This window comes from Hypomesus nipponensis, chromosome 7 (genome assembly GCF_054491055.1).
Source record: "Hypomesus nipponensis isolate SF chromosome 7, ASM5449105v1, whole genome shotgun sequence".
In the NCBI taxonomy this organism is placed as follows: domain Eukaryota; kingdom Metazoa; phylum Chordata; class Actinopteri; order Osmeriformes; family Osmeridae; genus Hypomesus; species Hypomesus nipponensis.
Window position 1 is genome coordinate 17,736,748 of NC_140367.1, and position 66,845 is coordinate 17,803,592.

The window sequence follows — 66,845 nt, forward strand, 5'->3', positions numbered from 1 at the left end:
AAAAGGGCAGGACTCACAGTGGTGCCGTGGACGCAACGTTCCTCCTCTTCCTCTTTGGCCGAACCTGGCCTCTTTCCTCCCCAATAGCCGGTGGATTCCCCTCCTTTGTTGAAAAGAAAGTATTTGATGTTAGCAGTCAGTTCCATGAACCCCTCTTTCCTACTCACACTCCCTCCTCTAGGACTGACCCAACTACACGTCTAAACTCTTTCTCTCCTCTGTCCGAGGCAGAGATCTCTGACCTCGTGACCTCATCCTTTCTCCTCGCCCCACCTCCTGTCAGTCACTATTCCCTCCAGTCTGCCAGAGCTGCTTCAAGGTCATCTGTGACCATTTTGCTGTACCTATCTGCAGCATTCGACACGGTCAACCACCAGATCCTGCTCGATACACTTTCTGAGATGGGCATCTCTGGCACTGCATTCCAGTGAATGTCATCCTATACTGCTTACCTGGGTTTAACACGGGAATGAGTTTTTGGCTCAGCCTGGAGAGGAAACGTCTTGGACACACACACACACACACACATACCTGGGGTTACAATACAGATGCTGGCTGTCTGCACATGGTCTACACACATTTCAAAATAAATCACACACACTTCCCAAGGGGCATTAGGCAGCTGCTTCCTCTCCATGGAAATCCCTTGAGACGTGTGCGTGCGCGTGTGTGTGTACGTCTGTGTGTTGGTGTGAGAGCAATGTGTGTTCCTTACAGTGGCTCCTTCACAGAGAACGTGTCGATCCCCAGCGCGGCCCCCAGAGGATCACTGCCTAGGTTGACAATGTGCTGCTGCTTCTGGTCGTACAGCTTGTTCTGAAAGATGTACCGGCCAAGGTAGAAGATCACCTGCGGGGACATAAATGGTCAGAGCCGGCCTGAACCCTGTTGCCCTAAACCAGTGGTTCTCAACGCTGGTCCTCGGGACCCCCTGCCCTGCATGTTTGAGATGTTTCCCTGCTCCAACACACCTGATTCAAATAAATGGGCCTGTTAACGAGCCATTCATTTGAATCAGGTGTGTTTGAGGAGGGAAACGTCTAAAACATGCAGGGCAGGGGGTCCCGAGGACCAGGGATGAGAACCACTGCCCTAGACTGCAGCGCAGAGGCTGGAGTGAGGACCAAATGTTTGTCATTTGTTTGGACACGCTGCTGGGAAACTATCAAAGAGGAGCAGGGACAACTAAAGCATTCTAACACCTGTACCTCTACTTGTGCCAAATGGAAAAATAAACTAAATCTACCTCCTTCCTGGTGTACACATTCTTATTTGCACCCGCGTGCCTCAGAAGGGAGCCAAGTGCGGCTGTGGGTCTCACCTGAGAAGAAAAACGAAAAGAAAGAGAAAACATTACATCATGCTTTGGTATTTCATTGTGGAGAGGGTAGAAATGCAGAGGTTTGTGTGCTTACTTTGAGCGGAGCTTGGTGTCTCGAACCGGTCATGTTGACGTACGTATGCCTATCTGGAGCAAAGACACAGATTAATACATTAACTCAGAGATTAATACATTAACATTAACTTCAACCCTGAGGACCAGCCTTCAAGACCTCTGCACGATTGATAACCAGCATATTGTTATGGTTCATGTGTTTGTTTGTTTTTTTGCAGGTGCTCTGTGGCGATGGATGAGTGTGTAATTCCACGTGTCTGCAGGTAGGTAGGTGCCAAATATTTGGAGATCAAGGTAAGTGTTGTTGCAACGTTTTTTAGTGTGTAGGGTGAGTGCCATTTTTGGACATCATTACCATTCTTTGAGCTGACACAGATTAATACATTAACTCAGAGGTCTTCAACCCTGAGGACCAGCCTTCAAGACCTCTGCACGACTGATAACCAGAATATTGGTATGGTTATGGTAGGCTACGTAAGGGTTGGTGTTCACTAGCTACAAATTGATATTGGCTACTACAGTTCAACAATGGCGTCTGAATTACAGCAATGCGCAGTACAGTTTTGGCAAAGCTTACACGCGTCGTGTGGTTAGCCTTTAGCAAACACCATATTAATAGTTAACATGAAATATAGCTAGAATGAAACCCTACTTTACAAATGTCACAAATGAACTTGCAAAAATGACACAAAGTACATAGATCTGTTGTTATTGAACCTGGAGAAATTACCTGAGTGTGCGCGGCCTCACTCGCCGTCATCCGAAATGGCGCTTCTAATGGAAATGGAAAGACGTCACGACGTCAATTGGCAAACATGTTGAAACATGTTCAATTCAATAAGAATAAAAGGTTGACAAGCACTTCCGGCAAAAAAAAAGAAAAAAAAAAGTATTTTCTAAATGAGAGGATCTGTTACGGATTCGTGCTATTGCAACAAATATGCTGCAGTCCGGCAGGGGCCGCTGCACTGCCGGCTGTTCAGTTGATTTTTCATATATATATATTTTTTGTTGTTGTTGATATATTCAGATCTTGTTGTTATTATCAGTGACCTATGAACTTTGTAAAGCTCTCTCTTGGAAGTCGCTGTGGATAAAAGCGTCGGCTAAATGAATACATGTAAATTTAATAATACAATTTCTGAACACAACGTATAGACTTGTTTCAATTGAAACATGAATGTTAAAATCTACCTGGTAACAGCACAACAACGTAGAAGCGGATCGAACTCCAATTGGTCAGTAAGACAGGCCCTTGTTAGCTTTTAGACCTATAAGAAGCAGGCCATAACACAAGAGTCATAGATGGGCATTTGTCTTCTGTTCCTTACCAATTGACCGACAGGAGCGACGAGGTTAAACTGCGGAGAAGAAGTGTAAACTGCTGTCGATTACAAAAGTAAGTGTTTCAATGCCTTTCTAGCAGTGTGTGACTCGGTGGTCCGTGTTGTGTCGGTCTCCTATCATCGTGCTATGCGCTTAGTTCATGTGGTGACGAGTTTCAACTTTGCCGTGTATAGGGGCTTAATAAAACGTTTGTTCGTCCCGAGCAAAGCGCCCAATGTTGCCTTAGCCAGTTTTGGTCGACGTATTCTTAATCTACTATAGGCTAACTATATACACACGGATGGGCATAGCCTCCTTCACCAAACCGACTTAATGAATACTAAACGAATCTGGCACTTTATGGCCCAACCGTGTACATTGCTAAACGTGTACAAATGTTTTATCTGGCTATAGGCCTCTCAAAATGGCCTATCCGCTTTGGGGACATGGCCTAGTCGTGTAGGGAACGAACGCACGCACGCACGCACGCACGCACGCACGCACCCCCCCCCCCCCCCACACACTGCTTTTCTCTGCATATAACTCCCTTTGTCACCTGTCTGTGTTTTTGGCAGATGAGCATCGAAATGCAAATGGAGGCTCTCCAAAGTGCCGTGAGCCAGAGGGTCGGGGAGCTGAAGGCCGAGTGCGCGCGGCTCGAAGACGGCCTGGTGCAGGCACAGCGCAGAATGGCGTCGGAGACAAAGGCCTGCTGTGACCAGGTGGAAGCCAGGATGCTGGAGCATTTGGCCACCCTGGAAAGCAGACTGTCGGCAGCGGAACTGGAGGTGACGGCCGTGCGCCTTCGAAGGGCCAGGCGGGCAGAGGATGCCATGGCCCAGCGGGGCGCTCCCAGCCCTGTCCAGGTGGCGGACCCCGTCGACCGGACGCCAAGCCCTCGCCACTCGCCACCCGCGGTGCCGCAGAGAGACTCCAGGCATGGAAGTCCCCAGCCCAAGCGACCCTCGTCTCCCCAGGACGGACCAATGCACGGTGCCCCAGCGTCGCAGACAGACTCCAGGCACGGAAGTCCCCAGCGCAAGCGACCCTCGTCTCCCCAGGACGGACTAACGGAGGGTGCCGCCGAGCCCAAGAAGCGTCGCGTGGTCCTCTCCTACGAGGACTTGGACCCAGCCACCAGGGTTCGGGTTTTGGACTACAGGCCGCCCGTGGTCGACAAAGGAGAGTTGCTCACCGAACTCCAGCTGGCGCACCTCCTTATGTCGCTGGACCACTTTAAAATAACAGGTGAGTGAGTAACGGGGGAATATGCGTATAGTTTGTAACACTCGACAAAGGCACAGACATCTGATACCTCTGTTCTCTCTGACTCTTGTTTTATCAGATGCCGTCGATTTGGAGCACAAGGCCGTGCAAGTCATCTGCCTGGGCGCCGTCCACGGAGTTTGGCCTGATCAGCCCTGGGCGCCGCCCAATTGCAGCCAAACCTTTTTGGGCTACGTCATGGACAAAATCAGGACACACCTGAAGACAGTGGCCAAGCGAGCGTTGCTGGAAAAGCTGAGGCAGTCCTATATGGAAGACCTGGCGCGTCCATAGCAATGGTTTCCATCCAAATTATTTTTATCTTCTGTTCTGTTGGTGTTGTTTTGAGTTGTTTATATAAAGGATGCTATTGTTTTTGAGACAGTGTTTTCTTGACTCATTCTGGGTTTTGGTCTGTAAGGAATTGACTTTGGCAGGGAGGTGCATACATTTAACATATAGGAATATTGAAAACTTAAATATGTGGACTAACTATACAAAAGGAGAAAAGTCTAGCTAATACTAAGGGGGGTCTAGCTAATACCAAGGGGAATAAAATAAAATATAAGTAGTCATAATTGACAATATAACCTCAAATAAACAGATAGTGCAAGAGAACGATACAACATTGCAATGTGCAGGATGTCATTGTGCAAGACCACCCCACACACACACACACACACACACACACACACACACACACACACTGAGAGAGAGAGAGACATCATAATGGCTGCAGGAAAGGATTGAAACAATATATGCCAAATACTACACACAGTGTTTTTATGCAATGTATTCCAACAGTGTTTTTGCCCAGTTCGCTAAGGTGCCCACTAGATGGCAGTGTAAGAGCAGATTACTATTTGGCTCTACATGTATGGACGATGACGTTAAGTAATCCTGGTCACGGAGAATCTAGAATAAATATTGATCGAAAACCATTCTTAAATGTCCTCCAGACAACATTTTGTTTGTTTCCAGACTCACATACACAAACATTAGGGGGCCAACGTAGACTTGTTTCGATGTTAGAATCTACTTGGAAACAGCACAACAACGTGGAAATGGGAGTTAACTCCAATTTGACCCTAGACCAGTTAGATAGCAGGCCAAAACTTATTTGCCTGGTAACAGCACAACAACGTGAAAAGGGGAGTCAACTCCAATTAACCCTTGTTAGCTTTTACACCAATAGAATCAGGCCAAAACTTAACAACCATAGGTGGTATTTGTCTTCTGTTCATACCGACTGACCGACGACAGCAACGACAAGGTGAAACTGTTGTCAATTACAAAAGTAAGTTTTTTTTCTTCACAATGTATGCTTCATGTTTTGGCTGCTTGTAATGTTTGGGACTACCTCGTTGTTATGATCAGTGACCTGTGCTCCTTTGTAAAGCTTTGGATAAAGGCGTCTGCTAAATGCATAAATGTAAATGTCATGTGGGGGTTTTTCAAGGCCTTTCTAGCAGTGTGTGACTCCGTGGTCCGTTTCTGGCCAGGCCGCTTGAAGGGTGTTACTCTTAGAGACTACGAATGGCCATCAGTAACTGTAACTGTACGCTAGTCAATGACAACAACAATCATCACCTGTCTGTTTTTTTTTTTTGTGTGCAAGGATGAGCAACGAAGAAATGGCCCTGTCGGAGTTGGAAGTGCTCGACACAAAGGTCGACGCCCTAAAAGGTGCAGTTGGGCAGACGGTGAAGGAGCTGAAGGCAGAGTGTGGCAGGCTTGCCCATGAACTCGAGCAGGTGCAGAGGAGGGTGATGGCTGAGGCGGCTGCCCGGTGCGCAGAGGTGGAGGCCAAGATGCTACGGCACATGGGCGCACTAGAAAGAAGACTGTCCGCAGCGGAGCGGGCCAATGGGAGCAAGCCGCAGCGCGCGGAGTCAGAGGAACCTGCCGCCTCCAGCCCCGACAGAGAGGCACCACCAATCTCCGGTGACCGGGCGCCAGACTTTTGGCCGGGGAAACCGACCTGCTCTACCCCGAAGACACCCGGTTCGCCGATGGCCTCCAGGCCCAAACGTCGTGCGCCCTGCCACCAACCTCCGACATCTGCCCCGGAGGAAACTGAAGCAGAGGTGCATCTGGTCCGGACCTACGCAGACTTTGAGGCGGGCTTGGGGAAGTGTGTGCTCGACCACAAGCCGGCTACAATTAGTGGCAGAGAGTTGCTCTCCGAGGTCCAACTGGCATTCTTTGCGTTGTCGATGAAGGAGCTAGACATCAAGGGTGAGAAAGCTTTGCTGTCTTTGTACTATACCAGGCATAATGGCACACGTAGAAAACAGCCCCACTCAACCAATGCACACACACTCACACACACACGTCTGATGTGTATTATGTGACCTCTTGCTTTTCAGACACCGTCGGTTTGGAAAACAAGGCCAGTGCCATTATATACAGAGGCGAAAGGCACAAAGTTTGGCCTGTACATCCCTGGGCCCCGGAGAATTGCCGCACCACCTTCTTGAGCTACGTCATGGAGAAAATAAAAAACACTCTTCGAAGACGCAAGTCCCTCGATCAAGCGGCAGACCTAGCGGATCGGACACAAGAACAGTGACACTGCCTTGTTCGGCCTATTTTATTGTGTGTATGTGTGATTCCAATGTTTTATCTTCTTTCCTGTTCCGATGTTGTAATGTCACGAGTGCCATATAAATGTTATTGCCACGAGACTGTGTTTTCTTTACATTGATTGGAATGCTCGGACATCAGTTTTCCCAGTGGTCAAGTTTAGCTGTTGCAAAAAGGGTTAATTTCTTGAGTGTTGAGCCACCATTCAGAGTTTAGATGCCATTCGTGACAAGCAAATGCCAATCACTCATTCGATATTCCACCTATTTTCCAGCGTATTAGGAAAGCCCTCAAAGAACGCAACTGGCCATTAGACGAGGCACAAGACAAAAAGAGATGAATAGATTTCAAACAAGACCATGCTAATGTAATTCCACACGTTCCAAACATATTTCAGGAAAAACGCTCTCCCAATAGGGTACTCTGATCGCCACATGTGTGAATAATTCATGGTAACGATTAGCCACACAAACAAACAAAAGCACCTAACACAAACAAAACAAAAACTCTGGGTACACATCTGATGCATGGGGTCGAAGTATAGCTGGGCTTAAATTAACCCCCAGGACGATCGATGTTAGTAAATTTGAGGACAACAGGAGGGTCCACATTGTGATAGAAAAAGGGAGAAGAAAAAAAACTCAACCAAAGGTAAAATACTCTGATCGCCACGAGTGAATTATTTATAGTAACGATTAGTAAGGGGCCCCATCGTCTTCCACCCAACCGCGTGAATGATAGGGGGTCTTTAATGTTGGCCAGTCTGAATGGACGATCATGGGGCCGCAGTTAGTAGGCTGTACAAAGTCTGGGAAATAACAACATTAAAACAAACGAAAAGTCTTCACAATGGGCACATACTCACAGCTTCACACTATACTTGCAAAATACGAGGCTACGCACAGGGTTTCCGCAAATCACCAAGTAGTAACAATGGTGTTCACAAGATGTGCTTCGTGTTCAAGAAATTTGAATTTGTACGGGTCGGACTGGCCTTGTTTTGTTTGTCCAAATGATTTTGCCGGCTCTAATTACAATTGTGTTTTGTTAGTGGTTTGTCACTATAGCCTACATTTTTGAAGGGCTTATTTGAAATGATTAAGAATTGATGATGTAAATTCCATTTTCTGTAACTGCCAAGGAATGTTCCATAACTCATCTAGCCTACTATCGAAAACATGAGTCGGTCAAATCGAAAAACTTAAAACAAAAAAAAAATATATATATATATATATATATATATATAAAAAAAACGTCTAAATTGAGCAATACTCGTTGTTGTTATTATGGTGCACGAGAATAGATTATTTACTTGTGTATTATTGAACAATTATTTCAATAGAACAGGAACGATTACGCATACCTACGTCCCTGCAAACTTTCAATGCAAAGTATAATGTCCACACTTCTGATCAACATACCTGCCAGGTATGTTCACCAGGCCATGTAGGCCACGCCCACTTCGAAGAATCAGACCCATATGAGGGCCTCGTCAACATTCAAGGCTGCTCACTTTGAACAGCTCCCCATCCATCGGACCCCGCACGGCTTCCCTGACTGCATTGAATTAGGCCTTTATTCAAGCAAAACATTGAAAATGTCTTCTTCTGGGTAAGTTTGAATGCGTCCGATATTTTCGGAACAGTTGCGAGAGACAGACCCATTTGAACGCTGTTATAAACTGTGTTATAAAGTGTGACTAAAATGACGAATAACCCTTGAACATAGCCTACAACAAATACAGAACAGCTATGGGCCTAGTGAAAGTTCTACATTTTGTTTCATTAACCTAAGTAATTCAACGGTATGTTTGCAACCTATAACACGTGTTTGTATTTTCATGTCTTTCTTTCAGGAACAGAAATGTGCTGGTGTGCAAGTTCTGCTTCACCGTCCAGCCATCCCTTTCGGTGCACCTTAGGAGAAGGTGTATGAAGAATTCCACTGCAGATGAAATCAAGGACGTGGTCGACGAAGCCAAGAGGACTTTCTCCAGACTCGCGTCCAAAGCTAGCGTTTGGGACTACTCTACCCTGAAAGAAATTGTCGGCGAGGACTCACGGGTTGCCAGTCTAATTGGCGAGATGAAGAACCGAGGCATTTGGGTTACCAACGTCCCCTCGGCCACGGGCTCCCAGGAAGACGCCGGTTCAAGCGCGCCCTCTCAACCGTATGTACTTATTCACGTTTTTTGTTTGTTTTTTTTGTTGTCGTCGTCGTGAACTCTATCGTGTGTGTATATATTTATATGGTGCGAGTTGAATGTTTCAGTTTTTTAAACGAACAATTTGTCCTGTGTGTGTCCTTCTTTAGGCCCCAGATCCCCCAGGTTCAACACCCACACGAGTGCCTTTTACTCTTGAGGGCAGCAAAGATGGACTTTCTGGCCGTCGTCTCGAAAGTCAAGCATGCGAAGGCCATTTCCAAAATAGATGGAGCTCTATTTCTGAACTACATCATGGCTGTCTTGCTCCTGAAACATCTTTTGCGGCCGAGCATTCTGGAAAAAATGACGGTAAGTGCCCTTGTCTATTTCATGGCTATTTATTCGTAATCTGTATATACCATGTAAACTCTAAATGCTGCGACTAAATCAAATCGAATTTGTTCTAAGGTCAAGGAGTGGCTGGAAAGAAGTTCAGTCTCCTTTGATGGTAGCCAAGTGTCGGTGACTGGTATCCGGGAACACGAGACAGCAGCTACACCAGATGTGTTTTTTTGCCTGGACGAAGAAGAGGATTCTGTGAGTAAAACCGAATACGTAGAAATACATGTATAGCTCTAATGATAACAATTGAGATTTCATCTTTGGGAGCATAATGTGTACGAAACGTTTTTTAATAATGCCCTTTTAATGTGTTCACAGTGGTTCTCCATGTACTTTGAGCAAGTCAGGCCTGACTTTTTAAGGCCCTCTCAAGTCGGAGTAGAGGACTTCCCCCATTTTTTCATCGCCCCAGCTGGAAGACCTGTCGTGAACCATCCAGAGTACTTGAACAGATTCCACAAACAGTGAGTGAAACGTTTATGGCCCTACAATGAACTATGACATGTTTTCCTTTTCATAAACAGTTTAGAATGTTGTCGTGGTACACAACTAATCATTTGTTTGTGACGTCTTCAAGGTATCATTGTCCAAAGGTCACCGGTAAGATGGCCAGACGGGCGTTTCAGACGGCCACCGCCCAGAACATGGGCACTCAAAGGCAGTCGCACCTGGCAAGCTACCTGTCACACGGCGACCCAGTGGCTCAACAGAGTTGGCAGACGGCAAAGTTTGATTTCTTTGCCGAAGGAGCGAAACTGTTGAAACAGTTGGCGTCTGATCCCAAGTAAGCTTATTCCTACAACATCCCTTTTAAACCTTCATAGTTTAGAATTGCTTAAAAAAATGTACACATTCTCATATATTTGTATGTCAATATTTGTTTCTTTATTTCATAGCTCTGACCCGCTAGAAACGCCTGCAAAACGGCCTCGACTTGCGTCCACTAGTTCGGCTAAAGCTGAGGAGCAAGCCATATTTGCCTTGCTGACTGCGTCCTTCCCGGTGACCCTGCACGGTAGCCTGCCACCGACACAACAGCGCGCACACCTCACCGGGCAACATGACCGCATCTGCTACGACAAGTGGCGCGCAGACCAGATGAACATGCGCGCAAAACATGTGTTGTGTAAGTAATCCATTCCATATTTAAAAGTTTGCAGTTTCACAGACTAGTTTAACAGTGATGCTGGCATCTTGTTGGCTCTTTTTGTTCTGACTAACCAAATAGCACAATGTACTCGAGATAAACTCATTCTTTTGTTTGTTTATTGACTTTTCACAGCTACATTCTCCCGGCGCCAGCCCACAGAGAGTAGGCTCCAGGCCTGGATGAGCGCGCAAGGCTGGAACACCAACTGTCCAGACGCCAAAGACATCCTGGCGCAATGGAAGCCCCTCGAAAGCGTTTCCGACGCGGCGAACAACGAGGCCATCCAAATCCTGGCCAGGTCACAGAAGTGGACCGGACTGGTGCCCTTGCCGGTTCAAGGAAAAGGACAGGGGGTGTTTACGACCAGACGCTTCCTGAAGAACGAAATTGTTTGTGACTATCATGGCAGAGTGATTTCAAAAGACGAGGGCGAGTCCATTCAACGCAGCACTCCTTCTGGTGAAATGGGATACCTTTTCTTCTTCAAGGACAAAGGCGTTGGAAAGTGTATCGATGCACGCGCCAACAGCTGCCTATGTCACCCTGACATGACCATTTTTGGTAGGCTGATCAACCACTCTGCCAAACAAGCGAATCTCAAACCGAGACATTTTAAGGTCGAGTCGGGGGGCACCTCTACAAACACCATCCTGTTCTTTGCGGCAAGAGACATAAAGGTCAACGAGGAACTGATGTACGACTACGGAATAAAGAAAACATCTTTTTCTGGGGAAGGACTGGATTTGGAATGGCTTTGAACTGAGTTTGGAAGTCAGAAGAGGGCCATGGCTTGTTCAAATCATATGTTTAAAGTTGTTTATAGTTGTTTATTTTCTGAATATATTTTTCTAATCTTCTCTGGGAATGTTTCAGTGAAAAATAAAAGTTATCGTTCTACACACTTTGTGTTTTTTCTACTTCACACATCCTCTAGGGTGAATTCAGGTATACAGGCTATATTGGGAGATTTTCTTTTGTAATTCAATCTGCTGAGTTTAAGATTTTCTTCAAGTTCCAAACATAACCCAATAAATGAGACATTTCTGAATTCCTCAAGGTATCCACATTATTTAAGTGTAAAAAATAAGTCTTCATAATATTTTAGAAATGCATGGCTCACTATTTTAGTGGAGCTGACAAAAAAACGAATTTTCAGCAACTTGTTTGGTAATTTGGGACAGTATGTCTGGTAACACATTTGGGACACAGACTCATGGGTGTAGATTAATGTAGCCTATACTGAAGCTTGATGGGCCAATTCAAATTTGAATGGGTTATAGGCCCTGCTAGACGAGTGAGAAGAACACATCGTTATTGATTGCGCATTCATAAGTGGTTCGCGAGACAATAACCAAATGACAACGCTTCTCTCCCGCGCGTAATAGCCAGCGCTCGTGTTACGGATTCGTGTTATTGCAACAAATATGCTGCAGTCCAAGGCAAAAGTGAAATGCCTTTTCCTTATGCTGTCCCAAATGACCCGATGTCCCAATATAGCCCACCTGAATTCACCCATATACTGGAGCCTTGACTGCACGAAGCTGCTTGATGGGCCAATTTAAATTTGAATGGGTTACAATTCCCTCCCACGGCCGATGGGTGCGAGTTTGTCATTCCATCTGGGCTATCTCGATTGACAAGAACATATTGATTGCACATTGATAAGTGGTTCGCGAGACAATAACCAAATGACAACGCTTCTCTCCCGCGCGTAATAGCCAGCGCTCGTGTTACGGATTCGTGTTATTGCAACAAATATGCTGCAGTCCAAGGCAAAAGTGAAATGCCTTTTCCTTATGCTGTCCCAAATGACCCGATGTCCCAATATAGCCCACCTGAATTCACCCATATACTGGAGCCTTGACTGCACGAAGCTGCTTGATGGGCCAATTTAAATTTGAATGGGTTACAAGTTTGTCATTCCATCTGGGCTATCTCGATTGAGAAGAACACATCGTTATTGATTCCATTCACAAGTACTAGCCAGCGCTCTTTTTCAGAGTACATTTTGGAGCAGCCTTTTGACAGCTGCTCCGTTCGTCATTCATTAGTGTCTGGATATCGGGTCTCCTCTACCATATTTACAGCCATGACCAAATGACCTCCTCCAATAAAAGTGGCCAGGGGGGAGTCAATTCATAGGGGTTCATTTCATGGATTGTGGCTTTACATATATATACATTCACACCCACGATACGAGACATACAACTGCCCCCCCCCGGCCACAATGTCAAACTGTTTGGGCTCGATATATATGGCTGGTTATGGTACGTTATCCGGGTCACGGTGACATTGGAATGAATACAAAACCGGAATCATCCAAACACATGCGTTGTGTTTCCTGTAACATATAAACACATGGGTTGTGTTTCCTGTAACATATAAACACATGGGTTGTGTTTGGATGTTTAGATTGTGCCAAAGCCACCCAGTGGCACAACTCCCCGATGTAAAAGCACGCGCTCTGTTACGTCAGAGTCAAAGTCAGAGCTCATTGGATTGCATTCAAGCACAACGGACATATGTGACATGAGTGGTCTTTTAAAAACTGGCGAGGCTGGAGGAAGACCTAAGTCACGTAATGTGTTGGCAAAGTGTCGTTGAGATGCTCTTGCGCATGGTTGTGTCGGAAGAGACCGCGCGCCTCAGTGCGCCACTGCTCGCCATAGCGCGCCACAGCGTCCGAATCCTCAATGAGCAAAACAGCAGACCAGATCTTCACAACTATAAGCACATTCTCAGCTTCACACTATTGGCGAAATACTACACACAGTGGTTTTGCAAATCACTAAGTCATAATGTTGTTTACAATATGTGCTTCATGTTTTGGGCTACTCGCAATGTTTTGGGGCTCTCTTGTTGTTATTATCAGTGACCTATGCACTTTGTAACGCTCTCTCTTGGAAGTCGCTTTGGATAAAGGCGTCTTCTAAATGAATGAATGTATACAATGGATCAAGTGTTTTTTGCCCAGTTCGGTAAAGTGCCCACTAGATGGCAGTGTAAGAGCACAAATAGTAAGGGCAGAGCCTCTAGTCAATGTGATGGGTATGAGCATAAATTGTGTTGTCATAACTGTTGTAAAAGGATTTTGCATTCCCCTGTAAACTAATGGCTTGTGTTCTGTTCCAATCCTTTAACCTAGCGTCCTCAGGTCTAACCCCGACAATGTCTTGTAGACGGGATGGCCAGTCGGGACAGAAGCCGGGGTGGAGCAGGAGTGCGCGGCGCTTTGGCAACACGTCAGAGGAAGACTTCGCCATCTTGAACTTTGTGTCCAAGCGCAAGAGTGAGACCCGAGGTATCCTGCTGTGGCTGGAATTGGAGAAGCGGGGTCTGATAAATCGCAGCTGCCGGTCCACAAAGGTTTGCTATCAGAAGCACCTTTGTGTTTCATTGCTGCAGAACCAGAGGAGGGGAGGACACAGGGTTAGACAGGTAGAGGACTTGGGGTTAGGCCAGGGGTGGGGTTTGTTGCGTTCAGGATCGCGGACGAGGGGGAGCACGCGGGGGTTTAGGGTTAGAGAGGGAAGAGGACTTGGGGTTAGGCCAGAGGAGGGGAGAACACAGGGTTAGACAGGTAGAGGACTTGGGGTTAGGCCAGGGGTGGGGTTTGTTGCGTTCAGGATCGGGGACGAGGGGGAGCACGCGGGGGTTTAGGGTTAGACAGGTAGAGGACTTGGGGTTAGGCCAGAGGAGGGGAGGACACAGGGTTAGACAGGTAGAGGACTTGGGGTTAGGCCAGGGGTGGGGTTTGTTGCGTTCAGGATCGGGGACGAGGGGGAGCACGCGGGGGGTTAGGGTTAGACAGGTAGAGGACTTGGGGTTAGGCCAGAGGAGGGGAGAACACAGGGTTAGACAGGTAGAGGACTTGGGGTTAGGCCAGGGGTGGGGTTTGTTGCGTTCAGGATCGGGGACGAGGGGGAGCACGCGGGGGGTTAGGGTTAGACAGGTAGAGGACTTGGGGTTAGGCCAGGGGTGGGGTTTGTTGCGTTCAGGATCGGGGACGAGGGGGAGCACGCGGGGGGTTAGGGTTAGACAGGTAGAGGACTTGGGGTTAGTGCTGGGTTTGGGCCCTATAGGTGATTGCTGATGGTTGAGCGTATACTGTGCTGTGCCACATAAGTCAAAATAAAATAAAAAAATTAAAAACTCTTTCACTTTCCCTTGTCCCTTCCTTCCTTGAAAATAGTTGTCACCCAGAGAGTTTGCGTGGGCGGGGTGGTACACACCATCACCTTCCCGCAGTGTTGGTGTTAGAATTGGGTCGGTGGTTTGGGGAGCTTGGGGTTATGGCTCAGGGTTTGGCTGTTGGCGTTGGCCTGGGGTGAGAACGTAGAGGTACACAATGGGTCGGGCTGAAGTAACGTGTCCGTTCTGATACAGCAGGTGCTGTGTGGCGACGATGGTTGAGTGTAAAAATAGTCACATGACTTGGCAGAGTGACGTCGTGACGTTTTTGAGCCCCCCAAACGCCAAACCCCTCCCTCCAATTGAGCTCTATAAATGGAGCAGAGGGCGCATGGGCGGGTGGGCGGGCTAAATTTTCAGAGTAAATTTTGCAGCCCGCTTCTGACAGCGGCTCCGTTCATCCCTATTCATTTGGGGTCCACCGTTATTAATGTGGGGTTATTGCTGTTATTAATGTGGGGTTATTCCTGTGCTGCGGCAATGCGCTTCTCATCCCCGTTGTGACGGGTGTGTCTTTTTGTTGGCGTTTAGCTGTTGATAAAAGGCTGTCATTACTGAGCAAAGTCGATGTATTGTGCATAGCTCCGTAGCGGGGCGAGGGCGGCATGGGAAGACGTTGTGCGCGCAACACAGCTCATGCACCCACATACAATGTGTACAGTGGAGAATGCCCGCAGTCATTTGTGTGTGAGTCGTGTTTAGCTGTTCGTGAGAGTGTGGATTTGTTGAGCAAAGTGTATATACACATATTGCCGAGTGGCTATTGCACGCTGTCGTGTTGCGCCCACAGCGCGCCACAGTCCAGAGTCCGTGCTGCGCGTCTCCCCCAGTCAAAAGCCAGCGCTCCAGTTACGGATTTGTGTTATTGCAACAAATATGCTGCAGTCCCGCAGGGGGCGCCGCACGGCCGGCCGGCTGGTCAAAATGCATTGCTTCAAATGAAGAAGACGAACGCGTCGTTCACTCTCTGTGGTCGTCATTGATTTCGTTCGCAAGTGGCGAGCCAGACCAAAACCCCCGTTTCATTTTATCCTAATGTGTGAACATGTGAGAAAAAATGATAAAGAAAACGATCAGTGATAAAGAGAAGCAATCGTCGATCCATAAATTCATCAATCAATCAATCAATCAATCAATCAATCCAAGCTTCTGCTCCAAATGACGTCAGTGCGGTCAGCTGTGGGGTTTCATTGGGGTTTCATTGGGGTTTGGGGGGATAGCCTAGCCCTCCTAGCCAGCCTGTGGGTAGTGGGCATACGTAGGTAGGTAGGTAGGGTAGGTAGGTAAGGGAGAGCCCACGAGCATGGCACTCATTTGCATGGCACTCGTTTACATACCGCTAGCCCATTGGTCGAGGCACTTTGACACCGCCCAGAAAATGTCAAGACAGTGCACGGACGTTACAGGGTTTTGAAACTTTGCGCCACCCTGTGGACAAAAAAAGCCACTGCGACAGTCAAAGTCGAGCACTAGGTCAACGGTTGTGGCCTCGGGCGTCTGGTGAAGCCCTCGTGCTTGCTACGAGTCTGAGAGGCGCGCGCGGGCGATCTCCCTGCATTCAGCAGGCCTCCAGCTTTCCGTGGGCATGCGTTGTGTGGGCGTTTGTCCCCCGATTGGCCCCCCTCGGACAGGCCAAGGCGCTAGGCGTGGCGTGATGTTTTTGCACTGGTCACTGTTCATCTCACCGTGATAATACCCGAGGGGCACACCTGTACGGCCACTCTTTGTCAGACTCCCAAAGCCCCTCTGAAGTGGAATATACATGGCGGTCTTTCATGGGAGCTTGAGGACGGGGCTTGGGGCTTGGGGCTTGGGGCTTGGGGCTTGGGGCTTGGGGCTTGGGGCTTGGGGCTTGGGGCTTGGGGCTTGGGGTAAGGGATAGCCCACGAGCATGGCACTCCTTTGAATGGCACTCGTTTACACATCGCGAGCCCATTGGCCCACAATAGAATAAAGGCTCGATTGTATAAACACTATCCCTCATCATTAGTGCATGTAGGCCTATGTAGGGTTTAGAGCAATGCAGATATTTTACTGAACAGCAGACAGACAGACAGACAGACAGACAGACAGACAGACAGACAGACAGACAGACAGACAGACAGACAGACAGACAGACAGACAGACAGACAGACACACACACACACACACACACACACACAGACACACACAGACACAGACACACACAGACACACACAGACACACACACACACAGAGAGATGCTCAAAACAGTAACCCTTTGATATGTTAGGTGAGAAACAAGTGGATTCCCCTTTCCCGCGCTGCGCACCAGCATAAACGTATACAAAGTTACCGATAAATGGGTACTGTCTAGACAGTGTTTGTGTGTGTGTGCGCGTGTGCATGTGCGGGAAACTGAGAGACGGGAGATATGTGTGCAGGTTCTCGAGGGAAGGCAGATTGCAGCCAATCACCTTCTCTGCAGTGCGGATGACACGCTGCAGCCTGCTCTTGTCCTTGGCAGTGGCAGCAGCAGCAGCAGCAGCAGCGTACCAGGTCAACAAAAATAAGAAGGCAAGTGAAAAAGGCAGGTAACAGCTGTTTTCTTGCGAATCTTGCACTGCGCCACCTTAACTGGGTTGTGCTCCTTTGCACTGACGACTGTCATATACAGTGCCAACTGTTTGCATTCAGCACCGTACTTCTAACTGTAATATGCAATCAATTTCCACTGCACTTTGACACTTTTTTTTTTTTTTAAGGATAGCTTCTGTCCATACTTTATTGCACAACACCTGCACTTACTTCTGGCCAGACCTAAACTACATTTGGTTGCCTTGTACCTGTACTTGTGTAATGACAATAAAGTTGAATCTAATCTCATCTTTGGTTCTCCAGGGTGGAATGCAGGAGAAAATCAACGGGAACCACATTGAAAAAAAGGACCAGGAGCCCTCGTCATCGTTGTTACCTGTTGGGATGTCCTGAAACTATGAACGCCAACGCAGGTAAGTAATACACAAGGTAAGTGATGTACAAGAAGTAACATACACATAGGAAAAGGTTCACACACACACACATATATATATATATATATATATATATTTATTCAAACACTAACAGTGTCTGCAGGTAGGTAGGTAGGTAGGTGGGTGCCAAATATTTGGAGATCAAGGTAAGTGGTGTTGCAACGTTTTTTAGTGTGTAGGTGAGTGCCATTTTTGGACATCGTTACCATTGTTTGAGCTGCTAAATCAATGCTAAACACACACACACACACACACAGACACACACAGACACACACAGACACACACAGACACACACACAGACACACACAGACACACACAGACACACAGAGACACACACACACACACACACACACAGAGAGAGATGCTCAAAACAGTAACCCTTTGATATGTTAGGTGAGAAACAAGTGGATTCCCCTTTCCCGCGCTGCGCACCAGCATAAACGTATACAAAGTTACCGATAAATGGGTACTGTCTAGACAGTGTTTGTGTGTGTGTGCGCGTGTGCATGTGCGGGAAACTGAGAGACGGGAGATATGTGTGCAGGTTCTCGAGGGAAGGCAGATTGCAGCCAATCACCTTCTCTGCAGTGCGGATGACACGCTGCAGCCTGCTCTTGTCCTTGGCAGTGGCAGCAGCGTACCAGGTCAACAAAAATAGGAAGGCAAGTGAAAAAGGCAGGAATGCAAATGGATGCGTTGTGAAATTGTGTGTTTGCTTTTCTTTTGCAGGTGCTCTGTGGCGATGGACGAGTGTGTAAATCACGTGTCTGCAGGGAAAGGTAGGTGCCACATATTTGGAGATCAAGGTAAGTGTTGTTGCAACGTTTTTTAGTGTGTAGGTGAGTGAGGGGGTGCTCCTGGAAGTGTGTGACCAGTGTTGTTTGTAGCTGTGCCAGGCGGTTTGTTGTTCTGGTGTTGTTTCAGCCTGGTGTCTATCGATGCCCCGGTTTCTCCAACGTAGTGTTTGTGGCAGAGGGTGCAGGTGATGACGTAAACCACATTGGAGGTTTGTGAAGTGAGACTGCCCGGAACCGGAGCTGATGTGTGACTGTGGGGGTTTGTGATGAATTTTCCGTTCTTGTAGGGACTCCACTACCTGCCATCGAGCACATCCAGAGGAAACGCTGTCTGCATCGAGCTCGCAGCATCCTCCAGGACTCCCCTCGCCCAGCCGACACACGTCTGCCTTCACTTTGTCACTTGCACTACTGGAATGTCAATTTGCAACCACTGTCTGTTTATTGCAGTCACAGCTGTTTACAGTAACAGCTGTTTACTTGCGAATCTTGCACTGCGCCACCTTAACTGGATTGTGCTCCTTAGCACTGACGACTGTCATATGCAGTGCCAACTGTTTGCATTCAGCACCGTACTTTTAACTGTAATATGCAATCAATTTCCACTGCACTTTGACACTTTTTTTTTTTTTTTAAGGATAGCTTCTGTCCATACTTTATTGCACAACACCTGCACTTACTTCTGGCCAGACCTAAACTACATTTGGTTGCCTTGTACCTGTACTTGTGTAATGACAATAAAGTTGAATCTAATCACATCTTTGGTTCTCTAGGTTGGAATGCAGAAGAAAATCAACGGGAACCACATTTTAAAAAAGGACCAGGAGCCCTCGTCATCGTTGTTACCTGTTGGGATGTCCTGAAACTATGAACGCCAACGCAGGTAAGTAATACACAAGGTAAGTGATGTACAAGAAGTAACATACACATAGGAGAAGGTTCACACACACACACACATATATATATATATATATATTTATTCAAACACTAACAGTGTCTGCAGGTAGGTAGGTAGGTGGGTGCCAAATATTTGGAGATCAAGGTAAGTGTTGTTGCAACGTTTTTTAGTGTGTAGGTGAGTGCCATTTTTGGACATCTTTACCATTGTTTGAGCTGCTAAATCAATGCTAAACACACACACACACACACACACACACACAGACACACACAGACACACACAGACACACACACACAGAGAGAGATGCTCAAAACAGTAACCCTTTGATATGTTAGGTGAGAAACAAGTGTATTCCCCTTTCCCGCGCTGCGCACCAGCATAAACGTATACAAAGTTACAGATAAATGGGTACTGTGTAGACGGTGATTGTGTGTTTTTTTTGCAGGTGCATCATGAGCGTGCATGTAGGCCTACATAGGGTTTGGGGCAATGCAGATATTGTTGCAAGGCGTTGTCATAACTGTTGTAAAAGGATTTTGCATTCCCCTGTAAACTAATGGCTTGTGTTCTGTTCCAATCCTTTAACCTAGCGTCCTCAGGTCTAACCCCGACAATGTCTTGTAGACGGGATGGCCAGTCGGGACAGAAGCCGGGGTGGAGCAGGAGTGCGCGGCGCTTTGGCAACACGTCAGAGGAAGACTTCGCCATCTTGAACTTTGTGTCCAAGCGCAAGAGTGAGACCCGAGGTATCCTGCTGTGGCTGGAATTGGAGAAGCGGGGTCTGATAAATCGCAGCTGCCGGTCCACAAAGGTTTGCTATCAGAAGCACCTTTGTGTTTCATTGCTGCAGAACCAGAGGAGGGGAGGACACAGGGTTAGACAGGTAGAGGACTTGGGGTTAGGCCAGGGGTGGGGTTTGTTGCGTTCAGGATCGCGGACGAGGGGGAGCACGCGGGGGTTTAGGGTTAGAGAGGGAAGAGGACTTGGGGTTAGGCCAGAGGAGGGGAGAACACAGGGTTAGACAGGTAGAGGACTTGGGGTTAGGCCAGGGGTGGGGTTTGTTGCGTTCAGGATCGGGGACGAGGGGGAGCACGCGGGGGGTTAGGGTTAGACAGGTAGAGGACTTGGGGTTAGGCCAGGGGTGGGGTTTGTTGCGTTCAGGATCGGGGACGAGGGGGAGCACGCGGGGGGTTAGGGTTAGACAGGTAGAGGACTTGGGGTTAGGCCAGAGGAGGGGAGAACACAGGGTTAGACAGGTAGAGGACTTGGGGTTAGGCCAGGGGTGGGGTTTGTTGCGTTCAGGATCGGGGACGAGGGGGAGCACGCGGGGGGTTAGGGTTAGACAGGTAGAGGACTTGGGGTTAGGCCAGGGGTGGGGTTTGTTGCGTTCAGGATCGGGGACGAGGGGGAGCACGCGGGGGGTTAGGGTTAGACAGGTAGAGGACTTGGGGTTAGTGCTGGGTTTGGGCCCTATAGGTGATTGCTGATGGTTGAGCGTATACTGTGCTGTGCCACATAAGTCAAAATAAAATAAAAAAATTAAAAACTCTTTCACTTTCCCTTGTCCCTTCCTTCCTTGAAAATAGTTGTCACCCAGAGAGTTTGCGTGGGCGGGGTGGTACACACCATCACCTTCCCGCAGTGTTGGTGTTAGAATTGGGTCGGTGGTTTGGGGAGCTTGGGGTTATGGCTCAGGGTTTGGCTGTTGGCGTTGGCCTGGGGTGAGAACGTAGAGGTAGACAATGGGTCGGGCTGAAGTAACGTGTCCGTTCTGATACAGCAGGTGCTGTGTGGCGACGATGGTTGAGTGTAAAAATAGTCACATGACTTGGCAGAGTGACGTCGTGACGTTTTTGAGCCCCCCAAACGCCAAACCCCTCCCTCCAATTGAGCTCTATAAATGGAGCAGAGGGCGCATGGGCGGGTGGGCGGGCTAAATTTTCAGAGTAAATTTTGCAGCCCGCTTCTGACAGCTGCTCCGTTCATCCCTATTCATTTGGGGTCCACCGTTATTAATGTGGGGTTATTGCTGTTATTAATGTGGGGTTATTGCTGTGCTGCGGCAATGCGCTTCTCATCCCCGTTGTGACGGGTGTGTCTTTTTGTTGGCGTTTAGCTGTTGATAAAAGGCTGTCATTACTGAGCAAAGTCGATGTATTGTGCATAGCTCCGTAGCGGGGCGAGGGCGGCATGGGAAGACGTTGTGCGCGCAACACAGCTCATGCACCCACATACAATGTGTACAGTGGAGAATGCCCGCAGTCATTTGTGTGTGAGTCGTGTTTAGCTGTTCGTGAGAGTGTGGATTTGTTGAGCAAAGTGTATATACACATATTGCCGAGTGGCTATTGCACGCTGTCGTGTTGCGCCCACAGCGCGCCACAGTCCAGAGTCCGTGCTGCGCGTCTCCCCCAGTCAAAAGCCAGCGCTCCAGTTACGGATTTGTGTTATTGCAACAAATATGCTGCAGTCCCGCAGGGGGCGCCGCACGGCCGGCCGGCTGGTCAAAATGCATTGCTTCAAATGAAGAAGACGAACGCGTCGTTCACTCTCTGTGGTCGTCATTGATTTCGTTCGCAAGTGGCGAGCCAGACCAAAACCCCCGTTTCATTTTATCCTAATGTGTGAACATGTGAGAAAAAATGATAAAGAAAACGATCAGTGATAAAGAGAAGCAATCGTCGATCCATAAATTCATCAATCAATCAATCAATCAATCAATCCAAGCTTCTGCTCCAAATGACGTCAGTGCGGTCAGCTGTGGGGTTTCATTGGGGTTTCATTGGGGTTTGGGGGGATAGCCTAGCCCTCCTAGCCAGCCTGTGGGTAGTGGGCATACGTAGGTAGGTAGGTAGGGTAGGTAGGTAAGGGAGAGCCCACGAGCATGGCACTCATTTGCATGGCACTCGTTTACATACCGCTAGCCCATTGGTCGAGGCACTTTGACACCGCCCAGAAAATGTCAAGACAGTGCACGGACGTTACAGGGTTTTGAAACTTTGCGCCACCCTGTGGACAAAAAAAGCCACTGCGACAGTCAAAGTCGAGCACTAGGTCAACGGTTGTGGCCTCGGGCGTCTGGTGAAGCCCTCGTGCTTGCTACGAGTCTGAGAGGCGCGCGCGGGCGATCTCCCTGCATTCAGCAGGCCTCCAGCTTTCCGTGGGCATGCGTTGTGTGGGCGTTTGTCCCCCGATTGGCCCCCCTCGGACAGGCCAAGGCGCTAGGCGTGGCGTGATGTTTTTGCACTGGTCACTGTTCATCTCACCGTGATAATACCCGAGGGGCACACCTGTACGGCCACTCTTTGTCAGACTCCCAAAGCCCCTCTGAAGTGGAATATACATGGCGGTCTTTCATGGGAGCTTGAGGACGGGGCTTGGGGCTTGGGGCTTGGGGCTTGGGGCTTGGGGCTTGGGGCTTGGGGCTTGGGGCTTGGGGCTTGGGGCTTGGGGCTTGGGGTAAGGGATAGCCCACGAGCATGGCACTCCTTTGAATGGCACTCGTTTACACATCGCGAGCCCATTGGCCCACAATAGAATAAAGGCTCGATTGTATAAACACTATCCCTCATCATTAGTGCATGTAGGCCTATGTAGGGTTTAGAGCAATGCAGATATTTTACTGAACAGCAGACAGACAGACAGACAGACAGACAGACAGACAGACAGACAGACAGACAGACAGACAGACAGACAGACAGACAGACACACACACACACACACACACACACACACACAGACACACACAGACACAGACACACACAGACACACACAGACACACACACACACAGAGAGATGCTCAAAACAGTAACCCTTTGATATGTTAGGTGAGAAACAAGTGGATTCCCCTTTCCCGCGCTGCGCACCAGCATAAACGTATACAAAGTTACCGATAAATGGGTACTGTCTAGACAGTGTTTGTGTGTGTGTGCGCGTGTGCATGTGCGGGAAACTGAGAGACGGGAGATATGTGTGCAGGTTCTCGAGGGAAGGCAGATTGCAGCCAATCACCTTCTCTGCAGTGCGGATGACACGCTGCAGCCTGCTCTTGTCCTTGGCAGTGGCAGCAGCAGCAGCAGCAGCAGCGTACCAGGTCAACAAAAATAAGAAGGCAAGTGAAAAAGGCAGGTAACAGCTGTTTTCTTGCGAATCTTGCACTGCGCCACCTTAACTGGGTTGTGCTCCTTTGCACTGACGACTGTCATATACAGTGCCAACTGTTTGCATTCAGCACCGTACTTCTAACTGTAATATGCAATCAATTTCCACTGCACTTTGACACTTTTTTTTTTTTTTTAAGGATAGCTTCTGTCCATACTTTATTGCACAACACCTGCACTTACTTCTGGCCAGACCTAAACTACATTTGGTTGCCTTGTACCTGTACTTGTGTAATGACAATAAAGTTGAATCTAATCTCATCTTTGGTTCTCCAGGGTGGAATGCAGGAGAAAATCAACGGGAACCACATTGAAAAAAAGGACCAGGAGCCCTCGTCATCGTTGTTACCTGTTGGGATGTCCTGAAACTATGAACGCCAACGCAGGTAAGTAATACACAAGGTAAGTGATGTACAAGAAGTAACATACACATAGGAAAAGGTTCACACACACACACATATATATATATATATATATATATATTTATTCAAACACTAACAGTGTCTGCAGGTAGGTAGGTAGGTAGGTGGGTGCCAAATATTTGGAGATCAAGGTAAGTGGTGTTGCAACGTTTTTTAGTGTGTAGGTGAGTGCCATTTTTGGACATCGTTACCATTGTTTGAGCTGCTAAATCAATGCTAAACACACACACACACACACACAGACACACACAGACACACACAGACACACACAGACACACACACAGACACACACAGACACACACAGACACACAGAGACACACACACACACACACACACACAGAGAGAGATGCTCAAAACAGTAACCCTTTGATATGTTAGGTGAGAAACAAGTGGATTCCCCTTTCCCGCGCTGCGCACCAGCATAAACGTATACAAAGTTACCGATAAATGGGTACTGTCTAGACAGTGTTTGTGTGTGTGTGCGCGTGTGCATGTGCGGGAAACTGAGAGACGGGAGATATGTGTGCAGGTTCTCGAGGGAAGGCAGATTGCAGCCAATCACCTTCTCTGCAGTGCGGATGACACGCTGCAGCCTGCTCTTGTCCTTGGCAGTGGCAGCAGCGTACCAGGTCAACAAAAATAGGAAGGCAAGTGAAAAAGGCAGGAATGCAAATGGATGCGTTGTGAAATTGTGTGTTTGCTTTTCTTTTGCAGGTGCTCTGTGGCGATGGACGAGTGTGTAAATCACGTGTCTGCAGGGAAAGGTAGGTGCCACATATTTGGAGATCAAGGTAAGTGTTGTTGCAACGTTTTTTAGTGTGTAGGTGAGTGAGGGGGTGCTCCTGGAAGTGTGTGACCAGTGTTGTTTGTAGCTGTGCCAGGCGGTTTGTTGTTCTGGTGTTGTTTCAGCCTGGTGTCTATCGATGCCCCGGTTTCTCCAACGTAGTGTTTGTGGCAGAGGGTGCAGGTGATGACGTAAACCACATTGGAGGTTTGTGAAGTGAGACTGCCCGGAACCGGAGCTGATGTGTGACTGTGGGGGTTTGTGATGAATTTTCCGTTCTTGTAGGGACTCCACTACCTGCCATCGAGCACATCCAGAGGAAACGCTGTCTGCATCGAGCTCGCAGCATCCTCCAGGACTCCCCTCGCCCAGCCGACACACGTCTGCCTTCACTTTGTCACTTGCACTACTGGAATGTCAATTTGCAACCACTGTCTGTTTATTGCAGTCACAGCTGTTTACAGTAACAGCTGTTTACTTGCGAATCTTGCACTGCGCCACCTTAACTGGATTGTGCTCCTTAGCACTGACGACTGTCATATGCAGTGCCAACTGTTTGCATTCAGCACCGTACTTTTAACTGTAATATGCAATCAATTTCCACTGCACTTTGACACTTTTTTTTTTTTTTAAGGATAGCTTCTGTCCATACTTTATTGCACAACACCTGCACTTACTTCTGGCCAGACCTAAACTACATTTGGTTGCCTTGTACCTGTACTTGTGTAATGACAATAAAGTTGAATCTAATCACATCTTTGGTTCTCTAGGTTGGAATGCAGAAGAAAATCAACGGGAACCACATTTTAAAAAAGGACCAGGAGCCCTCGTCATCGTTGTTACCTGTTGGGATGTCCTGAAACTATGAACGCCAACGCAGGTAAGTAATACACAAGGTAAGTGATGTACAAGAAGTAACATACACATAGGAGAAGGTTCACACACACACACACATATATATATATATATATATTTATTCAAACACTAACAGTGTCTGCAGGTAGGTAGGTAGGTGGGTGCCAAATATTTGGAGATCAAGGTAAGTGTTGTTGCAACGTTTTTTAGTGTGTAGGTGAGTGCCATTTTTGGACATCTTTACCATTGTTTGAGCTGCTAAATCAATGCTAAACACACACACACACACACACACACACACAGACACACACAGACACACACAGACACACACACACAGAGAGAGATGCTCAAAACAGTAACCCTTTGATATGTTAGGTGAGAAACAAGTGTATTCCCCTTTCCCGCGCTGCGCACCAGCATAAACGTATACAAAGTTACAGATAAATGGGTACTGTGTAGACGGTGATTGTGTGTTTTTTTTGCAGGTGCATCATGAGCGTGCATGTAGGCCTACATAGGGTTTGGGGCAATGCAGATATTGTTGCAAGGCGTTGTCATAACTGTTGTAAAAGGATTTTGCATTCCCCTGTAAACTAATGGCTTGTGTTCTGTTCCAATCCTTTAACCTAGCGTCCTCAGGTCTAACCCCGACAATGTCTTGTAGACGGGATGGCCAGTCGGGACAGAAGCCGGGGTGGAGCAGGAGTGCGCGGCGCTTTGGCAACACGTCAGAGGAAGACTTCGCCATCTTGAACTTTGTGTCCAAGCGCAAGAGTGAGACCCGAGGTATCCTGCTGTGGCTGGAATTGGAGAAGCGGGGTCTGATAAATCGCAGCTGCCGGTCCACAAAGGTTTGCTATCAGAAGCACCTTTGTGTTTCATTGCTGCAGAACCAGAGGAGGGGAGGACACAGGGTTAGACAGGTAGAGGACTTGGGGTTAGGCCAGGGGTGGGGTTTGTTGCGTTCAGGATCGCGGACGAGGGGGAGCACGCGGGGGTTTAGGGTTAGAGAGGGAAGAGGACTTGGGGTTAGGCCAGAGGAGGGGAGAACACAGGGTTAGACAGGTAGAGGACTTGGGGTTAGGCCAGGGGTGGGGTTTGTTGCGTTCAGGATCGGGGACGAGGGGGAGCACGCGGGGGTTTAGGGTTAGACAGGTAGAGGACTTGGGGTTAGGCCAGGGGTGGGGTTTGTTGCGTTCAGGATCGGGGACGAGGGGGAGCACGCGGGGGGTTAGGGTTAGACAGGTAGAGGACTTGGGGTTAGGCCAGAGGAGGGGAGAACACAGGGTTAGACAGGTAGAGGACTTGGGGTTAGGCCAGGGGTGGGGTTTGTTGCGTTCAGGATCGGGGACGAGGGGGAGCACGCGGGGGGTTAGGGTTAGACAGGTAGAGGACTTGGGGTTAGGCCAGGGGTGGGGTTTGTTGCGTTCAGGATCGGGGACGAGGGGGAGCACGCGGGGGGTTAGGGTTAGACAGGTAGAGGACTTGGGGTTAGTGCTGGGTTTGGGCCCTATAGGTGATTGCTGATGGTTGAGCGTATACTGTGCTGTGCCACATAAGTCAAAATAAAATAAAAAAATTAAAAACTCTTTCACTTTCCCTTGTCCCTTCCTTCCTTGAAAATAGTTGTCACCCAGAGAGTTTGCGTGGGCGGGGTGGTACACACCATCACCTTCCCGCAGTGTTGGTGTTAGAATTGGGTCGGTGGTTTGGGGAGCTTGGGGTTATGGGTTAGGGTTAGGGTTAGGGTTAGGGTTAGGGTTAGGGTTAGGTAAGGGAGAGCCCACGAGCATGGCACTCATTTGCATGGCACTCGTTTACATACCGCTAGCCCATTGGTCGAGGCACTTTGACACCGCCCAGAAAATGTCAAGACAGTGCACGGACGTTACAGGGTTTTGAAACTTTGCGCCACCCTGTGGACAAAAAAAGCCACTGCGACAGTCAAAGTCGAGCACTAGGTCAACGGTTGTGGCCTCGGGCGTCTGGTGAAGCCCTCGTGCTTGCTACGAGTCTGAGAGGCGCGCGCGGGCGATCTCCCTGCATTCAGCAGGCCTCCAGCTTTCCGTGGGCATGCGTTGTGTGGGCGTTTGTCCCCCGATTGGCCCCCCTCGGACAGGCCAAGGCGCTAGGCGTGGCGTGATGATTTTGCACTGGTCACTGTTCATCTCACCGTGATAATACCCGAGGGGCACACCTGTACGGCCACTCTTTGTCAGACTCCCAAAGCCCCTCTGAAGTGGAATATACATGGCGGTCTTTCATGGGAGCTTGAGGACGGGGCTTGGGGCTTGGGGCTTGGGGCTTGGGGCTTGGGGCTTGGGGCTTGGGGCTTGGGGTAAGGGATAGCCCACGAGCATGGCACTCCTTTGAATGGCACTCGTTTACACATTGCGAGCCCATTGGCCCTCAATAGAATAAAGGCTCGATTGTATAAACACTATCCCTCATCATTAGTGCATGTAATTTGCTCGAGGACGAAATGGCGTGTTCATTTCAGAGTAACTTCCATGTCAAAGCGGGGGTATCTGTTCGTCGTGGGCTTTTATTTTTTAAGATAATATAAACCACTTTTTGGAGGTGAACTCTTTGATTGGTCAGTTCCTCCCATAGACTTATAGTGGATACCGGAAAAGTGCTCAGTGAGGCAAGCGAGAGCGCTAAATGGACCGCGCCATCTTTCAAGTTCCGGTTCGTCCGGTCCCAAACAATAGGCGCGTTCGACTTCATGCAGCACCGGCGGCGCCGACAGCCAGCTGCAGCCAACTGCCTTGAAGCTGAGAATGCCATTGGCTGCTTCAAGTCAGCCGGGCTGCAGGCGATGCCGGCACTGCATAAAGTCGAGCGCACCTATAAACTCCCTTCCGTGAACACCCCGTCACTAGAAACAAAACCGGCTAGCATTGCGGATTATATCAACGTGTATGAATAGACCCTGTGCAGAGGTGGTGCTTTTCCCTTATAATAATTTCATTGTATGTAACTTTTAATAAAAATTAACAATAATACAAACATTTAATATGGAGATTATTCTCGATTCCGTCCCCAGCTCCTGTCCTGAGATATGTCTCCTGTCATGCTAGCCCTAACCCCAGCTCCTTGTCCATGTCCTCCTCTCCTGCACATAGGATCCTCACATAGCATGCACAATGACAGTTTTTTTTTTACTGTCGCTATGTTCAAGTATTTTAGTCAGTCTTTTTGTCAGGTACACAGATCAACACAAGGTTAGACTGGGCACTGAAATTCTTAAGACAAGACAACGCAAGCACCTGGCATAACATAACATATAAGTACACAGAACATAATTTACATCTATGCTGAGCTTTTATTTGTCATGTACACAGAACAACACAAGGACACACGCTAGGACACATTTCTCAACATTTATGTCACTTTTTCCAAAATCTTCACACAGTGATCACAACACAAGTATATTCGATTAGATTAGACTTTAGTTTAACAGTTTTGAAACAGCCTGAATGGACTGTAACTGTAGGGTCAAATGTCCACATTTTCAGCCCAAGCTTTTTAAGACAATAACATGTCCATATTCACCTCAACAAAAAAAAAAACACAATTCACAGGATGTACACACAACATGACCCATTTTAAAGAGTTTTAAGGAAGCAATTTGAAATATTGTCTATTGCCTCATCAGAATGTCCGAAAAGTGATTGCTTTCTTTTTAAAGGCATCATGAGTGCGTGTGGGTGTTCTGGCATTGATGCAAAGGTCGACGTAGAGCTTGTATGCTGCTATTGATGCACTTCCTCCATGTGCCTGAATTGCTTGGTGTGCAAGGTCAAGTTCTTGGGAAGACCAACGCATTTTATACCCAGCTGGTAAGGCCAGACTGGGCGTGTGGGTTACTGTCTGTTGTTGCTGATTGTCATCGCGCAGCAGGTCTTCAAAGTCTTCTTCCTGTTGATGTTGTTGTGGTTGTTCGTGCCAGGCATCAGGCTTTACCTGGCTTAGCCCCACTTGCAGAGGTGTTATTTTAAAGGGTATTTCGTGGTCTAGGCGATATATCCTCAGTTTACTTACACCCGGTAAAATGGTTTTGCTTTGTATCTGCAAAAGTCTGAGCCTGGCTTGTGTGACGGGGAGCGCCATTTCGAGCCTGGACAAGCTGTTGTAGTCCACGTAAACACCCTGCTGCAGCAAGGCTACACAACTGAGGAAAGTGCAGACAGTAACCAGTTGTGGCCTACTCAGATTCCGTCTCTCTCCATCCAGACGCTCCAGCACGGCTAGCATCCATGGCATTCCGTTCTCTTTGGCGGCGGCCAAATTCTTTTCAAAGGTCAGCCCTCTGGAAATCAGTTCGACCACAACGTCTGCTTCGAAAAGAGCTGCTCTGGCTTGCGGCGTCGGGTTCTGCAGGGGGGCGAGCACGTTCCAGTAGTCCCGTTTGTTCCAACTCACCTTTACATTGCGCGTCTCGTCGTGCAGTTTGATGGCAGGGAAAAAAGTGATAGCCAGGGAAGTCAAAGCGGAATCTAAGATGTCTCTTACTGGCTTACCAGCTGCCTCCAGGAGAGCGGCCGCCCTTCCATACGTGTATGGAAATGCAAACATTTTGACTTTTAACAGCTGTTCCACTAGCTGACCAGTGCTGAGTGTGCCAGTGCAACGGCCGAAACTGGGTGGTTCGTTTTTGGTGAATGCTTCAAGGGACAAGTTGTTGTTTTCCAGCAGATCTGAAAGGACGACTCTTAACAGGCGTTTGCCTATGACGGGGAAAGCTGCCTCCACGTAATCCGCGAACGCAAATACTCTTTGAATTCGGGCCTTCTGCTTTTCATCTTTGGTCCAATACAAAAGTGGAGGGGGAGTGTCTTCCAAAGTGGCAGAGTTGACGGGAGCTAAGCCCAAGATTCCCCTTTCCCAGGTTAAGCTTCTTTCCTTGTCAGTGGCCGGCCCCAGGTTAGCAGCAAGAACCAAGTCATACTTGCTGGAGGGCCTTCCCCAAAAGAAGACTTCCAAAGCAATCTCGGCCTGGAAAGCAGTCCAGGACTCTGTGAATCGGCCAGTGCCTCGGCCTGCGTCAAGGGCTGCCTGTAGCGTGTCACAGAGGTGAGTTGGCAGTTCCCGCAGTAAACTGGTGAAGGTGTTGCCTCCTGGCACTCCACACTCCTCAAAAGGCAGTAGCATAGGCTCCTGTTCAATAAGGGCGCGCAGCTTTGGAACATCAAAAAAGTCTCTCCCACTGAGTGCACGGCACATCTGGTTTGCTGCACATAGCGTGACAACTTCGACCCTGGCGGCAACACGCGTTTGTAACTTTCTGGTGTGCTCTCTCATGTGAAGTAAATAGTCCCTGCTGCGGTTTGACATGGCCCTCGCGGTCATGTGGTGCATAAGCCCGCAGCAAACAATCTCCCCCGAAACAGGATGAGAGTAGTATGTACGTGTTCTGTTGTGCGGAGTATCTGCGTAGAGCTGTATGAATGTCAGTTGTTCTGGAGAAACTACAATTTGTTGGAGGCGCTTGCTGATGTCCATTTTTTTACCATCCAGATTGCTCTGAAAGTTCACAGTTTCCCTCATGGACAGGGCAGCGAACACACTGCCCTTTAATCCTACAAGCTTTTGTAGTGCGTACTTTGACCAAAAATGATGATGATCTCCACACTTGGACAGGATGTCACAAGCAGTGTGGATGCTAACACTTTTCACCCTGGCGACTTCACACAGCTGGCAAAGATTCAGGTCAGACCTTTGTTTCTGTCCAAACTTGGTCAAAATCACAATGGTCCTCAATGAATTGTTCTTCCCTGTGTTGGCTAGAGCATTGTCTATCAATGTCAAGTAAAATCCCTGGTCCGGTTCAAGGACATTGACCCTGGACAGGTCGTACATTGTGTTTTTCCGCACTGTGGGTCGCGACATGTCGTCTAATGAAAGGTTTTCTAACAACATGGTAAGTTGTGTATGCACTTCAACAAAGTACTTCAGTGTTTCGGTGTCCATGTTCTGCTGAAACTTCATCCAGTCACGTCCATCTCTTTCAGCGGGTATCAAAGCGACGGTCAAGCTCCATCCCTGTGAGGTGTTCAGAACATGAAACATGAACATGAAGTCACCCGGCCTGCAATTTCAGCTGTTGCTAAATAACATACAGTTCCTAATGGGCGTAATAGCTTTTAAAACTACCACACACAAACATACAAGTAAAAAAAAAAATGGGCGAGAGAGAATGCACCATTGAGCACAAGAAAGACAAATAATTAAATGATTACTGTGAATTACCTGGGATTCAGCCAGTTTAATCCCTTTGCAGTGCATGAGACATGCAAAACCCTTATCAGAGTAGACATGGTTGTTGCTGACGTGCTTTTTTAGCAGATGAAATGCTGGCTTCAAGTTGTACTTTGTCGGTTTATCAAAAGAGACATAGTTTAATGGCATTTTGATAGCCGCCATGTCCTGGAGCTCTAGCACCACACCATCAATGTCAAATCTGTACTCCAGAAAGGTATCTTGTTCGTATGCCGTCAGCCGGGTTGGATGAACAGAGATGTGTACGTCCTCGTCAGAGAGAAATTCTTTAACTCCGTTAAACTGACTGCGCCGGTGCGCAAGGTTGCTGGTGTTTTCTTTAGCTGTCGTGGTGTATGTCAAATGGTCAGCATCCGTTGTCGTCCTGCGCGTAAGTGAAACACAACAAGAGGATCTCCTGATGTCATAAAAGCTACTTCACAAAGGTATGTCAAGCAGATGGTCTGCATCTCATTAAAACAAACAAACTCCCAACATCTTCTAGTCTTAACACATTCTCACCATTCCCTGGGTGATAAAAAAGCCTACAGTCATGTAGTCAAAACATTACATTGTTAATTTCTCCAACAAGCAGCAATAGCTTTCAATGTCAGATCTGATCTATTCTTGTCGATACATAGTTTCCAATTTTGTAAATTAAATTGTGATCACTGGAAACAATTACTAATTCAAAGCCAAGTTAACATGACTGAAAAAATACCTCATGTTTTCCGTATCCACTCTAGCCAGAACAGAATTTTCACCCTGCAAGTAAACACGTTCCTTCATTGAATTAAATGCGTTGACGACTCATCAAATACTACAATCAATAGAAGAAAAAAAAACTAGTTAGTTACCTGCATGTCTGCATCATGGGTAGGCATTGCTGTGTGGATGGAAGTAACAGTATAGGCATGTTTAATAATACACACGTGATATTACACATTATTAGTAGGCTATGGCTTATATGTAGGCCTACTTTCGAAAACAGTAGTCGTATAGTTGGTCAAATAGAAAACCTTGTCAATCTGTAGGCTATGTGAATTAGGCTATTTACAGTTTTTTTCAATCGCTATGACAGTTTTTTCAATACCTTTAACAAGTTTTCTAAACTCTTGACACAGTTAGCAGAACATCCGCCTGTGCTGGCTATACAATTAACACATTTCTTGTTGCTTTGACACACAATGCATAGAGTAAACACACATTTTAAATGCTTGAACTTCTTTTACACACAAGCTCCACCAAGACCAACACAATCGATTTTTACGGACCAATTTACCAATGCTTTAACACTGTATGTCAGAACAGATAACACTATGTTCAAAACCTAAATTATTGGCTAAAGTCAAAGTAAACAGCTGTTCATATTGTGAATTGAAACACAAATATATCCCCTGTATTTTAATCCATTGCTACTGAGAAAAAGCTGGTTGAAGTTATGCAAATGCTATAAATTACAGTTGATTCCCAACTAGGAAACACTATGGTGTTGAGGTTCTTTCAATCGTATGACTATATGGTATATATACTGCAAAGTGGAGCTCTTTGTGCTGATCTTGTGTGGAAAAAAAACAATATAGAGAAACAAGAAGAAAGTAAGAATACAGTACAGTAATACCTGCACAAAGGAGATGAAGTACCAGGACAAGGGAGAGGAGTGGGACAAGGGCAAGGGAGAGGGAGAGGAGTTACAATGTGTGGTGGCCTCAGAGAAATGCAGTTTCTGTATTCCATCTGATGTTAGTGTTTTTTATGACATTGTGCTATGATTGACTGAATGTTACTGTGAAAAGAGAACGGGTGTTAGTGTTTGGTAGACATGGTGTCATTTTTAGTATATTTTTGTGTTATGACAATTAGTGTTTTGAGTTTAGTTTACAATGTGTGATTTTGAGCATGAAATTAACCGTTTTGCCAATTGTGTGTGGTAGGTGTGTTGGTGCGTTAAGAGTTTCGAAAAATTGTTAAAGGTATTGAAAAAACTGTGATAGCGATTGTAAAAAACTGTAAACATTATAGGAATGATTACCTACGTCCCTGCAGGCCCCAATCCAGTTATTATTAATTCAGGAACATACCAATCAAAACGAATAACAAGTATAATATTTTATATTTCTCAATCTTATTAACCTACCTGCTTCAGGCCCATCGATTATATTGCTCTGGAAGTCGGAGCCAAACCGCTCACGAAGTCTAAGAAGTCGCCGTGATATTGTGTCAAGTTCCATCTCTGCCTGTTTTTTTAATTCTTCAATACGTGCCCTAAGTTGTTCCGTCATTTTTTTCTTTTCAGTAAAAAAATATAGGCCTACTAGGCTAGAGTGCAACGGCAAGGAATTCAAATGGTCGGAAATTTAGCCTACTGACCAGTTAACGTTTTTGCATCTGTGGTCAAGATAAACGTAATTTTTACATTAACGCATATTCCTAAATCTTACGCTATAGGCCACACCTATTTTGGTGAGATCGGAATCTGTCACCTAGGGCTCCGGAACACATGTGACTTTAGTGTTTACTTCGCCTTTTTTTTTATTCAGATCAAATACAAACAATCCAGGGGGCTATTGTACAAAAGTAGAATAAAGAAATCCAGGATAACTGAAAAAGCGCAACTTCATCAACCATTTCTAAACAACTGCAATAGTAGGGTTTAAGCATTTAAGTAATGCATGTTAATAAAAAATACATAAGAACACATTCAGACGACAGCGGAATACCTGTTAAAAACGTTTATTTCGGATCAGAGCGGCAGCTGATTTAACACGAGACTCCAGAATTAATCTTAGCCTGGCTGTTAGCCTGCTCGGGAGCAGGAGCTGCAAAGAATAAATCTCCATGGTTACTTGGCTGGGTTTAATTCATCCTGCTTTCGTGCAACCAACTCAAAGCTAAATTCATCCAGGATAACTTGAATATCCCGACTTAATCCCTTATCCTGGTTTCGTGCAATAGCCCTCAGGCACTTAAGCAGTAATTTCCCAACCAATGAATATATCTCCTGCCTCAGTTTCAACAAGAATAAAACCCATAAACAGATATAGACAATACTTGATAACAACAAAAACAATACAAATAATATCAACATAACAAACACAAGGACATATTTACAGCCATGACCAAATGACCTCCTCCAATAAAAGTGGCCAGAGGGGAGTCAATTCATAGGGGTTCATTTCATGGCGTGTGGCTTTACATTTACATTTACATTTATTCATTTAGCAGACGCTTTTATCCAAAGCGACTTCCAAGAGAGAGCTTTACAAAAGAGCATAGGTCACTGAACATAACAACGAGATAGTCCCAAACATTGCAAGCAGCCAAAACATGAAGCATACATTGTGAAAAAGCTAAACAAGTGCCAAAAGGGAAGACCCATAAGAGCATGTAGTTATACAAGTTACAAATAAAACAACATGAACCATAAAAGTGCAGGACTGTACCTGTAAAAGAACAATCAACAGTAAAATATTACACAGCAAGTACAAGACTTAACTTCGTTATATCTAACCTACAATAGCAACAAGTCACTCAATAAGAGTCGTAGTGATCCTGGAGGAAACTAACAAATCCAGCCAAGCATTCTTAAGTGCCGTTGTACTCCCGGAACAAGTGCGTCTTGAGCCTTTTCTTGAAGGTGGGGAGACAGTCAGTGTCCCTGATGGAGGTGGGGAGCTGGTTCCACCATTGGGGCGCCAGGCAGGAGAAGAGCTTGTGTTGGGACCGGGCAGTCTTGAGCGGTGGGACCACCAGGCGGTTGTCTGAAGAAGACCGTAGGTGACGGGTGGGGGTGTAAGGTTGCAGGAGAGACTTGATGTAGATGGGTGCAGTCCCGTTCACTGCTCGGAAGGTCAGTACCAGGGTCTTGAATCTGATACGGGCGTTGATGGGTAGCCAGTGGAGGGAGATGAGGAGCGGGGTAACATGGGAGCGTCTGGGTAGATTGTAGACCAGGCGGGCCGCTGCATTCTGAATCCTCTGAAGAGGGCGGGTTGCACATGCTGGGAGACCAGCGAGCAGCGAGTTGCAGTAGTCCAACTTGGAGAGGACCAGTGCTTGGACTAGCAGCTGGGTGGAGTGCTCAGACAGGTATCTCCTGATCTTTCGGATGTTGTAGAGGGTGAATCTACAAGACCGGGAGACTGCGGCGATGTGGGCCGTGAAGGAGAGCTCGTCATCCATTGTAACCCCAAGGTTCCTGGCAGAGGATGAGGAGGTCACCGTCGCAGATCCCAGGGTGATTGACAGGTCGTGGGAGATGGAGGGTTTAGCCGGGATGATGAGAAGTTCTGTTTTGGCGAGGTTCAGCTGGAGGTGGTGCTCGGTCATCCAGGCGGAGATGTCTGCGAGGCAGGCCTCAATCCTAGCAGAGATCCCCGGATCGGTCGGGGGGAACGACAGGTACAGCTGGGTGTCGTCAGCGTAGCAGTGGTAGGAGAAGCCATGGGAGGTGATGATTGGTCCAAGTGAGGTGGTGTACAGAGAGAAGAGGAGGGGTCCAAGGACGGAGCCCTGTGGGACACCGGTGGAGAGCTGGCGGGGGTCTGACAGTTTGCCTCCCCAGGAGACCTGGTAGGATCTTCCCGAGAGGTAGGATGAGATCCACTGGAGTGCAGTGCCAGTGATGCCCATCTCTCCAAGTCTGTAGAGCAGGATCTGGTGGTTAACCGTGTCAAACGCTGCAGAAAGGTCCAGCAGAATGATGACGGATGACCTCGAAGCCGCTCTGGCAGACTGGAGGGCAGTGGTGACTGAAAGGAGGGCAGTCTCTGTGGAGTGGCCGGTCTTGAAGCCCGATTGGTTGGGGTCAAGCAGGTTGTTCTGAGAGAGAAAGTTAGACAGTTGGTTAGATACAGCACGTTCAATTGTTTTAGAAAAGAAGGGTAGCAGTGATACCGGTCTGTAGTTCTGGAGGACGGCAGGGTTAAGGGAGGGTTTTTTGAGTAGAGGAACAACTCTGGCCTGTTTGAAGGCAGATGGGAAGGTGCCAGAGGTAAGAGAGGAGTTTAGGACATGGAGCAGAAAAGTTATGATAGAGGGGGAGATAGTTTGAAAGAGAGGGGAGGGGACAGGATCAAGGGGGCAGGAGGTGGGGCGATGAGAGAGAATGAGGTCAGAGAGCTCTGACTCGGACAGGGGAGAGAAAGAGTTTAGACATTTAGTTGGGTCAGTCGTGAAAGGTGAGGGGGTAGGAAAGGTGGGTTTAGGGAACCGACTGCTAATGTCGGAGACTTTTTCCTCAAAGAAGGAGGAGAAGTCGTCTGCTGTCAGAGTGGAGGGGGCGGGTGGGGGAGGTGGGTTAAGAAGGGTGGAGAAGGTAGAGAAAAGTTTGTGGGGGTTAGAAGCAGAGTTAATTTTGTTAAGAAAGTAGAGGGTTTTAGCACCAGTTATGTGAGAAGAGAAGGATTTAAGGAGGGAGTGATACTTATCAAGGTCCAGACCGTCTTTGGACTTGCGCCATCTCCTCTCGGCTGCTCGAAGGGTGGACCGCTTTTCACGAATAACATCCGTAAGCCACGGGCAGGAGGGAGAAGATCGTGCAGGCCTGGTTGACAGGGGACAGAGAGAGTCAAGTGATGCAGTTAACGTGGTTAACAGGGTGTCGGTGGCAGTGTTAGTGGGGTAGGACGAGAACTCGTCAATGGGAGGGATGGAGGATGTTACAACAGAGGAGAAATGGGAGGGGGATAGGGAGCGGAGGTTGCGCCGGAAAGTTACGAGGGGAGGGGAGGTAGGAGGAGTTGGAGGGAGAGAGACAGAGAATTTGATAAAGTAGTGATCAGATATGTGCAGTGGGGTTACAGAGGTTACATATATATACATTCACACCCACAATACGAGACATACAACGAGGCTGGAGGAAGAAGACCTAAGTCACGTAATGTGTTGGCAAAGTATTGTTGAGTTGCTCTTGCGCATGGTTGTGTTGGAAGAGACCGCGCGCCTCAGTGCGCCACTGCTCGCCATAGCGCGCCACAGTGTCCGAATCCTCAATGAGCAAAACAGCAGACCAGATCTTCACAACTATAAGCACATTCTCAGCTTCACACTATTGGCGAAATACTACACACAGTGGTTTTGCAAATCACTAAGTAATAATGTTGTTTACAATATGTGCTTCATGTTTTGGGCTACTCGCAATGTTTTGGGGCTCTCTTTTTGTTATTATCAGTGACCTATGCACTTTGTAAGGCTCTCTCTTGGAAGTCGCTTTGGATAAAAGCGTCTTCTAAATGAATGAATGTATACAATGTATCCAGTGTTTTTGCCCAGTTCGGTAAAGTGCCCACTAGATAGCAGTGTAAGAGCACAAATAGTAAGGGCAGAGCCTCTAGTCAATGTGATGGGTATGAGCATAAATTGCATAGTGTTTCAAGTTTCAAGTCTTTTATTGTATAAGTAGCAATAGCTTTCAGAACAACACAAGGTCAGACTGGGCACTGAAATTCTTAAGACAAGACAACGCAAGCACCTGGCATAACATAACATATAAGTACACAGAACATAATCTACATCTATCTACATAAATAATCGACTATACTAACCCTAATACAAAAATGTCCTAAATTACAGATAACAATAAATAATACACTATACTAGCCCTAAATGCAACATAAAACCTATTTCAACCCTATAACCCATTCTAACCTAGGTGGAGTACAATACAAAAGTGCAAAATGCAGATCAGTGACTATGTCAATGACCATACAGGAGCCTGGTGGCGTACAAATAAATAAATAACATTACAAAAAAACAAGTTAGGAATACACAGGGTTGAAGACAGCTGGACAGTACACATATTAGCCTTATTCAAGAAATAAAACATGTAATACCCATGGCAAAATGTACAATTGTTTGTCTTACATGTATCCTATTTTAATAGTTACATAATGCAATAATGTTAAACACACACAACATTGTATTTGGTCTGCTCATCTTTATTACATTGACGTGATTGAGACTGCTTACTCGTTCCAAGGCCTATTGACAATGTGATTACAATAGTTAAACACAGTGCACACACACATCATTTATGACAGGACATTGAGGATCGGTTCAAGAACATTAGTTCCCAAATGCATCCCTAGTTGTAACTCTAATTTAAAAAAAATGTGTTCAAGGAACATTCTTCGAAGAACTGGTGGCGTGTACTGGTGGACTCCACTTCAGAACAAAGGCTATAATCTTTCAATCCTATTAAAGCCTACATTATTCTCACATACATGTTACATGGTGCTCATGCAATGCAAAGAGAAGGCAAGATCCAGAAAGGTAGTTCACTCTTTTCTTGGGGTCATGTTTAACATAATTATTGTTGCTTCTTATTGAATGACTTTTTGATTTGACTTAACATGATTATATGTTTTTAAGTGTCTTCTACCCATTTTGTAACATTGATGTTCTTTGGGGTCATTTTCACCCCAGGCTGTTTTAGCTGTATGATACATACAAGAAATATCTAAATGTACATACATTTGTTTTGAATGTTATAGGGTTATAAAATGTTATAAAATGTAAAGATATTATGGTTCCCCTCCCCACTTGAATGATAGGGTAGACTTAGTGCTCCTAATGTCATCAAAGTGGGTTTGCATATATTCCATAGTCAGTCAAAAGGTTGTTTTGATGTATAAAGGGGGGTGGGGGTGGATTTTTTTATTTTATTTAAAGGGCTATTTAGGTGTGTGAACAAACAAACAAAAGTATCTGACACAAAAAAACCTGGGTACAAATCTGATTCTGGGCGTTAAAGTAGCTACTAGCTTTTTTGCTATAATTGGGTGCATTTACATGTTAATGTTCATTAATGTACACAGACGGCTCGCGTTTTGCAGCATTGGCAGGAAGAGCTACTGATTCTGAGACCTTAAATTAGACTCTTTCTGTGTTATCTTGCAGGACACGACCCAGCCCACACTTGGAGCCGGCAAGGACATATAAGTAAAACACTTGTACAACACTCTCCTGCATTTCACAGCCATACAATGGAATATCAGTCCAGTGAGATTCCTCTCTTTCTCTCCATCCTCCCCGTTCTCCTCTCTCCCCCAGTGTCGTACAAGCGTCTCCTGTCTCTCCAGAGTCTGAGTGAGGTTGCCAGTCCCTGGAGGGGGCTGACCCTGAACCGCTGCCTAGTTCTGGCCCTGCAGCTGGTTCTGGTCAGCACATCCCTTGCAGTTGAAGGTTCAGACCATCATAAAGCCCCCTCCTCACTCCACCCTGGAGCCCCCAGACGAGGCCCCCTGGAACACATGCTCTCAGCCTTAAGGGAGGGCTGGCCCCCCCGAGGGGGGCAGGGGGGCCAGGAGGCTCTGGTCCGGTTTGGAGTGTGCCCGGGGTCGGAGGGGAGCCCTGTCGCTGCCCTGGCACGGCTGGTTGGTGCTGGAGACAGACTGCGTGTCATGCACCCTGAAACAGGTCACCACGGAGACACACCCGGCCTCACTCGGTTCATATTCAGCACATCATGCATCTTAATAACATGTTTTAATTTTGTTTATTCACACAGAGCTGTTGGAGGAGAAGGGAGGAGGAGGACGAGGACGGCTGGTGTTGAACTTTCACCTCCCCCTCTCTCCGCTCCTGAAGCTGCATCCTGTCCTTGCCCTGGCTTTCAGTGTTCCCATGACAACCTCAGACATGGAGGTCTCCTTCACCAGCCCTGCCCTTCAACCTCCTACACAAGTGAGGCTCCACCCATCTCCTAGGCCCCGCCCCCAGGCCAGGGAAATTGTGGTCTTGACTTTAAATGTTTCTGTGTCTCCCAGACGCTGTGTCTGTCATCGAAGACCCAGTACCTGGTTCTGACTGGACAGCCTTCAGGGGGCCACAAATGGAGAGTTTCTGTCACATTGAAGACACCGGAAACAGAATCAGGCATGAACCAATGTTCAGCTATACTTCATCTGAAGTTCAGATCCACTTTTTTGGCTAGTTAAACCTCTCTAACCCCTTCTCTCTCTGCAGGGAAAAAGTTGTCTGAGCTACAAAGTATTCTGATTGGTGGAGAAACATCAACCCCTCTGCTACTGTTATCATTGGATAGAGCGACAGGAAAGAGGTGAAGTTTCATTGTTTCACAATTAAATCACTTTCTAAGCCAGCTCATCATTAAATTTACATTTTTATAGCAGATTATGTTGTCCAAAGCGACATCCAAATTGTATTATGTCACAGAATTGCAGAATTGCCAAACCATGACTTGATGATTCCTCCTGAGTTCAGAGTTGTTCATCTGTGTTCCCCAGAGAGACACCGGAGCCATGCGGCTTCCTGTGTGAGCTCCAGAGCTTCCTGTCTGAGGTGCTCCCACAAGTGCCCCTCCAGAACTCCGCCCCCTTCCCCCTGGCATCCCTGAACTCCCTGCCCCCCCTCCCCCTGGGCCCCTCCTCCAGTGAGGCACTCCTCCTCTGCCTCATCAACTCCTCTGGCCCCACACTGTTCTCCTTCCCCCAGAGGAGGCCAGTGCTGGGGGGGCAGGGGGGGGCCCTGCTGGGGGGCCAAAGTGGGGAGCTTTCCCTGACCCCCGTCTTGCTGGAGACCCTGAGGCTTCGGCTGGCGGAGGCCGTGGGCCGGCTGGGGCGGGAGGAGCTTGGATTCAGCGGTATGGACAGGCTGTGGAGGCTGCAGGAGCTCAGCGCCCTCCCCAGGCCAGGAGAGGAACTGCATAAAGGTCCACATTCTTGATTAAGATGCTCATAAAGATCTGTATTTGTCTTTGATCTGTCTTTGGTGAGTGTGTGTGTGTCAGTAACGGGGGGTGTCCCCACCCCCAGGTGGGGGTTGCTCCAGAGAGAGACAGTATCGGGCCCTGCTCCTGCTGAAGGCCCTGCACATGGTTCAGGGGCAGCGGGAGGTGAAGCGGGGCCTGCGTGTGGCGCGAGCATCCCCTGAGCGGAGCTCCGTCTGCCAGCTGCACAGTCTGACCGTATCCCTAGAAAGCTTCTTCAGGGACCCGCCGCACGCCAACATCAAAAACTGTGAGGGCAGCTGCCACTTTCCCATCCTGCAGGGCGTCAACGGCAACAACCATGTCATGCTGCTCAACAGCCAGGTATCCTGCACACCCTGCATACTGTACACTACACTTACACCATGTTCATTATACCTTACCCTCCACCCTACTCAGTGTAGGAACAAGGTGGAAGTGCAGCTCTGACCAGCCTGTTTGTGTGCAGGTGCAGAGAGGGCTGGAGCTGGGACGAAGCCCCTGCTGTGTGCCCCTGGAGTACGGCCCCCTGACAGTGGTGGAGCTGGATGCCAACAACGGAGCCACCATCAGCATAAAGGACAACATGGTGGCCAAGAAGTGTGGCTGTCGCTAAAGAGGAAAAGAGGAGGGTGGAGAGGAGGAGAGTTGGTCACACCAGTGCAAGAAACCCTCCCCAACCCTCCCTCGCCCCACCTAAATTATCGCTTTCAGTTCTGTAGTACGTTTTAATAAAGTGTATTTAAAAATAATCAGGACCTCTTGTAATTATTGTCACCTTTTGAGATATCCTGAAAATTTGAATGTGAATGCATTCATGATTTATGACATGATGATGTGCATGATGGCTGCACTAAAAGCCTTCATTTGCAACAGGACATTATTACTGCAAGAGACCATATGCCTTACAAAATGTCATCCTAATAACAGGTTTAGTCGATTGTGTGTGTGTATGTGTGTGTGTTTGTTTCCAGCCTGTCTGTGTGTGTTTCCAATATGTGAAGGGCCAAGGAATATATCACAAATGATTTGTATTTATCCCTTGACCCCCCATAGTTTAGATTACTTTTCGGCTCTATATGTATGGATGATTACGGTAAATAATCCAGGTCACGGTGACACTAGAATAAATATTGATCTAAAACCATTATCAAATGTCCTCCTAATAAGGTTGTGTGTTTCCAGACTCAATATATACAAAAAATAGGGGGCCAGGGGGATATATATATATATTTTTGTATTTACATGATTAAATAGCAGTACATAGTACTTAGCCGAGGAAGCCCCTGGCCCCAATCTTAGTTACTAATTTCGGCTCTATATATATATCGGCTAGTTATGGTAAGTAATCCAGGCCACGGTGACAAAACCGCTAGAATACATCTAAAAGCATGTATTTACAAATAGAAGGTTTTCACCGACGTCACGTTCTGAGCAGTAACCTGGATGCACGGCCATTGTGGAGGCACTTGGTGTAAATAACTGAACGGAGTACATGGAGTATTGTGCGCTTTGGATACTTTAAGTGAATGTAGCCATGTGGACGATTAGAACCTCACTTTGGATTGACGACAGTATGAAAATATAGGACGGTTTTATGTTAATATCGCTCTGGAAAAGAGCGTCTGCTAAATGAGTAAATGTAATATAAAATGTAATCTTCATGAAAGTCAGTTGGTTTAACTGTTACTGTAGCTAGCTAAATGTGGGAACGGAAGATAAAGTTATAAAGAGCTAGCCTAGCTAAATTGTCGTCCTTTAGTTTAAACTCCGTAATGTTAAGCGTATATCGTAATAGTACTTGTTTTTGTACTACTTTAAATGCAATGACAAATACACTGAGTAGCCTACAGAAAATATGCGTCTGTATTTTCTGTATTGTAAAGTAAACTAATGGCGCCCCATTACTATCCCCCATGTTGAGAAACACTGTCCACATGTTGAAGTGCTTGTTGTGTTCGAAAAAAAGGCTTGATATATAAATACTATCCCTCATCATTAGTGCATGTAGGCCTACATAGGGTTTAGAGCAATGCAGATATTCTTGCAGCGCGTTGTCATAACTATTATAAAAAGATTTTGCATTCACCTGTAAACTAATGGTTTGTGTTCTGTTCCAATCCATTTACCTAGCGTCCTCAGGTCTCTGACAATGTCTTCTAGACGGGATGGCCAGTCCGGACAGAAGCCGGGGTGGAGCAGGATTGTGCGGTGCTCAGAGGAAGACTCTGCCATCTTGAACTTTGTGTGCAAGCGCAAGCGTGAGACCCGAGGTATCCTGCTGTGGCTGGAATTGGAGAAGCGGGGTCTGATCAATCGTAGCTGCTGGTCCATGAAGGTTCGCTATCAGAAGTACATTTACATTTAGTCATTTAGCAGACGCTCTTATCCAGAGCGACTTACAGTAAGTACAGGGACATTCTCCCCGAGGCAAGTAGGGTGAAGTGTCTTGCCCAAGGACACAACGTCATGCACACCGGCCGGGAATTAAACTGGCAACCTTCAGATTACTATGCCGATGCTCTACCCGCTCAGCCACCTGACTCCCTAAGTACCTGTGTTTCATTGCTGCAGAACCAGGCCAGTCTTCTGAACCAGAGGTCGGAAAGCCAGCCTCTATCCTAGTGTGGCTGTAATTGGAGAAGCAGGGTCTGATAAATCGTAGCTGCCGGACCATGAATTAGGTTCGCTAACAATTGAGATTTCATCTTTGGGAGTATAATGTGTACAAAACCTTTTTTATAATGCCTTTTTAATGTGTTCACAGTGGTTCTCAAGTGCCATCTCAAGCCGGAGTAGAGGACTTCCCCCATTTTTTCCTCGCCCCAGCTGGAAGACCTGTCGTGAACCACCCAGAGTACAAACAGTAACCTTTTTCTATATGTTAGGTGAGAAACAAGTGTATTCCCCTTTCCCGCGCTGCGCACCAGCATAAACGTATACAAAGTTACAGATAAATGGGTACTGTGTAGACGGTGATTGTGTGTTTTTTTTGCAGGTGCATCATGAGCGTGCATGTAGGCCTACATAGGGTTTGGGGCAATGCAGATATTGTTGCAAGGCGTTGTCATAACTGTTGTAAAAGGATTTTGCATTCCCCTGTAAACTAATGGCTTGTGTTCTGTTCCAATCCTTTAACCTAGCGTCCTCAGGTCTAACCCCGACAATGTCTTGTAGACGGGATGGCCAGTCGGGACAGAAGCCGGGGTGGAGCAGGAGTGCGCGGCGCTTTGGCAACACGTCAGAGGAAGACTTCGCCATCTTGAACTTTGTGTCCAAGCGCAAGAGTGAGACCCGAGGTATCCTGCTGTGGCTGGAATTGGAGAAGCGGGGTCTGATAAATCGCAGCTGCCGGTCCACAAAGGTTTGCTATCAGAAGCACCTTTGTGTTTCATTGCTGCAGAACCAGAGGAGGGGAGGACACAGGGTTAGACAGGTAGAGGACTTGGGGTTAGGCCAGGGGTGGGGTTTGTTGCGTTCAGGATCGCGGACGAGGGGGAGCACGCGGGGGTTTAGGGTTAGAGAGGGAAGAGGACTTGGGGTTAGGCCAGAGGAGGGGAGAACACAGGGTTAGACAGGTAGAGGACTTGGGGTTAGGCCAGGGGTGGGGTTTGTTGCGTTCAGGATCGGGGACGAGGGGGAGCACGCGGGGGGTTAGGGTTAGACAGGTAGAGGACTTGGGGTTAGGCCAGGGGTGGGGTTTGTTGCGTTCAGGATCGGGGACGAGGGGGAGCACGCGGGGGGTTAGGGTTAGACAGGTAGAGGACTTGGGGTTAGGCCAGAGGAGGGGAGAACACAGGGTTAGACAGGTAGAGGACTTGGGGTTAGGCCAGGGGTGGGGTTTGTTGCGTTCAGGATCGGGGACGAGGGGGAGCACGCGGGGGGTTAGGGTTAGACAGGTAGAGGACTTGGGGTTAGGCCAGGGGTGGGGTTTGTTGCGTTCAGGATCGGGGACGAGGGGGAGCACGCGGGGGGTTAGGGTTAGACAGGTAGAGGACTTGGGGTTAGTGCTGGGTTTGGGCCCTATAGGTGATTGCTGATGGTTGAGCGTATACTGTGCTGTGCCACATAAGTCAAAATAAAATAAAAAAATTAAAAACTCTTTCACTTTCCCTTGTCCCTTCCTTCCTTGAAAATAGTTGTCACCCAGAGAGTTTGCGTGGGCGGGGTGGTACACACCATCACCTTCCCGCAGTGTTGGTGTTAGAATTGGGTCGGTGGTTTGGGGAGCTTGGGGTTATGGCTCAGGGTTTGGCTGTTGGCGTTGGCCTGGGGTGAGAACGTAGAGGTAGACAATGGGTCGGGCTGAAGTAACGTGTCCGTTCTGATACAGCAGGTGCTGTGTGGCGACGATGGTTGAGTGTAAAAATAGTCACATGACTTGGCAGAGTGACGTCGTGACGTTTTTGAGCCCCCCAAACGCCAAACCCCTCCCTCCAATTGAGCTCTATAAATGGAGCAGAGGGCGCATGGGCGGGTGGGCGGGCTAAATTTTCAGAGTAAATTTTGCAGCCCGCTTCTGACAGCTGCTCCGTTCATCCCTATTCATTTGGGGTCCACCGTTATTAATGTGGGGTTATTGCTGTTATTAATGTGGGGTTATTGCTGTGCTGCGGCAATGCGCTTCTCATCCCCGTTGTGACGGGTGTGTCTTTTTGTTGGCGTTTAGCTGTTGATAAAAGGCTGTCATTACTGAGCAAAGTCGATGTATTGTGCATAGCTCCGTAGCGGGGCGAGGGCGGCATGGGAAGACGTTGTGCGCGCAACACAGCTCATGCACCCACATACAATGTGTACAGTGGAGAATGCCCGCAGTCATTTGTGTGTGAGTCGTGTTTAGCTGTTCGTGAGAGTGTGGATTTGTTGAGCAAAGTGTATATACACATATTGCCGAGTGGCTATTGCACGCTGTCGTGTTGCGCCCACAGCGCGCCACAGTCCAGAGTCCGTGCTGCGCGTCTCCCCCAGTCAAAAGCCAGCGCTCCAGTTACGGATTTGTGTTATTGCAACAAATATGCTGCAGTCCCGCAGGGGGCGCCGCACGGCCGGCCGGCTGGTCAAAATGCATTGCTTCAAATGAAGAAGACGAACGCGTCGTTCACTCTCTGTGGTCGTCATTGATTTCGTTCGCAAGTGGCGAGCCAGACCAAAACCCCCGTTTCATTTTATCCTAATGTGTGAACATGTGAGAAAAAATGATAAAGAAAACGATCAGTGATAAAGAGAAGCAATCGTCGATCCATAAATTCATCAATCAATCAATCAATCAATCAATCAATCCAAGCTTCTGCTCCAAATGACGTCAGTGCGGTCAGCTGTGGGGTTTCATTGGGGTTTCATTGGGGTTTGGGGGGATAGCCTAGCCCTCCTAGCCAGCCTGTGGGTAGTGGGCATACGTAGGTAGGTAGGTAGGGTAGGTAGGTAAGGGAGAGCCCACGAGCATGGCACTCATTTGCATGGCACTCGTTTACATACCGCTAGCCCATTGGTCGAGGCACTTTGACACCGCCCAGAAAATGTCAAGACAGTGCACGGACGTTACAGGGTTTTGAAACTTTGCGCCACCCTGTGGACAAAAAAAGCCACTGCGACAGTCAAAGTCGAGCACTAGGTCAACGGTTGTGGCCTCGGGCGTCTGGTGAAGCCCTCGTGCTTGCTACGAGTCTGAGAGGCGCGCGCGGGCGATCTCCCTGCATTCAGCAGGCCTCCAGCTTTCCGTGGGCATGCGTTGTGTGGGCGTTTGTCCCCCGATTGGCCCCCCTCGGACAGGCCAAGGCGCTAGGCGTGGCGTGATGTTTTTGCACTGGTCACTGTTCATCTCACCGTGATAATACCCGAGGGGCACACCTGTACGGCCACTCTTTGTCAGACTCCCAAAGCCCCTCTGAAGTGGAATATACATGGCGGTCTTTCATGGGAGCTTGAGGACGGGGCTTGGGGCTTGGGGCTTGGGGCTTGGGGCTTGGGGCTTGGGGCTTGGGGCTTGGGGCTTGGGGCTTGGGGCTTGGGGCTTGGGGTAAGGGATAGCCCACGAGCATGGCACTCCTTTGAATGGCACTCGTTTACACATCGCGAGCCCATTGGCCCACAATAGAATAAAGGCTCGATTGTATAAACACTATCCCTCATCATTAGTGCATGTAGGCCTATGTAGGGTTTAGAGCAATGCAGATATTTTACTGAACAGCAGACAGACAGACAGACAGACAGACAGACAGACAGACAGACAGACACACACACACACACACACACACACACACACACACACACAGACACACACAGACACAGACACACACAGACACACACACACACAGAGAGATGCTCAAAACAGTAACCCTTTGATATGTTAGGTGAGAAACAAGTGGATTCCCCTTTCCCGCGCTGCGCACCAGCATAAACGTATACAAAGTTACCGATAAATGGGTACTGTCTAGACAGTGTTTGTGTGTGTGTGCGCGTGTGCATGTGCGGGAAACTGAGAGACGGGAGATATGTGTGCAGGTTCTCGAGGGAAGGCAGATTGCAGCCAATCACCTTCTCTGCAGTGCGGATGACACGCTGCAGCCTGCTCTTGTCCTTGGCAGTGGCAGCAGCGTACCAGGTCAACAAAAATAGGAAGGCAAGTGAAAAAGGCAGGAATGCAAATGGATGCGTTGTGAAATTGTGTGTTTGCTTTTCTTTTGCAGGTGCTCTGTGGCGATGGACGAGTGTGTAAATCACGTGTCTGCAGGGAAAGGTAGGTGCCACATATTTGGAGATCAAGGTAAGTGTTGTTGCAACGTTTTTTAGTGTGTAGGTGAGTGAGGGGGTGCTCCTGGAAGTGTGTGACCAGTGTTGTTTGTAGCTGTGCCAGGCGGTTTGTTGTTCTGGTGTTGTTTCAGCCTGGTGTCTATCGATGCCCCGGTTTCTCCAACGTAGTGTTTGTGGCAGAGGGTGCAGGTGATGACGTAAACCACATTGGAGGTTTGTGAAGTGAGACTGCCCGGAACCGGAGCTGATGTGTGACTGTGGGGGTTTGTGATGAATTTTCCGTTCTTGTAGGGACTCCACTACCTGCCATCGAGCACATCCAGAGGAAACGCTGTCTGCATCGAGCTCGCAGCATCCTCCAGGACTCCCCTCGCCCAGCCGACACACGTCTGCCTTCACTTTGTCACTTGCACTACTGGAATGTCAATTTGCAACCACTGTCTGTTTATTGCAGTCACAGCTGTTTACAGTAACAGCTGTTTACTTGCGAATCTTGCACTGCGCCACCTTAACTGGATTGTGCTCCTTTGCACTGACGACTGTCATATGCAGTGCCAACTGTTTGCATTCAGCACCGTACTTTTAACTGTAATATGCAATCAATTTCCACTGCACTTTGACACTTTTTTTTTTTTTTTAAGGATAGCTTCTGTCCATACTTTATTGCACAACACCTGCACTTACTTCTGGCCAGACCTAAACTACATTTGGTTGCCTTGTACCTGTACTTGTGTAATGACAATAAAGTTGAATCTAATCACATCTTTGGTTCTCTAGGTTGGAATGCAGAAGAAAATCAACGGGAACCACATTTTAAAAAAGGACCAGGAGCCCTCGTCATCGTTGTTACCTGTTGGGATGTCCTGAAACTATGAACGCCAACGCAGGTAAGTAATACACAAGGTAAGTGATGTACAAGAAGTAACATACACATAGGAGAAGGTTCACACACACACACACATATATATATATATATATATTTATTCAAACACTAACAGTGTCTGCAGGTAGGTAGGTAGGTGGGTGCCAAATATTTGGAGATCAAGGTAAGTGTTGTTGCAACGTTTTTTAGTGTGTAGGTGAGTGCCATTTTTGGACATCTTTACCATTGTTTGAGCTGCTAAATCAATGCTAAACACACACACACACACACACACACACACAGACACACACAGACACACACAGACACACACACACAGAGAGAGATGCTCAAAACAGTAACCCTTTGATATGTTAGGTGAGAAACAAGTGTATTCCCCTTTCCCGCGCTGCGCACCAGCATAAACGTATACAAAGTTACAGATAAATGGGTACTGTGTAGACGGTGATTGTGTGTTTTTTTTGCAGGTGCATCATGAGCGTGCATGTAGGCCTACATAGGGTTTGGGGCAATGCAGATATTGTTGCAAGGCGTTGTCATAACTGTTGTAAAAGGATTTTGCATTCCCCTGTAAACTAATGGCTTGTGTTCTGTTCCAATCCTTTAACCTAGCGTCCTCAGGTCTAACCCCGACAATGTCTTGTAGACGGGATGGCCAGTCGGGACAGAAGCCGGGGTGGAGCAGGAGTGCGCGGCGCTTTGGCAACACGTCAGAGGAAGACTTCGCCATCTTGAACTTTGTGTCCAAGCGCAAGAGTGAGACCCGAGGTATCCTGCTGTGGCTGGAATTGGAGAAGCGGGGTCTGATAAATCGCAGCTGCCGGTCCACAAAGGTTTGCTATCAGAAGCACCTTTGTGTTTCATTGCTGCAGAACCAGAGGAGGGGAGGACACAGGGTTAGACAGGTAGAGGACTTGGGGTTAGGCCAGGGGTGGGGTTTGTTGCGTTCAGGATCGCGGACGAGGGGGAGCACGCGGGGGTTTAGGGTTAGAGAGGGAAGAGGACTTGGGGTTAGGCCAGAGGAGGGGAGAACACAGGGTTAGACAGGTAGAGGACTTGGGGTTAGGCCAGGGGTGGGGTTTGTTGCGTTCAGGATCGGGGACGAGGGGGAGCACGCGGGGGGTTAGGGTTAGACAGGTAGAGGACTTGGGGTTAGGCCAGGGGTGGGGTTTGTTGCGTTCAGGATCGGGGACGAGGGGGAGCACGCGGGGGGTTAGGGTTAGACAGGTAGAGGACTTGGGGTTAGGCCAGAGGAGGGGAGAACACAGGGTTAGACAGGTAGAGGACTTGGGGTTAGGCCAGGGGTGGGGTTTGTTGCGTTCAGGATCGGGGACGAGGGGGAGCACGCGGGGGGTTAGGGTTAGACAGGTAGAGGACTTGGGGTTAGGCCAGAGGAGGGGAGAACACAGGGTTAGACAGGTAGAGGACTTGGGGTTAGGCCAGGGGTGGGGTTTGTTGCGTTCAGGATCGGGGACGAGGGGGAGCACGCGGGGGGTTAGGGTTAGACAGGTAGAGGACTTGGGGTTAGGCCAGGGGTGGGGTTTGTTGCGTTCAGGATCGGGGACGAGGGGGAGCACGCGGGGGGTTAGGGTTAGACAGGTAGAGGACTTGGGGTTAGTGCTGGGTTTGGGCCCTATAGGTGATTGCTGATGGTTGAGCGTATACTGTGCTGTGCCACATAAGTCAAAATAAAATAAAAAAATTAAAAACTCTTTCACTTTCCCTTGTCCCTTCCTTCCTTGAAAATAGTTGTCACCCAGAGAGTTTGCGTGGGCGGGGTGGTACACACCATCACCTTCCCGCAGTGTTGGTGTTAGAATTGGGTCGGTGGTTTGGGGAGCTTGGGGTTATGGCTCAGGGTTTGGCTGTTGGCGTTGGCCTGGGGTGAGAACGTAGAGGTAGACAATGGGTCGGGCTGAAGTAACGTGTCCGTTCTGATACAGCAGGTGCTGTGTGGCGACGATGGTTGAGTGTAAAAATAGTCACATGACTTGGCAGAGTGACGTCGTGACGTTTTTGAGCCCCCCAAACGCCAAACCCCTCCCTCCAATTGAGCTCTATAAATGGAGCAGAGGGCGCATGGGCGGGTGGGCGGGCTAAATTTTCAGAGTAAATTTTGCAGCCCGCTTCTGACAGCTGCTCCGTTCATCCCTATTCATTTGGGGTCCACCGTTATTAATGTGGGGTTATTGCTGTTATTAATGTGGGGTTATTGCTGTGCTGCGGCAATGCGCTTCTCATCCCCGTTGTGACGGGTGTGTCTTTTTGTTGGCGTTTAGCTGTTGATAAAAGGCTGTCATTACTGAGCAAAGTCGATGTATTGTGCATAGCTCCGTAGCGGGGCGAGGGCGGCATGGGAAGACGTTGTGCGCGCAACACAGCTCATGCACCCACATACAATGTGTACAGTGGAGAATGCCCGCAGTCATTTGTGTGTGAGTCGTGTTTAGCTGTTCGTGAGAGTGTGGATTTGTTGAGCAAAGTGTATATACACATATTGCCGAGTGGCTATTGCACGCTGTCGTGTTGCGCCCACAGCGCGCCACAGTCCAGAGTCCGTGCTGCGCGTCTCCCCCAGTCAAAAGCCAGCGCTCCAGTTACGGATTTGTGTTATTGCAACAAATATGCTGCAGTCCCGCAGGGGGCGCCGCACGGCCGGCCGGCTGGTCAAAATGCATTGCTTCAAATGAAGAAGACGAACGCGTCGTTCACTCTCTGTGGTCGTCATTGATTTCGTTCGCAAGTGGCGAGCCAGACCAAAACCCCCGTTTCATTTTATCCTAATGTGTGAACATGTGAGAAAAAATGATAAAGAAAACGATCAGTGATAAAGAGAAGCAATCGTCGATCCATAAATTCATCAATCAATCAATCAATCAATCAATCCAAGCTTCTGCTCCAAATGACGTCAGTGCGGTCAGCTGTGGGGTTTCATTGGGGTTTCATTGGGGTTTGGGGGGATAGCCTAGCCCTCCTAGCCAGCCTGTGGGTAGTGGGCATACGTAGGTAGGTAGGTAGGTAGGGTAGGTAGGTAAGGGAGAGCCCACGAGCATGGCACTCATTTGCATGGCACTCGTTTACATACCGCTAGCCCATTGGTCGAGGCACTTTGACACCGCCCAGAAAATGTCAAGACAGTGCACGGACGTTACAGGGTTTTGAAACTTTGCGCCACCCTGTGGACAAAAAAAGCCACTGCGACAGTCAAAGTCGAGCACTAGGTCAACGGTTGTGGCCTCGGGCGTCTGGTGAAGCCCTCGTGCTTGCTACGAGTCTGAGAGGCGCGCGCGGGCGATCTCCCTGCATTCAGCAGGCCTCCAGCTTTCCGTGGGCATGCGTTGTGTGGGCGTTTGTCCCCCGATTGGCCCCCCTCGGACAGGCCAAGGCGCTAGGCGTGGCGTGATGTTTTTGCACTGGTCACTGTTCATCTCACCGTGATAATACCCGAGGGGCACACCTGTACGGCCACTCTTTGTCAGACTCCCAAAGCCCCTCTGAAGTGGAATATACATGGCGGTCTTTCATGGGAGCTTGAGGACGGGGCTTGGGGCTTGGGGCTTGGGGCTTGGGGCTTGGGGCTTGGGGCTTGGGGCTTGGGGCTTGGGGCTTGGGGCTTGGGGCTTGGGGTAAGGGATAGCCCACGAGCATGGCACTCCTTTGAATGGCACTCGTTTACACATCGCGAGCCCATTGGCCCACAATAGAATAAAGGCTCGATTGTATAAACACTATCCCTCATCATTAGTGCATGTAGGCCTATGTAGGGTTTAGAGCAATGCAGATATTTTACTGAACAGCAGACAGACAGACAGACAGACAGACAGACAGACAGACAGACAGACAGACAGACAGACAGACAGACAGACAGACACACACACACACACACACACACACACACACAGACACACACAGACACAGACACACACAGACACACACAGACACACACACACACAGAGAGATGCTCAAAACAGTAACCCTTTGATATGTTAGGTGAGAAACAAGTGGATTCCCCTTTCCCGCGCTGCGCACCAGCATAAACGTATACAAAGTTACCGATAAATGGGTACTGTCTAGACAGTGTTTGTGTGTGTGTGCGCGTGTGCATGTGCGGGAAACTGAGAGACGGGAGATATGTGTGCAGGTTCTCGAGGGAAGGCAGATTGCAGCCAATCACCTTCTCTGCAGTGCGGATGACACGCTGCAGCCTGCTCTTGTCCTTGGCAGTGGCAGCAGCAGCAGCAGCAGCGTACCAGGTCAACAAAAATAAGAAGGCAAGTGAAAAAGGCAGGTAACAGCTGTTTTCTTGCGAATCTTGCACTGCGCCACCTTAACTGGGTTGTGCTCCTTTGCACTGACGACTGTCATATACAGTGCCAACTGTTTGCATTCAGCACCGTACTTCTAACTGTAATATGCAATCAATTTCCACTGCACTTTGACACTTTTTTTTTTTTTTAAGGATAGCTTCTGTCCATACTTTATTGCACAACACCTGCACTTACTTCTGGCCAGACCTAAACTACATTTGGTTGCCTTGTACCTGTACTTGTGTAATGACAATAAAGTTGAATCTAATCTCATCTTTGGTTCTCCAGGGTGGAATGCAGGAGAAAATCAACGGGAACCACATTGAAAAAAAGGACCAGGAGCCCTCGTCATCGTTGTTACCTGTTGGGATGTCCTGAAACTATGAACGCCAACGCAGGTAAGTAATACACAAGGTAAGTGATGTACAAGAAGTAACATACACATAGGAAAAGGTTCACACACACACACATATATATATATATATATATATATTTATTCAAACACTAACAGTGTCTGCAGGTAGGTAGGTAGGTAGGTGGGTGCCAAATATTTGGAGATCAAGGTAAGTGGTGTTGCAACGTTTTTTAGTGTGTAGGTGAGTGCCATTTTTGGACATCGTTACCATTGTTTGAGCTGCTAAATCAATGCTAAACACACACACACACACACACACACACACAGACACACACAGACACACACAGACACACACAGACACACACACAGACACACACAGACACACACAGACACACAGAGACACACACACACACACACACACACAGAGAGAGAGAGATGCTCAAAACAGTAACCCTTTGATATGTTAGGTGAGAAACAAGTGGATTCCCCTTTCCCGCGCTGCGCACCAGCATAAACGTATACAAAGTTACCGATAAATGGGTACTGTCTAGACAGTGTTTGTGTGTGTGTGCGCGTGTGCATGTGCGGGAAACTGAGAGACGGGAGATATGTGTGCAGGTTCTCGAGGGAAGGCAGATTGCAGCCAATCACCTTCTCTGCAGTGCGGATGACACGCTGCAGCCTGCTCTTGTCCTTGGCAGTGGCAGCAGCGTACCAGGTCAACAAAAATAGGAAGGCAAGTGAAAAAGGCAGGAATGCAAATGGATGCGTTGTGAAATTGTGTGTTTGCTTTTCTTTTGCAGGTGCTCTGTGGCGATGGACGAGTGTGTAAATCACGTGTCTGCAGGGAAAGGTAGGTGCCACATATTTGGAGATCAAGGTAAGTGTTGTTGCAACGTTTTTTAGTGTGTAGGTGAGTGAGGGGGTGCTCCTGGAAGTGTGTGACCAGTGTTGTTTGTAGCTGTGCCAGGCGGTTTGTTGTTCTGGTGTTGTTTCAGCCTGGTGTCTATCGATGCCCCGGTTTCTCCAACGTAGTGTTTGTGGCAGAGGGTGCAGGTGATGACGTAAACCACATTGGAGGTTTGTGAAGTGAGACTGCCCGGAACCGGAGCTGATGTGTGACTGTGGGGGTTTGTGATGAATTTTCCGTTCTTGTAGGGACTCCACTACCTGCCATCGAGCACATCCAGAGGAAACGCTGTCTGCATCGAGCTCGCAGCATCCTCCAGGACTCCCCTCGCCCAGCCGACACACGTCTGCCTTCACTTTGTCACTTGCACTACTGGAATGTCAATTTGCAACCACTGTCTGTTTATTGCAGTCACAGCTGTTTACAGTAACAGCTGTTTACTTGCGAATCTTGCACTGCGCCACCTTAACTGGATTGTGCTCCTTTGCACTGACGACTGTCATATGCAGTGCCAACTGTTTGCATTCAGCACCGTACTTTTAACTGTAATATGCAATCAATTTCCACTGCACTTTGACACTTTTTTTTTTTTTTTAAGGATAGCTTCTGTCCATACTTTATTGCACAACACCTGCACTTACTTCTGGCCAGACCTAAACTACATTTGGTTGCCTTGTACCTGTACTTGTGTAATGACAATAAAGTTGAATCTAATCACATCTTTGGTTCTCTAGGTTGGAATGCAGAAGAAAATCAACGGGAACCACATTTTAAAAAAGGACCAGGAGCCCTCGTCATCGTTGTTACCTGTTGGGATGTCCTGAAACTATGAACGCCAACGCAGGTAAGTAATACACAAGGTAAGTGATGTACAAGAAGTAACATACACATAGGAGAAGGTTCACACACACACACACATATATATATATATATATATATATATATATATTTATTCAAACACTAACAGTGTCTGCAGGTAGGTAGGTAGGTGGGTGCCAAATATTTGGAGATCAAGGTAAGTGTTGTTGCAACGTTTTTTAGTGTGTAGGTGAGTGCCATTTTTGGACATCTTTACCATTGTTTGAGCTGCTAAATCAATGCTAAACACACACACACACACACACACACACACAGACACACACAGACACACACAGACACACACACACAGAGAGAGATGCTCAAAACAGTAACCCTTTGATATGTTAGGTGAGAAACAAGTGTATTCCCCTTTCCCGCGCTGCGCACCAGCATAAACGTATACAAAGTTACAGATAAATGGGTACTGTGTAGACGGTGATTGTGTGTTTTTTTTGCAGGTGCATCATGAGCGTGCATGTAGGCCTACATAGGGTTTGGGGCAATGCAGATATTGTTGCAAGGCGTTGTCATAACTGTTGTAAAAGGATTTTGCATTCCCCTGTAAACTAATGGCTTGTGTTCTGTTCCAATCCTTTAACCTAGCGTCCTCAGGTCTAACCCCGACAATGTCTTGTAGACGGGATGGCCAGTCGGGACAGAAGCCGGGGTGGAGCAGGAGTGCGCGGCGCTTTGGCAACACGTCAGAGGAAGACTTCGCCATCTTGAACTTTGTGTCCAAGCGCAAGAGTGAGACCCGAGGTATCCTGCTGTGGCTGGAATTGGAGAAGCGGGGTCTGATAAATCGCAGCTGCCGGTCCACAAAGGTTTGCTATCAGAAGCACCTTTGTGTTTCATTGCTGCAGAACCAGAGGAGGGGAGGACACAGGGTTAGACAGGTAGAGGACTTGGGGTTAGGCCAGGGGTGGGGTTTGTTGCGTTCAGGATCGCGGACGAGGGGGAGCACGCGGGGGTTTAGGGTTAGAGAGGGAAGAGGACTTGGGGTTAGGCCAGAGGAGGGGAGAACACAGGGTTAGACAGGTAGAGGACTTGGGGTTAGGCCAGGGGTGGGGTTTGTTGCGTTCAGGATCGGGGACGAGGGGGAGCACGCGGGGGGTTAGGGTTAGACAGGTAGAGGACTTGGGGTTAGGCCAGGGGTGGGGTTTGTTGCGTTCAGGATCGGGGACGAGGGGGAGCACGCGGGGGGTTAGGGTTAGACAGGTAGAGGACTTGGGGTTAGGCCAGAGGAGGGGAGAACACAGGGTTAGACAGGTAGAGGACTTGGGGTTAGGCCAGGGGTGGGGTTTGTTGCGTTCAGGATCGGGGACGAGGGGGAGCACGCGGGGGGTTAGGGTTAGACAGGTAGAGGACTTGGGGTTAGGCCAGGGGTGGGGTTTGTTGCGTTCAGGATCGGGGACGAGGGGGAGCACGCGGGGGGTTAGGGTTAGACAGGTAGAGGACTTGGGGTTAGTGCTGGGTTTGGGCCCTATAGGTGATTGCTGATGGTTGAGCGTATACTGTGCTGTGCCACATAAGTCAAAATAAAATAAAAAAATTAAAAACTCTTTCACTTTCCCTTGTCCCTTCCTTCCTTGAAAATAGTTGTCACCCAGAGAGTTTGCGTGGGCGGGGTGGTACACACCATCACCTTCCCGCAGTGTTGGTGTTAGAATTGGGTCGGTGGTTTGGGGAGCTTGGGGTTATGGCTCAGGGTTTGGCTGTTGGCGTTGGCCTGGGGTGAGAACGTAGAGGTAGACAATGGGTCGGGCTGAAGTAACGTGTCCGTTCTGATACAGCAGGTGCTGTGTGGCGACGATGGTTGAGTGTAAAAATAGTCACATGACTTGGCAGAGTGACGTCGTGACGTTTTTGAGCCCCCCAAACGCCAAACCCCTCCCTCCAATTGAGCTCTATAAATGGAGCAGAGGGCGCATGGGCGTGTGGGCGGGCTAAATTTTCAGAGTAAATTTTGCAGCCCGCTTCTGACAGCTGCTCCGTTCATCCCTATTCATTTGGGGTCCACCGTTATTAATGTGGGGTTATTGCTGTTATTAATGTGGGGTTATTGCTGTGCTGCGGCAATGCGCTTCTCATCCCCGTTGTGACGGGTGTGTCTTTTTGTTGGCGTTTAGCTGTTGATAAAAGGCTGTCATTACTGAGCAAAGTCGATGTATTGTGCATAGCTCCGTAGCGGGGCGAGGGCGGCATGGGAAGACGTTGTGCGCGCAACACAGCTCATGCACCCACATACAATGTGTACAGTGGAGAATGCCCGCAGTCATTTGTGTGTGAGTCGTGTTTAGCTGTTCGTGAGAGTGTGGATTTGTTGAGCAAAGTGTATATACACATATTGCCGAGTGGCTATTGCACGCTGTCGTGTTGCGCCCACAGCGCGCCACAGTCCAGAGTCCGTGCTGCGCGTCTCCCCCAGTCAAAAGCCAGCGCTCCAGTTACGGATTTGTGTTATTGCAACAAATATGCTGCAGTCCCGCAGGGGGCGCCGCACGGCCGGCCGGCTGGTCAAAATGCATTGCTTCAAATGAAGAAGACGAACGCGTCGTTCACTCTCTGTGGTCGTCATTGATTTCGTTCGCAAGTGGCGAGCCAGACCAAAACCCCCGTTTCATTTTATCCTAATGTGTGAACATGTGAGAAAAAATGATAAAGAAAACGATCAGTGATAAAGAGAAGCAATCGTCGATCCATAAATTCATCAATCAATCAATCAATCAATCAATCCAAGCTTCTGCTCCAAATGACGTCAGTGCGGTCAGCTGTGGGGTTTCATTGGGGTTTCATTGGGGTTTGGGGGGATAGCCTAGCCCTCCTAGCCAGCCTGTGGGTAGTGGGCATACGTAGGTAGGTAGGTAGGGTAGGTAGGTAAGGGAGAGCCCACGAGCATGGCACTCATTTGCATGGCACTCGTTTACATACCGCTAGCCCATTGGTCGAGGCACTTTGACACCGCCCAGAAAATGTCAAGACAGTGCACGGACGTTACAGGGTTTTGAAACTTTGCGCCACCCTGTGGACAAAAAAAGCCACTGCGACAGTCAAAGTCGAGCACTAGGTCAACGGTTGTGGCCTCGGGCGTCTGGTGAAGCCCTCGTGCTTGCTACGAGTCTGAGAGGCGCGCGCGGGCGATCTCCCTGCATTCAGCAGGCCTCCAGCTTTCCGTGGGCATGCGTTGTGTGGGCGTTTGTCCCCCGATTGGCCCCCCTCGGACAGGCCAAGGCGCTAGGCGTGGCGTGATGTTTTTGCACTGGTCACTGTTCATCTCACCGTGATAATACCCGAGGGGCACACCTGTACGGCCACTCTTTGTCAGACTCCCAAAGCCCCTCTGAAGTGGAATATACATGGCGGTCTTTCATGGGAGCTTGAGGACGGGGCTTGGGGCTTGGGGCTTGGGGCTTGGGGCTTGGGGCTTGGGGCTTGGGGCTTGGGGCTTGGGGCTTGGGGCTTGGGGCTTGGGGTAAGGGATAGCCCACGAGCATGGCACTCCTTTGAATGGCACTCGTTTACACATCGCGAGCCCATTGGCCCACAATAGAATAAAGGCTCGATTGTATAAACACTATCCCTCATCATTAGTGCATGTAGGCCTATGTAGGGTTTAGAGCAATGCAGATATTTTACTGAACAGCAGACAGACAGACAGACAGACAGACAGACAGACAGACAGACAGACAGACAGACAGACAGACAGACAGACAGACACACACACACACACACACACACACACACACAGACACACACAGACACAGACACACACAGACACACACAGACACACACACACACAGAGAGATGCTCAAAACAGTAACCCTTTGATATGTTAGGTGAGAAACAAGTGGATTCCCCTTTCCCGCGCTGCGCACCAGCATAAACGTATACAAAGTTACCGATAAATGGGTACTGTCTAGACAGTGTTTGTGTGTGTGTGCGCGTGTGCATGTGCGGGAAACTGAGAGACGGGAGATATGTGTGCAGGTTCTCGAGGGAAGGCAGATTGCAGCCAATCACCTTCTCTGCAGTGCGGATGACACGCTGCAGCCTGCTCTTGTCCTTGGCAGTGGCAGCAGCAGCAGCAGCAGCAGCGTACCAGGTCAACAAAAATAAGAAGGCAAGTGAAAAAGGCAGGTAACAGCTGTTTTCTTGCGAATCTTGCACTGCGCCACCTTAACTGGGTTGTGCTCCTTTGCACTGACGACTGTCATATACAGTGCCAACTGTTTGCATTCAGCACCGTACTTCTAACTGTAATATGCAATCAATTTCCACTGCACTTTGACACTTTTTTTTTTTTTTTAAGGATAGCTTCTGTCCATACTTTATTGCACAACACCTGCACTTACTTCTGGCCAGACCTAAACTACATTTGGTTGCCTTGTACCTGTACTTGTGTAATGACAATAAAGTTGAATCTAATCTCATCTTTGGTTCTCCAGGGTGGAATGCAGGAGAAAATCAACGGGAACCACATTGAAAAAAAGGACCAGGAGCCCTCGTCATCGTTGTTACCTGTTGGGATGTCCTGAAACTATGAACGCCAACGCAGGTAAGTAATACACAAGGTAAGTGATGTACAAGAAGTAACATACACATAGGAAAAGGTTCACACACACACACATATATATATATATATATATATATATTTATTCAAACACTAACAGTGTCTGCAGGTAGGTAGGTAGGTAGGTGGGTGCCAAATATTTGGAGATCAAGGTAAGTGGTGTTGCAACGTTTTTTAGTGTGTAGGTGAGTGCCATTTTTGGACATCGTTACCATTGTTTGAGCTGCTAAATCAATGCTAAACACACACACACACACACACACACACACAGACACACACAGACACACACAGACACACACAGACACACACACAGACACACACAGACACACACAGACACACAGAGACACACACACACACACACACACACACACACACAGAGAGAGATGCTCAAAACAGTAACCCTTTGATATGTTAGGTGAGAAACAAGTGGATTCCCCTTTCCCGCGCTGCGCACCAGCATAAACGTATACAAAGTTACCGATAAATGGGTACTGTCTAGACAGTGTTTGTGTGTGTGTGCGCGTGTGCATGTGCGGGAAACTGAGAGACGGGAGATATGTGTGCAGGTTCTCGAGGGAAGGCAGATTGCAGCCAATCACCTTCTCTGCAGTGCGGATGACACGCTGCAGCCTGCTCTTGTCCTTGGCAGTGGCAGCAGCGTACCAGGTCAACAAAAATAGGAAGGCAAGTGAAAAAGGCAGGAATGCAAATGGATGCGTTGTGAAATTGTGTGTTTGCTTTTCTTTTGCAGGTGCTCTGTGGCGATGGACGAGTGTGTAAATCACGTGTCTGCAGGGAAAGGTAGGTGCCACATATTTGGAGATCAAGGTAAGTGTTGTTGCAACGTTTTTTAGTGTGTAGGTGAGTGAGGGGGTGCTCCTGGAAGTGTGTGACCAGTGTTGTTTGTAGCTGTGCCAGGCGGTTTGTTGTTCTGGTGTTGTTTCAGCCTGGTGTCTATCGATGCCCCGGTTTCTCCAACGTAGTGTTTGTGGCAGAGGGTGCAGGTGATGACGTAAACCACATTGGAGGTTTGTGAAGTGAGACTGCCCGGAACCGGAGCTGATGTGTGACTGTGGGGGTTTGTGATGAATTTTCCGTTCTTGTAGGGACTCCACTACCTGCCATCGAGCACATCCAGAGGAAACGCTGTCTGCATCGAGCTCGCAGCATCCTCCAGGACTCCCCTCGCCCAGCCGACACACGTCTGCCTTCACTTTGTCACTTGCACTACTGGAATGTCAATTTGCAACCACTGTCTGTTTATTGCAGTCACAGCTGTTTACAGTAACAGCTGTTTACTTGCGAATCTTGCACTGCGCCACCTTAACTGGATTGTGCTCCTTTGCACTGACGACTGTCATATGCAGTGCCAACTGTTTGCATTCAGCACCGTACTTTTAACTGTAATATGCAATCAATTTCCACTGCACTTTGACACTTTTTTTTTTTTTTTAAGGATAGCTTCTGTCCATACTTTATTGCACAACACCTGCACTTACTTCTGGCCAGACCTAAACTACATTTGGTTGCCTTGTACCTGTACTTGTGTAATGACAATAAAGTTGAATCTAATCACATCTTTGGTTCTCTAGGTTGGAATGCAGAAGAAAATCAACGGGAACCACATTTTAAAAAAGGACCAGGAGCCCTCGTCATCGTTGTTACCTGTTGGGATGTCCTGAAACTATGAACGCCAACGCAGGTAAGTAATACACAAGGTAAGTGATGTACAAGAAGTAACATACACATAGGAGAAGGTTCACACATATGTATATATTTATTCAAACACTAACATGGCACTACGAGACAATCAGGAGCAGCACAGCCTCCATGGGCTCCCTGCACACTGGACACTGTTTGTTGCCCCTCTGCAGCTTGCGAGCGCATTGATAGCAGGAAATGAGGTGGATGGTGGGCCCGTGCACGATGCATCCGTTCTTGGGCCGGCTCTGGCAGATGAAGCAAGGGTCCAGGAAGCTGGCGGGTAGGTCGGCCTGCAGAAACACACACACACACACACAATAGTCTCCAAACTGAGTTATCACCTTTGTGCCATGTCCCATGTGCATCATTTGTGGAATTAGTACTGTTTTGGTGGCAGCTATATCTGTACTGTCCAGCCATACATAAATGCCATCCAACGCATTATATGCGTGTGTTTGATGGCATTTGTGTATGGCTGGACAGTACAGGTGAATCAAGGAGAGAAAGAGAACACACATTCTCCAAAGTGACTTACAAACTGTGTACTGAGATGTCAACATGTATCCATGGACGCAAGGCTCTGGGGTTAAAAGGGCAGGACTCACAGTGGTGCCGTGGACGCAACGTTCCTCCTCTTCCTCTTTGGCCGAACCTGGCCTCTTTCCTCCCCAATAGCCGGTGGATTCCCCTCCTTTGTTGAAAAGAAAGTATTTGATGTTAGCAGTCAGTTCCATGAACCCCTCTTTCCTACTCACACTCCCTCCTCTAGGACTGACCCAACTACACGTCTAAACTCTTTCTCTCCTCTGTCCGAGGCAGAGATCTCTGACCTCGTGACCTCATCCTTTCTCCTCGCCCCACCTCCTGTCAGTCACTATTCCCTCCAGTCTGCCAGAGCTGCTTCAAGGTCATCTGTGACCATTTTGCTGTACCTATCTGCAGCATTCGACACGGTCAACCACCAGATCCTGCTCGATACACTTTCTGAGATGGGCATCTCTGGCACTGCATTCCAGTGAATGTCATCCTATACTGCTTACCTGGGTTTAACACGGGAATGAGTTTTTGGCTCAGCCTGGAGAGGAAACGTCTTGGACACACACACACACACACACATACCTGGGGTTACAATACAGATGCTGGCTGTCTGCACATGGTCTACACACATTTCAAAATAAATCACACACACTTCCCAAGGGGCATTAGGCAGCTGCTTCCTCTCCATGGAAATCCCTTGAGACGTGTGCGTGCGCGTGTGTGTGTACGTCTGTGTGTTGGTGTGAGAGCAATGTGTGTTCCTTACAGTGGCTCCTTCACAGAGAACGTGTCGATCCCCAGCGCGGCCCCCAGAGGATCACTGCCTAGGTTGACAATGTGCTGCTGCTTCTGGTCGTACAGCTTGTTCTGAAAGATGTACCGGCCAAGGTAGAAGATCACCTGCGGGGACATAAATGGTCAGAGCCGGCCTGAACCCTGTTGCCCTAAACCAGTGGTTCTCAACGCTGGTCCTCGGGACCCCCTGCCCTGCATGTTTGAGATGTTTCCCTGCTCCAACACACCTGATTCAAATAAATGGGCCTGTTAACGAGCCATTCATTTGAATCAGGTGTGTTTGAGGAGGGAAACGTCTAAAACATGCAGGGCAGGGGGTCCCGAGGACCAGGGATGAGAACCACTGCCCTAGACTGCAGCGCAGAGGCTGGAGTGAGGACCAAATGTTTGTCATTTGTTTGGACACGCTGCTGGGAAACTATCAAAGAGGAGCAGGGACAACTAAAGCATTCTAACACCTGTACCTCTACTTGTGCCAAATGGAAAAATAAACTAAATCTACCTCCTTCCTGGTGTACACATTCTTATTTGCACCCGCGTGCCTCAGAAGGGAGCCAAGTGCGGCTGTGGGTCTCACCTGAGAAGAAAAACGAAAAGAAAGAGAAAACATTACATCATGCTTTGGTATTTCATTGTGGAGAGGGTAGAAATGCAGAGGTTTGTGTGCTTACTTTGAGCGGAGCTTGGTGTCTCGAACCGGTCATGTTGACGTACGTATGCCTATCTGGAGCAAAGACACAGATTAATACATTAACTCAGAGATTAATACATTAACATTAACTTCAACCCTGAGGACCAGCCTTCAAGACCTCTGCACGATTGATAACCAGCATATTGTTATGGTTCATGTGTTTGTTTGTTTTTTTGCAGGTGCTCTGTGGCGATGGATGAGTGTGTAATTCCACGTGTCTGCAGGTAGGTAGGTGCCAAATATTTGGAGATCAAGGTAAGTGTTGTTGCAACGTTTTTTAGTGTGTAGGGTGAGTGCCATTTTTGGACATCATTACCATTCTTTGAGCTGACACAGATTAATACATTAACTCAGAGGTCTTCAACCCTGAGGACCAGCCTTCAAGACCTCTGCACGACTGATAACCAGAATATTGGTATGGTTATGGTAGGCTACGTAAGGGTTGGTGTTCACTAGCTACAAATTGATATTGGCTACTACAGTTCAACAATGGCGTCTGAATTACAGCAATGCGCAGTACAGTTTTGGCAAAGCTTACACGCGTCGTGTGGTTAGCCTTTAGCAAACACCATATTAATAGTTAACATGAAATATAGCTAGAATGAAACCCTACTTTACAAATGTCACAAATGAACTTGCAAAAATGACACAAAGTACATAGATCTGTTGTTATTGAACCTGGAGAAATTACCTGAGTGTGCGCGGCCTCACTCGCCGTCATCCGAAATGGCGCTTCTAATGGAAATGGAAAGACGTCACGACGTCAATTGGCAAACATGTTGAAACATGTTCAATTCAATAAGAATAAAAGGTTGACAAGCACTTCCGGCAAAAAAAAAGAAAAAAAAAAGTATTTTCTAAATGAGAGGATCTGTTACGGATTCGTGCTATTGCAACAAATATGCTGCAGTCCGGCAGGGGCCGCTGCACTGCCGGCTGTTCAGTTGATTTTTCATATATATATATTTTTTGTTGTTGTTGATATATTCAGATCTTGTTGTTATTATCAGTGACCTATGAACTTTGTAAAGCTCTCTCTTGGAAGTCGCTGTGGATAAAAGCGTCGGCTAAATGAATACATGTAAATTTAATAATACAATTTCTGAACACAACGTATAGACTTGTTTCAATTGAAACATGAATGTTAAAATCTACCTGGTAACAGCACAACAACGTAGAAGCGGATCGAACTCCAATTGGTCAGTAAGACAGGCCCTTGTTAGCTTTTAGACCTATAAGAAGCAGGCCATAACACAAGAGTCATAGATGGGCATTTGTCTTCTGTTCCTTACCAATTGACCGACAGGAGCGACGAGGTTAAACTGCGGAGAAGAAGTGTAAACTGCTGTCGATTACAAAAGTAAGTGTTTCAATGCCTTTCTAGCAGTGTGTGACTCGGTGGTCCGTGTTGTGTCGGTCTCCTATCATCGTGCTATGCGCTTAGTTCATGTGGTGACGAGTTTCAACTTTGCCGTGTATAGGGGCTTAATAAAACGTTTGTTCGTCCCGAGCAAAGCGCCCAATGTTGCCTTAGCCAGTTTTGGTCGACGTATTCTTAATCTACTATAGGCTAACTATATACACACGGATGGGCATAGCCTCCTTCACCAAACCGACTTAATGAATACTAAACGAATCTGGCACTTTATGGCCCAACCGTGTACATTGCTAAACGTGTACAAATGTTTTATCTGGCTATAGGCCTCTCAAAATGGCCTATCCGCTTTGGGGACATGGCCTAGTCGTGTAGGGAACGAACGCACGCACGCACGCACGCACGCACGCACGCACCCCCCCCCCCCCCCCACACACTGCTTTTCTCTGCATATAACTCCCTTTGTCACCTGTCTGTGTTTTTGGCAGATGAGCATCGAAATGCAAATGGAGGCTCTCCAAAGTGCCGTGAGCCAGAGGGTCGGGGAGCTGAAGGCCGAGTGCGCGCGGCTCGAAGACGGCCTGGTGCAGGCACAGCGCAGAATGGCGTCGGAGACAAAGGCCTGCTGTGACCAGGTGGAAGCCAGGATGCTGGAGCATTTGGCCACCCTGGAAAGCAGACTGTCGGCAGCGGAACTGGAGGTGACGGCCGTGCGCCTTCGAAGGGCCAGGCGGGCAGAGGATGCCATGGCCCAGCGGGGCGCTCCCAGCCCTGTCCAGGTGGCGGACCCCGTCGACCGGACGCCAAGCCCTCGCCACTCGCCACCCGCGGTGCCGCAGAGAGACTCCAGGCATGGAAGTCCCCAGCCCAAGCGACCCTCGTCTCCCCAGGACGGACCAATGCACGGTGCCCCAGCGTCGCAGACAGACTCCAGGCACGGAAGTCCCCAGCGCAAGCGACCCTCGTCTCCCCAGGACGGACTAACGGAGGGTGCCGCCGAGCCCAAGAAGCGTCGCGTGGTCCTCTCCTACGAGGACTTGGACCCAGCCACCAGGGTTCGGGTTTTGGACTACAGGCCGCCCGTGGTCGACAAAGGAGAGTTGCTCACCGAACTCCAGCTGGCGCACCTCCTTATGTCGCTGGACCACTTTAAAATAACAGGTGAGTGAGTAACGGGGGAATATGCGTATAGTTTGTAACACTCGACAAAGGCACAGACATCTGATACCTCTGTTCTCTCTGACTCTTGTTTTATCAGATGCCGTCGATTTGGAGCACAAGGCCGTGCAAGTCATCTGCCTGGGCGCCGTCCACGGAGTTTGGCCTGATCAGCCCTGGGCGCCGCCCAATTGCAGCCAAACCTTTTTGGGCTACGTCATGGACAAAATCAGGACACACCTGAAGACAGTGGCCAAGCGAGCGTTGCTGGAAAAGCTGAGGCAGTCCTATATGGAAGACCTGGCGCGTCCATAGCAATGGTTTCCATCCAAATTATTTTTATCTTCTGTTCTGTTGGTGTTGTTTTGAGTTGTTTATATAAAGGATGCTATTGTTTTTGAGACAGTGTTTTCTTGACTCATTCTGGGTTTTGGTCTGTAAGGAATTGACTTTGGCAGGGAGGTGCATACATTTAACATATAGGAATATTGAAAACTTAAATATGTGGACTAACTATACAAAAGGAGAAAAGTCTAGCTAATACTAAGGGGGGTCTAGCTAATACCAAGGGGAATAAAATAAAATATAAGTAGTCATAATTGACAATATAACC

The 66,845-nt window shown here is 48.1% G+C and overlaps 2 protein-coding genes and 1 long non-coding RNA gene across 3 annotated transcripts; 2 read left to right on the forward strand and 1 right to left on the reverse strand.

Annotated features, from left to right (window-relative positions):
- Positions 1 to 28,980: 28,980 nt before the first annotated feature.
- Positions 28,981 to 31,264, reverse strand: LOC146281773 (uncharacterized). The gene has a single exon (XM_084701981.1). The coding sequence runs from the start codon at positions 31,262 to 31,264 to the stop codon at positions 29,027 to 29,029; it is 2,238 nt and encodes a 745-aa protein (XP_084558107.1). The 3' UTR covers positions 28,981 to 29,026.
- A 7,613-nt stretch (positions 31,265 to 38,877) lies between these two features.
- LOC146281774 (anti-Muellerian hormone-like) lies at positions 38,878 to 42,064 on the forward strand. Its single transcript, XM_084702054.1, has 8 exons — positions 38,878 to 38,905; positions 39,686 to 40,051; positions 40,145 to 40,318; positions 40,402 to 40,527; positions 40,601 to 40,694; positions 40,882 to 41,306; positions 41,410 to 41,687; positions 41,812 to 42,064. The coding sequence occupies exons 1-8, from the start codon at positions 38,878 to 38,880 to the stop codon at positions 41,956 to 41,958; spliced, it is 1,638 nt and encodes a 545-aa protein (XP_084558180.1). The 3' UTR covers positions 41,959 to 42,064.
- A 731-nt stretch (positions 42,065 to 42,795) lies between these two features.
- On the forward strand, positions 42,796 to 44,489 carry LOC146281775 (uncharacterized). The gene is made up of 3 exons (XR_014762501.1): positions 42,796 to 43,680; positions 43,917 to 44,026; positions 44,110 to 44,489. It is a non-coding gene; the product is annotated as an uncharacterized LOC146281775 (long non-coding RNA).
- The last annotated feature ends 22,356 nt before the right edge of the window (positions 44,490 to 66,845 follow it).

Bases quoted from the DNA above. Each gene is read 5' to 3' on its own strand.
- LOC146281773 (XM_084701981.1), bottom strand. From the start codon at position 31,264: ATGTCGCGACCCACAGTGCGGAAAAACACAATGTACGACCTGTCCAGG.
- LOC146281774 (XM_084702054.1), top strand. From the start codon at position 38,878: ATGCAAAGAGAAGGCAAGATCCAGAAAG. The intron at 38,906-39,685 runs GTAGTTCACTCT...TCTCTCCCCCAG, and splicing joins AGAAGGCAAGATCCAGAAAG to TGTCGTACAAGCGTCTCCTG. The intron at 40,528-40,600 runs GCTATACTTCAT...CTCTCTCTGCAG, and splicing joins CAGGCATGAACCAATGTTCA to GGAAAAAGTTGTCTGAGCTA.